At 41.7% G+C, this 56861-nt stretch overlaps 1 protein-coding gene across 1 annotated transcript; it reads right to left on the bottom strand.

Annotated features, from left to right (window-relative positions):
- Nucleotides 1-3298: 3298 nt before the first annotated feature.
- Nucleotides 3299-54705, bottom strand: crfb16 (cytokine receptor family member B16). Its single transcript, XM_034183767.1, has 10 exons — nt 54693-54705; nt 54262-54476; nt 36193-36395; nt 25972-26162; nt 16200-16324; nt 13907-14054; nt 4667-4818; nt 3907-3919; nt 3788-3851; nt 3299-3683 (listed from the first exon to the last, which is right to left on the bottom strand). The coding sequence occupies exons 1-10, from the start codon at nt 54703-54705 to the stop codon at nt 3299-3301; spliced, it is 1509 nt and encodes a 502-aa protein (XP_034039658.1).
- Between the last annotated feature and the right edge of the window lie 2156 nt (nt 54706-56861).

Here is a 56861-nt window from a genome sequence, read left to right as displayed (position 1 = left end):
CCACCGTGCTGCAGCGCCACCTGTCTGTGACAGGAGCGAAGCTTTGATTCACACCCAAACAGCAGGTTCATGACGGTGTGAAGCAGTGCGCTGCTCTTCGTAAGTCATATGACACATATTCAAAACAAACTGAATCAGCTGTTCTGGTATCACTGTTGGAACTGAAATGTGTCAGTTTTTAATGTGCAAAAACTTCTCTGAGCATCAGACTTTGTAGGTTTGTTTCTTCTGTCATCAGTCAGGATCGATGTATATCTGCTCACACAGTTCCACCTCCTGTGGCGTCACCACCATGTGCCCGAATGAATCAGGTTGCTGCAGAGACCAGAAACCCAAAAAGTAACTCATTAATAACAAGAAACAGCAAGATGTGTAACGCTGGCAGCTGCAGGTTTGGTGATTAAAACGCCCGCCGTTTTTCTCTTTTCTGCAAATATATGTACTTATGTCTCCATATACATTTCTACATGCTTTACTTTTTCTTGTTCCCCCTTTTTAATATTATATTTAAGTAAATATTGGAGGAGGGGGGTACAATTAGTTATACCTAACACCTAACGTTAGCTTATCTAGCTGGCCTTAGCATCATTCATCGTAGCTTACAAAATAGTTCCTTTGTGTTTGATAACAATCTTCTCCTGTGATGTCTTATCCTTCTTATGTCTTATTATATTATATATATATATATACCTTTTTCTTGAGCTGCTTGGATGGGTAGGGAGAGTTCCCATGGGATAAAAAAGCTTTTTAACCTACCATCCCTGGTTCTCAAGACCAGGCACCTAAGTGGCTCTACTCTACTCTTTTCTACTCTCCTATTTTACTCTTCCTTTTTAGATATTTAGATATATTTTTGTATACTGGCATAGTTCCACCTTAGAATTGCAATATAAGATATACCTTACTGAATTTTCATGTATTCATTTTCTATCCCTGCTTAAGGATTACAGGGGCTGGATGTAGTGATCTGTCCCTGTGACTTTCACCTGGTGTCTGGTCCCAGCTAATCACTGCGGGACAATACCACATGAAGGCAGTAGTGTTCTCTTGCTTGTTGGAGGTTGGGCTTACGTCATGGTCTGGTATCTTCAGGTGGGCTTTCGGTAGCGGCTGCAGTTTTCTAAATGTTGTCTGCCAGGTGCTTATTTTAGTTTTTTGCCTCACAGAAACTCATTTGTGCGTTGTTGCTGGCTCCACACTGCTTATTGCTCCTTATGCTGTTTGCTGCTGGTTGCTCCCGTGTGGCGTTGATTCTTATGCTCCGCGTCGTGTTGACCGGTATGTGGTGCTGTGGCCTGAGCTTCCTGCTCCAGCCATGTGTGTGTTAGTTATGTTTGTTTGAATTTTAGGATTGTGGCTGACAGCAGCAGCGCAGCCTGACTGATTTGCTACTTTGCTTTGTTTTGTCCTGTGTGGGACTGACTGCTGTGTCAGGCGTTGGACTGTGTGGCACCGTGGCACCTTTCTTTTGTGCCACGCCAGCTTGGTTTAAGCTGGCAGTTGGTGGCGCATGGATTTATGTGTTTGATTGTGTATGGTTCAAAGAATAATCGTGATCCTTTGTGGTGCATTAGTGCCTTGTGTTTGTTTTATTGAGTTTCTGTGGAGATGCCCGGGGAGTACTTCAGTGTAGAACCGCCACTGCCACAACCTTCTGCAACAGTGTAAACGACTAAGTCACCGTGCTGCCATACAGAAAAGCCACAGTTCAGTACATTTGTGTTTAGACGTCACAGTTTGGTACGGGAGCCTTAATCTGAGGAGCTGCCATCAGACACTTTAGCATCCATCCATCCATTTTCTTCCGCTTTATCCGGAGTCGGGTCACAGTGGCAGCAGCTCAAGTGTGGCGCTGCCCCCGCACGCAACACTTTAGCATGTGAGACAAAATGTAAATGTAAGGGGAGGTGATGATGTAGTGGTTAAGTGTTGTGCTTGAGACCAGAGGATCCTCAGTTCAAATCCCAGCCAGACTCGAAAATCACTAAACGCCCTTGAGCAAGGTCCTTAATCCCTTAGTTGCTCCCGGTGTGTAGTGAGCACCTTGTATGGCAGCATCCTGACATCAGGGTGAATGTGAGGCATTATTGTAAAACACTTTGAGCATCTGATGCAGATGGACCAGCGCTATATAAATACAGCCATTTAAGCTTTCTGTTTTCATTAAATGCTTATGAATTGATTATGTCTTGTCCTTTGCGTTGGGATGAATTTACTGCGCAGCGCATTAAGTGTTTTGTATTTTGTTGATGTCAGGTGATGTGTGCAGCCAGACTCCCTTCAATATTTTGTCCATTTTAAGCTTTTTACTTTTGTGCAGATGAGGGCATTTCATAAAACCTCACTCTGTAGAGGTTTTAAATCATTGCATGCAGTCATCTCTGTTGGTCACACCTGATGCACTAAGGATCTGCCAAAGCCGTTTGCACAGAACATGGATTGAGAGTGACACAGAGGCTGTGGACATGAGATGAAATCTTAGTGACTTACGGAAACAAATAAGCACATCTGTAACACTGGTCAACAACAGTAAGTTCCTTCGGCTGCTCCCTTGTTTTCCACCCAGGGTCGTCACAGCAAACCTGAGGTGGATGTGGATGATTAATTGGCACACGTTTTACACCGGATGCCCTTCCTGACGCAACTCCACATTACATGGAGAAATGTGGCAGGGGTGGGGTTTGAACACGGATCCTTCCACACTGAAACCAAGTGGCCAAGTGCACTAACCACTTGGCCACCACCTGCTACTGGTCAACAATAACAAAAATATTTTTCTTGCATGGACTTTGAGAACTGATTTAGAGTAATTTTGGAGTGCTGAATCCAAATCTGAGCTGATGATTGTATTGAATGCTGAGCTGAAGTCGAACAGCATTCTGACGTGCGAGTCCTTGGTCTCCAGGTGAGTGAGGGCTGAGTGGAGGGCAGTGGAGATAGCATCATTGGTCGAGCGGTTGGACCAATATGCAAACTGGTAGGGGTCCAGTGTGTGTGTGTGTGTGTGTGTGTGTGTGTGTGTGTGTGTGTGTGTGTGTGTGTGTGTGTGTGTGTGTGTGTGTGTGTGTGTGTGTGTGTGTGTGTGTGTGTGGTGGGGGAAGATTTGATGTGGTCCATGACTAGCCGCTCGAAGCACTTCATAATGATGGGAGTGAGTGCGACCGGGCAGTAGTCATTGTAGCAGGAGGGAGATGACTTCTTTGGGACCGGGATGATGGTGGTGGCTTTGAGGCACATCGGGACAACAGCTTGTCTCAGCGAGATGTTGAAGAAGTCCGTGAAGACATCCGTGAGCTCCTCAGCACAGTCTCTCAGGACCCGACCAGCAATATCGTCGGGACCAGGGGCTTTCCTTGATCCTTCTGAGCGTTCGCCTCACGCTGTCCGAAGGTAGTGACAGCACCTGGACGTCAGAAGGCAGAGGGATCTTCTGTGCTGGAATGTTGTCTGCCTCAAAGCGAGCGAAGAAGGTTATCAGCTGATTCAGCAGAGAGGGGGAGTTGTCGCAGGTCTGCGGGGTGGGTTTATAGTCTATAATGGTCTGTATACCCCTCCATAGATTCCTGGAGGCTCTGCTGTCCTTGAAGCGGTCAGCAATTCTCCTGGAGTACTGTCTCTTAGCCTCTCTGATTCCTCGTGACAGGTTGGCCCTGGCTGTCCTTAGGCCCACCTCATCCCCAGCTCTGAAGGCAGTGTTTCAAGCCGTCAGGAACCTGTGGACTTCCCCTGTCAGCCAAGGTTTCTGATTGGCCAGAATGGTCTGGAGACCGTGACGTCATCCATGCACTTCCTCATGTAGGCAGTGACGGTCTCTGTGTACTCCTGGAGGTCTGTGGTGCTGTTGTAGGTGGCTGTCATACATCACACTGAAAAAGTGAGGAAATTTGGGGGGATTTTTGATCCCACATTGTCCTTTGACCTACACATCAGAACTCAAATCTGGTGTAAGTTGTCAATCGCATCATGTTTTTGAGATATGAAAACATATTTCTCCGATCAAGCATTGAAACTGCGGTCTCACACACCTCTTCGGCACCATACACAATATTACGGTTCTTGGTCACATTTCGTGAACCTGGTTTAAAAACTATGGTTTTGAAGCTGCTTTTGTGCATGAGTAATGACGTCAAATGCATGAGCAACTTTTGCATAATCCATCAATATGGAACATGCAGACTTAAAAAAAACCTGATGTGATAGAGGAAATCTGAGCTCAGATTTGGATTCAGCACTCCAAAATTACTCTGTCAGTTCTCAAACATGGTATTTAGATAAATTTCTGGATTTTTAACTCTCCTGGTCCCATTGACCTGTTTAGACATATTAAACCCTGAGCCTGGTTCTGCTGGAGGTTTCTTCCTGTTAAAAGGGAGTTTTTCCTTTCCACTGTCGCCAAGTGCTTGCTCACAGGGGGTTGTTTTGACCGTTGGGGTTTTTACGTAATTATTGTATGGCCTTGCCTTACAATATAAAGCGCCTTGGGGCAACTGTTTGTTGTGATTTGGCGCTATATAAATAAAATTGATTGATTGATTGATTAAATATCACCAAACCTGTTTTGGTTTAATGTAAGGTTATCTTTGCATGTGTGTGAAGCTTGGTGGTAGTCAAACAGTACTTTCATCATCAGCAAATGGTTTTTAGTTTGTATCATTGTATGACTCACCAGTGATCGGGGGAGGGGTTCTTTACGGAAATATGCTTGGCAGGAGTCTGGGCGACAGTGGACAACGGACCAAAACATGGCAAAGAGGAGTCCGGCCATGACTATAACAGTGACTGTCACAGCGGTTGACTTCTTCCATGTAGCACCAGGACCTGCAGGAACATTAAGACATTTTTCCGTTTTTTGGGGGGAAAAAATTAATTTGTTATACTAAATTAGTTTTCTACAGATACTTTGGTCATTATGGTGGCTTCCTTATCTTGTATTGATACTTTTTTCATTCGAACGACATGCTTCTCTCGTCTTGGTGTAGTATTGTTCCAGGTTTAGTGAGTTGTTTTTCTCCTTGTCTCATACGATCTGCAGTACTGGAGCGGAGCTCCTCTAGGCAGGTGGAAATGTTTTTCTCCTGGAGTTGTAAATCTGATCAATTTGGGAAATGAGTGCCACACTTACAGAATGGAAGAAAGACTTGTCGCACTCTGAAAGGAAAATGGTGATTGCCTGGGCTTCAACAGCTACAGGGGTACTGCAGCGCTCTCTCTGCTAAGGGTACTTGCCACTCAGTGACCAAAAGAATCCAGCTTTACACACGACGTCGATTATCGACCACATTCTAACTTTGCAAGTACGTCACTTGCTCATCTTTAACTGCTTCTCCGATCCAGGTCGCGGGGGCAACAGTTTCAGCAGGGGACCCCAAACTTCCGTATTCCCGGCCACATTAACCACCTCTGACTGGGGGATACTGAGGCATTCCCAGGCCAGTGTGGAGATATAATCTCTCCATCTAGTCCTGGGTTTTCCTCCCAGCTGGATGTGCCAGGAACACCTCCCTAGGGAGACACCGAGAAGGCACCCTTACCAGATGACTGAATCACCTCTCATGACTACTTGAGAACGCAAAATGCAAGTATTAGCAATTATCCTTTGCAGCCTATGTTGATTTTCCCAAAATGTTGGTTCAGTGGGGTGGCCTCTCAGCCATCCTGAAAAGTTTCCAAATCTCCAACAAGTTGCTGGACATAATAGCCAACGTCTACACAGATCCTGTGTAGAGCCAGATCACATCCCTGAGGAACACCACAATAATTTAGAGTCTTCACCCCCGGGCGATGTCTCTAACTTTCTGGGTATTCTTCAGGGATTTGTTCTGGTTCCTGTTTTGTCAATGCTTACATGGTCGGGGTATTTGGTAAGATTGTTGAAACCAGTAGCTTACGTGCCTTTGTTGGTGAGGAAACAATAACCAAGCTTGACTTCATGGACGATGCTGTGATCTTTGTGGAATCAAACAATACCCTGATCACAGGACTTGAGAAGTGAGGAATTGTCATGATTTGCCCCTGCTCTGTCTGATCATTATGATTTTCTGTCAGTTTGTCTTTGTTGAGTTCTTTTGCCTGCTTTTTGATCATCTGTTTATTTTGCTTTGTCACAGCTGCTGGTTTTCAGTTCATCACACTTCAGCCACATCTTGAGTTCCATTCTGGTTTAGTTCAGTCTTTGATCCACTGTCTGTGATTTTTGTTCATTATTGCTTTTGTCGCGGTTTTCTTTTCATCACACTTCAGCCACATCTTGAGTTCCATTCTGGTTTAGTTCAGTCTTTGATCCACTGTCTGTGATTTTTGTTCATTATTGCTTTTGTCGCAGTTTTCTTTTCATCACACTCCAGCCACATGTTGAGTTCCGTTCTTGTTTAGTTTTGATCCACTGTTTTTGTTTGTTTAATGATTGCTTTTGTCACTAGTCTGATTTGTCAGGTTTACCACATTAGTCTTATTATTCATGTCAGTTTTGTTCTAGTTTTGGCCTTTGAATTTCTGGATGTCTGCTTTTCTTTTCATGGTCAAGTATTAATCTTTTCTTGTAAAGAGTCCATGTATCCTTTGTCCATTAGTTCTTTCCCGGTCTTATGTCTGTATTGTTAGTTTATGGTTATTAGTTATGCCCATGTTGTTTCTGCACTCCCTTGTCTATACTCCCATCTCTGTTCTCATATAATCACGTCTAGTTTCATTTGTATCACCGTCTCCCTCTGATCCCCATTTTGTCTGTCATCTTGTCACTGCACTCTCTTGCCTCACAGTGTCTCATCTTTGTTTGTCCACGCCCTCCTCCTGCCTGCTCACCACACCTGCTCCAAATCACTTCCTAATTAAACCACTGTGCATTTAAGCCCTGCTACTTCTCATGTCTCTTGCTTGTTCGTTGATGTTACTATCTCCGTTCCAGCTCACGTATCTGTGTTCCAAGTTTCTTGCCCTAGTTCCTTGTTGCCGACCGTGCCTGTTTTTCTTGACCTTGCCTTTTGTCTTAGCCTTTGTAACTTTGATTACCGTGCTTGGATCTCAGCCTCAATTTTTGACGAAGCCTTTATATTACACCTGCCTGTACCTTTGCCTTGCTGACTGCCTTTTTGTGTACCAGACCCTCTGCCAGAATTTACGATAAAGCCTTTTATATCCTACCACCTGCTTGTGAGTCTGCATTGTGCCTCCTGCTGTGTCCAGCTCCCCTGAGAATCATGACAGAATCAGAGTGTCTGGGTTTGTAATTGTTGTCAATCAAAACTAAGATCCAGACTTAGTTACTTCATCCAAACCATCAACATGTTTATTAGACCCCATTCCTACCAGGCTGCTCAAGGAAGCCCTACCATTGTTTAATGCTTCGATCTTGGATATGATCAATCTATCTTTGTTAGTTGGCTATGTACCACAGGCTTTTAAGGTGGCTGTAATTAAACCATTACTTAAAAAGCCATCACTTGACCCAGCTATCTTAGCTAATTATAGGCCAATCTCCAACCTTCCTTTTCTCTCAAAAATTCTTGAAAGGGTAGTTGTAAAACAGCTAACTGATCATCTGCAGAGGAATGGTCTATTTGAAGAGTTTCAGTCAGGTTTTAGAATTCATCATAGTACAGAAACAGCATTAGTGAAGGTTACAAATGATCTTCTTATGGCCTCGGACAGTGGACTCATCTCTGTGCTTGTTCTGTTAGACCTCAGTGCTGCTTTTGATACTGTTGACCATAAAATTTTATTACAGAGATTAGAGCATGCCATAGGTATTAAAGGCACTGCGCTGCGGTGGTTTGAATCATATTTGTCTAATAGATTACAGTTTGTTTATGTAAATGGAGAATCTTCTTCACAGACTAAAGTTAATTATGGAGTTCCACAAGGTTCTGTGCTAGGACCAATTTTATTCACTTTATATATGCTTCCCTTAGGCAGTATTATTAGGCGGTATTGCTTAAATTTTCATTGTTACGCAGATGATACCCAGCTTTATCTATCCATGAAGCCAGAGGACACACACCAATTAGCTAAACTGCAGGATTGTCTTACAGACATAAAGACATGGATGACCTCTAATTTCCTGCTTTTAAACTCAGATAAAACTGAAGTTATTGTACTTGGCCCCACAAATCTTAGAAACATGGTGTCTAACCAGATCCTTACTCTGGATGGCATTACCCTGACCTCTAGTAATACTGTGAGAAATCTTGGAGTCATTTTTGATCAGGATATGTCATTCAAAGCGCATATTAAACAAATATGTAGGACTGCTTTTTTGCATTTACGCAATATCTCTAAAATCAGAAAGGTCTTGTCTCAGAGTGATGCTGAAAGATTAACTAATTCATGCATTTATTTCCTCTAGGCTGGACTATTGTAATTCATTATTATCAGGTTGTCCTAAAAGTTCCCTAAAAAGCCTTCAGTTAATTCAAAATGCTGCAGCTAGAGTACTGACGGGGACTAGAAGGAGAGAGCATATCTCACCCATATTGGCCTCTCTTCATTGGCTTCCTGTTAATTCTAGAATAGAATTTAAAATTCTTCTTCTTACTTATAAGGTTTTGAATAATCAGGTCCCATCTTATCTTAGGGACCTCGTAGTACCATATCACCCCAATAGAGCGCTTCGCTCTCAGACTGCAGGCTTACTTGTAGTTCCTAGGGTTTGTAAGAGTAGAATGGGAGGCAGAGCCTTCAGCTTTCAGGCTCCTCTCCTGTGGAACCAGCTCCCAATTCAGATCAGGGAGACAGACACCCTCTCTACTTTTAAGATTAGGCTTAAAACTTTCTTTTTTGCTAAAGCTTATAGTTAGGGCTGGATCAGGTGACCCTGAACCATCCCTTAGTTATGCTGCTATAGACGTAGACTGCTGGGGGGTTCCCATGATGCACTGTTTCTTTCTCTTTTTGCTCTGTATGCACCACTCTGCATTTAATCATTAGTGATCGATCTCTGCTCCCCTCCACAGCATGTCTTTTTCCTGGTTCTCTCCCTCAGCCCCAACCAGTCCCAGCAGAAGACTGCCCCTCCCTGAGCCTGGTTCTGCTGGAGGTTTCTTCCTGTTAAAAGGGAGTTTTTCCTTCCCACTGTAGCCAAGTGCTTGCTCACAGGGGGTCGTTTTGACCGTTGGGGTTTTACATAATTATTGTATGGCCTTGCCTTACAATATAAAGCGCCTTGGGGCAACTGTTTGTTGTGATTTGGCGCTATATAAAAAAATTGATTGATTGATTGACTTTCAATGACCTCCTGGACTCAACCGTCAGAAGTGCATCTGTGTGCAGAGAAAGTGTTAAGAGTTTTAAGCCCCTTTCACACTGGGCCAAAGTAGAGTTGCGTAATGTGGCGTACCGACTACACTGAGCTTATGCAGCTCTAAATGGCAATATGCTGAGGGATGCACAGGGGTCCGGAAAATGGATGCAAAGAGCATAGAGCACCGGACGCCGTCCTCTACGTAAGTCTACACAACACTTCAACTTCAATCAACTTTTTTCTTATATAGCGCCAAATCACAACAAACAGTTGCCCCAAGGCGCTCCATATTGTAAGGCAAGGCCATACAATAATTATGAAAAACCCCAACGGTCAAAACGACCCCCTATGAGCAAGCACTTGGCCACAGTGGGAAGGAAAAACTCCCTTTTAACAGGAAGAAACCTCCAGCAGAACCAGGCTCAGGGAGGGGCAGTCTTCTGCTGAGACTGGTTGGGGCTGAGGGAAAGAACCAGGAAAAAGACATGCCGAGAAGGGGGGCAGAGATCGATCACTAATGATTAAATGCAGAGTGATGCATACGGAGCAAAAAGAGAAAGAAACAGTGCATCATGGGAACCCCCCACAGTCTACGTCTAAAGCAACATAACCAAGGGATAGTCCAGGGTCACCCGATCCAGCCCTAACTATAAGCCTTAGCGAAAAGGAAAGTTTTAAGCCTAATCTTAAAAGTAGAGAGGGTGTCTGTCTCCCTGATCTGAATTGGGAGCTGGTTCCACAGGAGAGGAGCCTGAAAGCTGAAGGCTCTGCCTCCCATTCTACTCTTACAAACCCTAGGAACTACAAGTAAGCCCGCAGTCTGAGAGCGAAGCGCTCTAATGGGGTAATATGGTACTACGAGGTCCCTAAGATAAGATGGGACCTGATTATTCAAAACCTTATAAGTAAGAAGAAGAATTTTAAATTCTATTCTAGAATTAACAAGAAGCCAATGAAGAGAGGCCAACACGGGTGAGATATGCTCTCTCCTGCTAGTTCCCGTCAGTACTCTAGCTGCAGCATTCTGAACCAACTGAAGGCTTTTTAGGGAACTTTTAGGACAACCTGATAATAATGAATTACAATAGTCCAGCCTAGAGGAAATAAATGCATGAATTAGTTTTTCAGCATCACTCTGAGACAAGACCTTTCTGATTTTAGAGATATTGCGTAAATGCAAAAAGGCAGTCCTACATATTAGTTTAATATGCGCTTTGAATGACATATCCTGATCAAAAATGACTCCAAGATTTCTCACAGTATTACTAGAGATCAGGGAAATGCCATCCAGAGTAACGATCTGGTTAGACACCATGCTTCTAAGATTTGTGGGGCCAAGTACAATAACTTCAGTTTTATCTGAGTTTAAAAGCAGGAAATTAGAGGTCATCCATGTCTTTATGTCTGTAAGACAATCCTGCAGTTTAGCTAATTGGTGTGTATCCTCTGGCTTCATGGATAGATAAAGCTGGGTATCATCTGCGTAACAATGAAAATTTAAGCAATACCGTCTAATAATACTGCCTAAGGGAAGCATGTATAAAGTGAATAAAATTGGTCCTAGCACAGAACCTTGTGGAACTCCATAATTAACTTTAGTCTGTGAAGAAGATTCCCCATTTACATGAACAAACTGTAATCTATTAGACAAATATGATTCAAACCACCGCAGCGCAGTGCCTTTAATACCTATGACATGCTCTAATCTCTGTAATAAATTTTATGGTCAACAGTATCAAAAGCAGCACTGAGGTCCAACAGAACAAGCACAGAGATAAGTCCACTGTCCGAAGCCATAAGAAGATCATTTGTAACCTTCACTAATGCTGTTTCTGTACTATGATGAATTCTAAAACCTGACTGAAACTCTTCAAATAGACCATTCCTCTGCAGGTGATCAGTTAGCTGTTTTACAACTACCCTCTCAAGAATCTTTGAGAGAAAAGGAAGGTTGGAGATTGGCCTATAATTAGCTAAGATAGCTGGGTCAAGTGATGGCTTTTTAAGTAATGGTTTAATTACTGCCACCTTAAAGGCCTGTGGTACATAACCAACTAACAAAGACAGATTGATCATATTTAAAATCGAAGCATTAAATAATGGTAGGGCTTCCTTGAGCAGCCTGGCAGGAATGGGGTCTAATAAACATGTTGATGGTTTGGATGAAGTAACTAATGAAAATAACTCAGAACAATCGGAGAGAAAGAGTCTAACCAAATACCGGCATCACTGAAAGCAGCCAAAGATAACGATACATCTTTGGGATGGTTATGAGTAATTTTTTCTCTAATAGTCAAAATTTTGTTAGCAAAGAAAGTCATGAAGTCATTACTAGTTAAAGTTAATGGAATACTCAGCTCAATAGAGCTCTGACTCTTTGTCAGCCTGGCTACAGTGCTGAAAAGAAACCTGGGGTGGTTCTTATTTTCTTCAATTAGTGATGAGTAGAAAGATGTCCTAGCTTTACGGAGGGCTTTTTTATAGAGCAACAAACTCTTTTTCCAGGCTAAGTGAAGATCTTCTAAATTAGTGAGACGCCATTTCCTCTCCAACTTACGGGTTATCTGCTTTAAGCTACGAGTTTGTGAGTTATACCACGGAGTCAGACACTTCTGATTTAAAGCTCTCTTTTTCAGAGGAGCTACAGCATCCAAAGTTGTCTTCAATGAGGATGTAAAACTATTGACGAGATACTCTAACTCCCTTACAGAGTTTAGGTAGCTACTCTGCTCTGTGTTGGTATATGACATTAGAGAACATAAAGAAGGAATCATATCCTTAAACCTAGTTACAGCGCTTTCTGAAAGACTTCTAGTGTAATGAAACTTATTCCCCACTGCAGGGTAGTCCATCAGGGTAAATGTAAATGTTATTAAAAAATGATCAGACAGAAGGGAGTTTTCAGGGAATACTGTTAAGTCTTCTATTTCCATACCATAAGTCAGAACAAGATCTAAAATATGATTAAAGTGGTGGGTGGACTCGTTTACTTTTTGAGCAAAGCCATTTGAGTCTAATAATAGATTAAATGCAGTGTTGAGGCTGTCATTCTCAGCATCTGTGTGGATGTTAAAATCGCCCACTATAATTATCTTATCTGAGCTAAGCACTAAGTCAGACAAAAGGTCTGAAAATTCACAGAGAAACTCACAGTAACGACCAGGTGGACGATAGATAATAACAAATAAAACTGGTTTTTGGGACTTCCAATTTGGATGGACAAGACTAAGAGACAAGCTTTCAAATGAATTAAAGCTCTGTCTAGGTTTTTGATTAATTAATAAGCTGGAATGGAAGATTGCTGCTAATCCTCCACCTCGGCCCGTGCTACGAGCATTCTGACAGTTAGTGTGACTCGGGGGTGTTGACTCATTTAAACTAACATATTGATCCTGCTGTAACCAGGTTTCTGTTAGGCAGAATAAATCAATACGTTGATCAATTATTATATCATTTACCAACAGGGACTTAGAAGAGAGAGACCTAATGTTTAATAGACCACATTTAACTGTTTTAGTCTGTGGTGCAATTGAAAGTGCTATATTATTTTTTCTTTTTGAATTTTTATGCTTAAATAGATTTTTGCTGGTTATTGGTGGTCTGGGAGCAGGCACTGTCTCTACGGGGATGGGGTAATGAGGGGATGGCAGGGGGAGAGAAGCTGCAGAGAGGTGTATAAGACCACAGCTCTGCCTCCTGGTCCCAACGCTAGACAGTCACAGTTTGGAGGATCCAAAAAAATTGGCCAGATTTCTAGAAATGAGAGCTGCTCCCTCTAAAGTGGGATGGATGCCGTCTCTCCTAACAAGACCAGGTTTTCCCCAGAAGCTTCACTACTGTATGTAAGTCTATGCAACACTGCACTACTGTACACCAAGTCTCCGCAATTGCACACAACCCTATGCCAGTCCGGCAAAAAATCCTTTTAGGTTTTTTTTTTTTTATCAGTACATACCTGCATTGCTAGATTTTATTCATCCAGCTGAACTTTGCTGGCAATCAAACTTCAAAACTACAGAAGAAGAGGCGGGCCGAGCTTCCACGTACACTATAACTCCTCATGGATCGTGTGCACGCGATTTCCGGCTGCAGCTCTCCCTTCACCTCCTCAAGTTCTCTCACGATTGTGGCATGTTAAATAAAGTCCATTAACACCTGGAAATAATGTATTCTGACTTTTTCCAATGTATCAAATCCATCTGCATGTCCAGGCAGTCTGTAAGAACAGTGTCATGGAGCAAAGCTTCTCCTCCTGCGTGAAACTTACGCAGCCATTCCTGTTTACTAGATATGCAGCACAGTGCAACTCTACGCAGGCCCTGTGTGAAAGGGGCTTTACAGATGTTCACCTGTCTCAGCAGTGTTATTCATGTCTGTGGGTCTTCGACCTTGAAGTGAAAGGACATTTGAAAAGACATGGAGTCATGAAGTCAGTGGACAGAGGCATTTTGTGAGGCTAATATCTTAGCAGCAGAATCAAAGTCCAAGTCTTTAGGGTCCTGGTGCTATGAACCTCTGTTGTCTTTAGGTACTAGGTTTCTATGGAGGATTCTTGGCTGCCACTGGAATGACTTTGTGATAAATGGGCAGTTATGTAGGGAGACTCAAATGAGGTGTAACAGTTGCAAAACTTGTTGATCTGTCAGAGGTGAAACAGCACCACACCTGTACCTGAGACAGTAATGCAGCGCATGTCCGTGCTGCTGCTCTGTAGCTGAGGGTCCACGACAAGCTTTGCTCTGACGCAGTACTCAGCTGACTCCTGCAGGGCGGTGACATACATCAGCTTCTGACCAGCTGGTACGATGTGGACAGTGGCCTGAGAGAGACAATCACACACCATCGCCTCATGCAGTTTTCCACATTAAGAGGCTGAGCAGAATTTCAAGTAATTCTTGTGTTGAATATCTGCACAAATAGAATGTGCAAATATTTTGTAACTTATCATCAATGCTGCAATGTCACTGACCTTAGACCTGACAGTAAACTGTAAGTATTGTCCAAAATTTTAGCTAGGCAGATTGCTAACTTATAAAATTCTGATTTGTACACTGTAAAAAACAAAACTACAATCTATTCAGCAGAGCTTAGGGTGACATGTCCTGTTTTCACATCTTGTCCTGGCTGTCCTGTTTTTTTTTTTTTTTTTTTTTTTTTTTTATTAAGAAAGTCATGATAATGGCCTGGTTCTCACTGGGCCATTAAATTGACCGGCATTCTGGGAGCTACTAATCACAGGAACTATAGGCAGAATGGAACTGGAACAAGTGGTAATTGGCAGAATGGATGACAATCAGCAGAATGGGTCATTTTTGCTTATATTACACCCAAAACAAGTATTGATGAGATGATCAGATCTCACCATTAAAATGATCAAGTTATTTAGCCACTATATAAAGCTATAGGTCAGCATTAGAAGCCCTAAACTCTTGACAGAACAGTGACGGAATGGCAGAACGGGAGCTTGTGAGGGTAAATTTTCCCAATTCCGGTGAGTAGTGCTAATTGGGACAGAAAAGAAATAAGTCTGTGCTTTGAACATGACGGGGGGCTTTCTGCTTTAAATCATAACATTTTATTACATTATCTCGAGATTGGTTATCAATATCTTGAGAGAAAACCTAGAGAACAGCACAGTAAGGTGCTGTTCTGTCAATCATTACATCAGTTGTATCATCATTCCAGTTCCACCGATTAGTACCTGCTGCCAACCGAGGATCATTTGAGTGTCTCATTGCCGGGCCGAGTGTCCTGGTTTTTGATAATCAAAATACGATCACCCTAGCAGAGCTGGTATTCTGATTTGTTTGAACATGAAAATTAAAATAGATATTCTTAACTTGAAAATACATATCAGACCAATCGTGTGCACCTCACTGTATAAGTGTGTAATTGTGTATAAGCTGAAATTGTAATTTGTTGTTGGTACAACAAAGTTGGAAAAAAACCACAGGGTTTCCCAGTGTAGACACCAAGGGCAAGTCCTCATGATTTAGCTAACAGCAACTCAGCCAAGACAAAGGATTTACTTCTCGCATATCTTTTTGGTCTTCTCTACGCTCTTAATATCTCCTACCCAAAGGCTCTCAAGTGTACTTTTCAGACATTTCAACACATCTTTATGGATAGAACAGATGTTTGACAAGTGTGGATTTATGTTGTGTTTTAAACAACGCATCATGCCTGTGGTGGTATGTCTTTCTGTTTGAGCAAAGGTGTTCTCATTCTTGGCAGTGTTGGCATATTCAGAATTATCCTGTATGGATTCTAGTGGCTGTGCTTCGTTTCATGTGTCTCTAACGGTTGTGGCACTCGTTGTGGTGACAAGAATTCATTTAACTATCTCATCTGACCTTGTATCTCCAGTTTGTACAGAAAGCACAGACAAAAGTATGGAGAAAATACAATTGAGAAAAATATGTATTTATTAAAATTCAGTTATTTATTTATTTATTTATTGACAGCAGTTAGAAATGATTGTGGCGTTGATTATCTTTTGGTCGTTCCGTGAATCACACTTTTCAGCTGATAAATTTATTTTTGCCAAATGAAGAATCAATAGTAGTGACTATTCACAGAACAATGTAAATGTAACTGGTACACCAATGAAATATGACTTAGAACAATGAAATATCAAAACATTGAGACAATTCAAAAATTTTACTGCATAAGGTTGCCTTAAAATTTTAAGTTTTCTCAGCTATTTTTTTTTTATTTACGGTGTAGATTGATAGTTTCAGTTACATTCATTTTATTGTTAGCAGGGAAGCTAGTCCTGCATAGGCCATCTTGCTTGGCTAGTTAGCATGTAGCTAAGGTAAATGCAACATTATATGGATTCTGTTATTACATTGTGTGTAGCAACATGAAGAGAAAACACAAGGGAAATGTTGCAGAACTAAGGGAGGAAGAGGACTCATTATTTTTAGAAACTAAAAGTGAAATACTTAAAGTAAAATCTGACCTTTGACTCACTGCCCCTCTTCCAAACAGTCACGTTGATGAAGGTGATGTAGCCAGTGTTGTCGAACGACAACTGAAGTGTGTTGCCCAACAGCATCAGTTCCATCTTCGGTGGCATTGGCACCGCTGCCAGACAGAGGAACTCTTGTCACTTATTCATTCATTTCATACCATCGATTGCTTTTAGCGGTTAGTTTGTTTTTCCGCTGCACACTCGCCGGTCGGTAAAACATCCCCTAGTGGTACGGTGTGGGAACAAATGTTCATTGTGTCAGTTGGTCGTGCCATTCCATGGCACATTTTGTAATGACATTTACAGAGGTGGGTAGCTTAAAGTGATGTCGCTGCAAATGATTGTATAAACTCGGTGGGTTAAGTTTTCCCTTTTCCAGGCAGAGAATCAAGAATAGAAGTTACTCTCTGTTTATCAGCAGATAACTTCAAACAGCAGGCAGATTTTCTGACATTGTTGACTTTAGAAGGAAGGGCTAATGGAGGGTTCACCATGTCAGAGGCAGCACGTTCATGATCACAATTCTAGGACTCTCAATTTTCCTGTTTTACTTAACATTAGCAACAACTGTGTTGTCTTGAATCACCCTGCTCAGAGTGCCGCTCTCACTGGAGCAACATCTCTCCTATTTTGGAGTTGTGGGATAGCTCGCGCCCACAGATTGAGCTCGCTGGAGGACTTTCGCCACACTGCTCAGCTTGCCGCTCTCATATCCTGAGAATGTGTCTCTTTGTCCCAGATCTCTTTCAGTGCAGCTTCTTCTTCTGACTTTAACACAAAGTGAACACCCAAGTCTTTCATCGCCAACTGTAAATAGTAATCAAAACATTCCAGTCGTATTTTTCTGAACTCTTCCACATCAAACTCCATCATGTCATTGTTTACAATGTGCTTGAGCAATAACAGGTGAAGTTGCTCAATAACTGGTGAAGTTGCTCATAAACTTTAAGTTTCTTAAATATTTTTACAGCCACTCTTAAAACTTATCTTTGTAGTTTTATTAGTGGCAAATTTTAGAATTGATGTGATAATGTGATAACGAGATATACTCATTATGACAATTATCTAAGAACTACTTTTTGCGCAGGAATTCATCAAACACGTCGGCCGTGGGCACATACTAACACAGAATACCCAGAAACTGGACAGTTGTTCGGCCATAACAAGAGCATCCACTGTTAGTTTGCCACAAGCTAAGTTAGTGGTGCTTGTGAGAGTGTGGTCTTGAATTTGACATCAAAGTTATCATGTTTGCTGTTGTGTGGAATATAGTGCATCCAGAAAGTATTCGCAGCACTTTGCGTTTTTCCACATTATAGGTTACAGCCTCATTCCAAAATGGATGAAATTAATTTTTTCCCTCAAAATTCTACACACATACCCCACAAAGACAATGTGAAAAAGGTTTTGTTTGTTTGTTTTACATTTTTGCAGATGTATTTAAAAAAAACAAAAAAAAACAAAGAAATAACACGTACATAAGTATTCACAGCCTTCGCTATGAAGCTCGAAATTGAGTTCAGGTGCATCCTTTTTCCACTGATCATCCTTGAGATGTTGCTTAATCGGAGTCCACCTGAGATAAAGTCACTTGAGTGGACATGATTTGAAAAGACAGACACCTGTCTCCATATAAGGTCCCACAGTTGACAGTGCATGTCAGAGCACAAACCAAGCATGAAGTCAAAGGAATTGTCTCTAGACCTCCGAGAAGGATTGTCTCAAGGCACAAATCTGGGGAAGGCTACAGAAACATTTCTGCTGCTTTGAAGGTCCCAATGAGCACAGTGGCCTCCATCATCAGCAAATGGAAGAAGTTCAGATCCACCAGGACTCTGCCTAGAGCTGGCCACCCGTCTAAACTGAGCGATCAGGGGAGAAGGGCCTTAGTCAGGGAGGTGACCAAGAACCTGATGGTCACTCTGTCAGAGCTCCAGCATTCCTTTGTGGAGAGAGGAGAACCTTCCAGAAGGACAACCATCTCTGCAGCAATCCACCAATCAGGCCTGTATGGTAGAGTGGCCAGACGGAATCCACTCCTTAATAAAAGGCACATGGCAGCCCACCTGGAGTTTGCCAAAAGGCACCTGAAGAACCATCACAAACAAAATGATCTGGTCTGATGAGACAAAGATTGAACTATTTGGTGTGAATGCCATCATCCCTACAGTGAAGCATGGTGGTGGCAACATCATGCTGTGGGGATGTTTTTCAGCAGCAGGAACTGGGAGACTAGTCAGGATTGAGGGGAAAATGGATGCAGCAATGTACAGAGAGATACTGGATGAAAACCTGCTCCAGAGCGTTCTTGACCTCAGACTGGGGCGACTGTTCATCTTTCAGCAGGAAAATGACCCTAAGCACACAGCCAAGATACCAAAGGAGTGTCTAGGGAACAACTCTGTGAATGTCCTTGAGTGGCCCAGCCAAAGCCCAGACCAGAATCCGACTGCACATCTTTGGAGAGATCTGAAAATGGCTGTGCATTTCAGTATACTGTGCTCATATATTTTTGATTCCACAAACTGTCTTATATGCAGCTCTTAGCAACCAGGTTAAATTGCAAGACAAAGAATTTTGGTGGAAAAAACTTTTAAACTGTAAGTTGCTAGACAACTGTATTGTTGTGTAATACACTTTTAAAACTGATGTTCTTGGAAATAAAGTAGTATTTTGTGGACAAAAATTTAAAGCTCTAAGTACTTAGAAAACTTTTAATTAAAAAAAATATATAAGTGCTGATGTAAAAGCAGTATTTTGAATGAACATTTTAAAATAATACAGAGTGGTATCTTGGTGGAAGAAACGTTTAAATTATGAGTAGTAAAATCTAGGGTCCTAGAACAGTGTTCCTGAAACTACAACCTCGAGTACTAACTGCTGGATACTTTTGGATGGGTCAGAGGTGCTCAGCTGTAAATGCATGTAAAGTATCACTAGATGGCGCTGGAGCTACTCTTTGTAGTTAAATTAGACTGTTTCTTAAAATTAAATGAGTTTTTTCAGTATTTGCATTTTGAGATCTGTTTGAAGCATAGCCGTCCTTTCATATTCGCTTTGCTTTGTGGGGCTGCAGTGCAGTACAGTGTAAAAGTTTAAAAACTGTAATTTTGTTGAAGGTTTTCCCCATTTCATTTCAAACCCCCTCATTTTCGTAAAATGAAATTCTTCGTGCAAGTAGTGTGTGTGTGGTACATGATGGCACAAATACAGCCTCTGGGGATGAGTACTTTTTATCGTCACTGTTTTTACAGACTATACACAACAAGCTACATCAACTCCTAGAACACAAAACAGTTGACTTAATTTAATAATCCATTTATAGCTAATTCAGACTAAAAGTCCGACAGCCTAATCCTTCCACAATTCTTGTTCTTCTTCAGTGCTTGAAGGATTTTGATTCCACAGGTTTTGTTTGCTTCATGGTTTACCATTCTTCCTCGCAGGATTAGGAAATTTACATTTTACACAAAATGGGGACTTTTGGTGGTGAAAACTTAAATTTACCCAAAATAGGGCCAGTTCCTGAACTGCATAGCTGCCGGGGGAAAAAAAAAAAATCCAGATTTTAGAAGAGAACCTCATCCATTCTCGAGGTCGGTGCTACGTCACTTTGGCAAAGTGGCCAATCCGAAGGCGAGAATTTGTGCTTCCGCGATGGGCAGCTCGATGAAAACATGCTTAGGCTGTATGCTGTTCTATTGTATTCTATTCTGACTTGCTTCTAATGGACAGCTGATAAACTCTCATTGCCTGGAACGATGAGATTTATACACCAAGTTGACCTGAAATGAATCACTCTACATTAAATTGACTTTACTGAGGAGTCTGACATCTTTTGAAGTTCTAAGGCTCACTATAATGCAGTTAATGCATTACTCCTTTGGGAGCCTTAGAACTTTTCAGCCTACCCTCGTATTTGTATTGAGTTTGGCGATGTTTTCACCAACAAAACCCCTCGAGGTTAAATGCCTGGATGACTGACCTTGAGAATAGATAAGAAAACATTCTCAGCAGTGTGTAAATTACACTCAAAGACAGTGGACCCACTGCGGTGAACATTTCACCTGGTGGTGCTTCAAGGTTCTTGCAAAACTCTATTTACAGAATTCTGTAAATACTAAAATGACTCTTGGAAAATTTACAGCTATTGGTAAAGAATGTTGCTTCCAATATATTCTCCACTAACTCCATAGTGTGGGGAAATAGTTCAGAGACTAAAACTGGATGAGCTCTTTGTTAGCAGGTTTGACAGCTCTAAGATATCGTGTTTCACCTGATTCATAGGCATTACTATCAGCAGTTAGTTTTCTGGCTATGTGTTAAACACAGCACAGGGCCTAGGCAGTGAGCCAAATGGCAACAATTCCCATTGTTCACATTGTTCCAGTTCCCATGGGATACAAAAGCTTTTCAACCTACCATCCCTGGATCTCAAGACCAGGCACCTAAGTGGCTCTACTCTTTTTTTTTTTTCTTTTCAGATGTTTAGATATACTTTAATATACACTGGTAGAGTTCTACCTTAGAACTGGAATGTATAATAGAAGATATACCTTACTGAATTTTCATATTAACCATGTGTGATGATGAAATTACACGAATGAATTACATTTTAAATTGACATAAGCCTACACAGGTTGACTACATAGTATTAATATATAACTAATGTAACTACTACTACATCCAGTTTTTATTTGTCATCTGCTGCGGGTGTCCCAGGTTCTGGGGTAGGCAGCAGGCAGCTATGTCTCACACCAGCTCTCTAGGCAACTCTGTCCAGCGGGTCAGTACTGGCCAGGTTGAGGTCTTTTATGTCAGTCCTCACACAATCAGCCCATGTCTTCCGAGGTCTGCCACGCCCTCGGCGACCCGGAATCTCCATATCCATAACAGAGTTGATGCACGATGACGCCCGTTTCACATGCCCATACCATCTTAGCTGCCGGATACGTAGCGCTGCAGAAACCTCCTCAACCCCCAGCTTTGCATGGAGCGCAGAAGAGGAGACATCACCCTGTGGTTTTACGCCACAGATTCATCGTATCATGGATCTGTCATTGCGGTGGAGCCGCTGAAGGTCTGCAGCAGTTGCTGCCCAGGTTTCGTTACCATGCAGCAAAGCAGAGCGAACACAGGTTGAGAATATCTTCCCTTGGATCTTTGGCAAGATGTGTTTGGACATACGAATAGGGAGGCGTTTCTTGAACTTTCCCCATGCTGTAGTGCATCTGGCGATGATGGCGAGCTTGCAACCTCCTCCGGCACATAGCATATCACCAAGATAGGAGAAGCTGGGTTCCACATAGAGCATGGTTCCATCCAGATCGACCTGGCTAATTGGGCTCCCCAACAAAACCCCTCAAGTAGTTAAAATGATTAGAAGTGACTATAAAATGTATTTAGTTTTGACGAGGCACTAATATGACCTAGCATGAACCATATGGTGAGTAAAATGTAAAATAAAGATATCTATCAAACATAATCATTTCAACTAATACAGAACTATATAATCTTGGCAATACAAGAAGATGACTATCCAGGGTTGGGACCAGGAAGCAGAGTTGTATTCTTACACACCTCTCTGCAGCTTCTCTCCCCCTGCCATCCCCTCATTACCCCATCCCCGTAGAGACGGTGTCTGCTCCCAGACCACCAATAACCAGCAAAAATCTATTTAAGCATAAAAATTCAAAAAGAAAAAATAATATAGCACCTTCAACTGCACCACAGACTAAAACAGTTAAATGTGGTCTATTAAACATTAGGTCTCTCTCTTCTAAGTCCCTGTTGGTAAATGATATAATAATTGATCAACATATTGATTTATTCTGCCTTACAGAAACCTGGTTACAGCAGGATGAATATGTTAGTTTAAATGAGTCAACACCCCCGAGTCACACTAACTGTCAGAATCCTCGTAGCACAGGCCGGGGCGGAGGATTAGCAGCAATCTTCCATTCCAGCTTATTAATTAATCAAAAACCCAGACAGAGCTTTAATTCATTTGAAAGCTTGACTCTTAGTCTTGTCCATCCAAATTGGAAGTCCCAAAAACCAGTTTTATTTGTTGTTATCTATCGTCCACCTGGTCGTTACTGTGAGTTTCTCTGTGAATTTTCAGACCTTTTGTCTGACTTAGTGCTTAGCTCAGATAAGATAATTATAGTGGGCGATTTTAACATCCACACAGATGCTGAGAATGACAGCCTCAACACTGCATTTAATCTATTATTAGACTCTATTGGCTTTGCTCAAAATGTAAATGAGTCCACCCACCACTTTAATCATATCTTAGATCTTGTTCTGACTTATGGTATGGAAATAGAAGACTTAACAGTATTCCCTGAAAACTCCCTTCTGTCTGATCATTTCTTAACATTTATATTTACTCTGATGGACTACCCAGCAGTGGGGAATAAGTTTCATTACACTAGAAGTCTTTCAGAAAGCGCTGTAACTAGGTTTAAGGATATGATTCCTTCTTTATGTTCTCTAAAGCCATATAACAACACAGTGCAGAGTAGCTACCTAAACTCTGTGAGAGAGATAGAGTATCTCGTCAATAGTTTTACATTCTTATTGAAGACAACTTTGGATGCTGTAGCTCCTCTGAAAAAGAGAGCCTTAAATCAGAAGTGCCTGACTCCGTGGTATAACTCACAAACTCGTAGCTTAAAGCAGATAACCCGTAAGTTGGAGAGGAAATCGCGTCTCACTAATTTAGAAGATCTTCACTTAGCCTGGAAAAAGAGTCTGTTGCTCTATAAAAAAGCCCTCCGTAAAGCTAGGACATCTTTCTACTCATCACTAATTGAAGAAAATAAGAACAACCCCAGGTTTCTTTTCAGCACTGTAGCCAGGCTGACAAAGAGTCAGAGCTCTATTGAGCTGAGTATTCCATTAACTTTAACTAGTAATGACTTCATGACTTTCTTTGCTAACAAAATTTTAACTATTAGAGAAAAAATTACTCATAACCATCCCAAAGACGTATCGTTATCTTTGGCTGCTTTCAGTGATGCCGGTATTTGGTTAGACTCTTTCTCTCCGATTGTTCTGTCTGAGTTATTTTCATTAGTTACTTCATCCAAACCATCAACATGTTTATTAGACCCCATTCCTACCAGGCTGCTCAAGGAAGCCCTACCATTATTTAATGCTTCGATCTTAAATATGATCAATCTATCTTTGTTAGTTGGCTATGTACCACAGGCTTTTAAGGTGGCAGTAATTAAACCATTACTTAAAAAGCCATCACTTGACCCAGCTATCTTAGCTAATTATAGGCCAATGTCCAACCTTCCTTTTCTCTCAAAAAGTCTTGAAAAGGTAGTTGTAAAACAGCTAACTGATCATCTGCAGAGGAATGGTCTATTTGAAGAGTTTCAGTCAGGTTTTAGAATTCATCATAGTACAGAAACAGCATTAGTGAAGGTTACAAATGATCTTCTTATGGCCTCGGACAGTGGACTCACCTCTGTGCTTGTTCTGTTAGACCTCAGTGCTGCTTTTGATACTGTTGACCATAAAATTTTATTACAGAGATTAGAGCATGCCATAGGTATTAAAGGCACTGCGCTGCGGTGGTTTGAATCATATTTGTCTAATAGATTACAATTTGTTCATGTAAATGGGGAATCTTCTTCACAGACTAAAGTTAATTATGGAGTTCCACAAGGTTCTGTGCTAGGACCAATTTTATTCACTTTATACATGCTTCCCTTAGGCAGTATTATTAGACGGTATTGCTTAAATTTTCATTGTTACGCAGATGATACCCAGCTTTATCTATCCATGAAGCCAGAGGACACACACCAATTAGCTAAACTGCAGGATTGTCTTACAGACATAAAGACATGGATGACCTCTAATTTCCTGCTTTTAAACTCAGATAAAACTGAAGTTATTGTACTTGGCCCCACAAATCTTAGAAACATGGTGTCTAACCAGATCCTTACTCTGGATGGCATTACCCTGACCTCTAGTAATACTGTGAGAAATCTTGGAGTCATTTTTGATCAGGATATGTCATTCAAAGCGCATATTAAACAAATATGTAGGACTGCTTTTTTGCATTTACGCAATATCTCTAAAATCAGAAAGGTCTTGTCTCAGAGTGATGCTGAAAAACTAATTCATGCATTTATTTCCTCTAGGCTGGACTATTGTAATTCATTATTATCAGGTTGTCCTAAAAGTTCCCTAAAAAGCCTTCAGTTAATTCAAAATGCTGCAGCTAGAGTACTGACGGGGACTAGAAGGAGAGAGCATATCTCACCCATATTGGCCTCTCTTCATTGGCTTCCTGTTAATTCTAGAATAGAATTTAAAATTCTTCTTCTTACTTATAAGGTTTTGAATAATCAGGTCCCATCTTATCTTAGGGACCTCGTAGTACCATATCACCCCAATAGAGCGCTTCGCTCTCAGACTGCAGGCTTACTTGTAGTTCCTAGGGTTTGTAAGAGTAGAATGGGAGGCAGAGCCTTCAGCTTTCAGGCTCCTCTCCTGTGGAACCAGCTCCCAATTCAGATCAGGGAGACAGACACCCTCTCTACTTTTAAGATTAGGCTTAAAACTTTCCTTTTTGCTAAAGCTTATAGTTAGGGCTGGATCAGGTGACCCTGAACCATCCCTTAGTTATGCTGCTATAGACGTAGACTGCTGGGGGGTTCCCATGATGCACTGTTTCTTTCTCTTTTTGCTCTGTATGCACCACTCTGCATTTAATCATTAGTGATCGATCTCTGCTCCCCTCCACAGCATGTCTTTTTCCTGGTTCTCTCCCTCAGCCCCAACCAGTCCCAGCAGAAGACTGCCCCTCCCTGAGCCTGGTTCTGCTGGAGGTTTCTTCCTGTTAAAAGGGAGTTTTTCCTTCCCACTGTAGCCAAGTGCTTGCTCACAGGGGGTCGTTTTGACCGTTGGGGTTTTACATAATTATTGTATGGCCTTGCCTTACAATATAAAGCGCCTTGGGGCAACTGTTTGGCAACTGGAGATTGTGAGTTCACGTCCGGGGGGGATGAGTGGGAGGAATCATACACAATGCAGAGCAGCCGCTACACTGGCATGAGCCATGAGGTCAATAAACCACAAAATAAAGATATCAAATATAATCATTCCAACTAATGGCTATACTGGCAGACTTTAGACTTAGACAACTTTATTCATCCCACCAGGGGCAATTAATTTCAGCAGCCTGCATACCGGCACATCACAAAAAAAAAAAAACATACTACATCCACATAAAATGTGCAACATACTACATCCACATACCCATACATCCACACCTTACAAGGAATTTAAAAGACGGATAGCAGAAGGAATAAAAGATTTTAACAACCGATTCGTCCTGCAGACAGGTGAAACATAACGACGGCCCGAAGGCAACAAAGAAAATTCACCTGCCAGCACATGTCCGGGAGAAGACAAAATACAATTTGCCTTCCTCACCATTTGCTGTTCACAAAAACTAGCTAGGTCTCTGGTTTCCACTCCAATGATCTTTGAACATGTCTTTGTGATACTATGCAAGCTACTTTTATCTTTCAGTGCCAGGCTAGGACTGTACAGTACAGACTGTGTCAAATCAGTCAATAAATGAAAAAGATGGATGTGGATTTAACTTGGTCTCCGCTGCTGAGTTTGTGGCTAAAGCGCTGGATCTGCTCTGAACTGCTTCTCCTCTATTCACCACTAGGTGTCACTACAGTAGTATTGAAAAATATTGCTGGTATCAGAACCGTTAAGGTCTTACTTTCTTTCCGGTTGAAGGGTCTGTGTAGTTTGGTCCAGGGCGATGCCTGTGAGTCGCACTGTGCCCTGACACGGAGGTTATAGTTTGCATCAGAGCCCAGGTCAAAGGTCAGGTCACAGTGTGTGAGGGTAATCTGCTGGCACTCCCAAGCATCAACCCAGCTGCCGTTCAGGATGTCCAGCTCGAATTCTCTGAAGAACAACACACACAGGATATGATTTTTTTTTTTGTAGAATTTAACAGTTTGTCCTGACAGTTCAAAGTGTTTATGCCCACGTGTGAGCTCCAGTCTGACAGGAATACAAACGTCACATCTGTGACGTGTGTCACAAAAACAAACAGAACCAGGGCCTTGTTCCCTTTTGTTTTGGTTTTCTTTTATTCTATGAAATACGTGATAAGAGTCATTCACTGTTTCGCAGTTGTGAATCTTGCGCCGTCTGGCCGTCGGTGACACACGCAAGAGGTCAGTTTCAGCAGAGTTCCGGTTCAGGGCACATTGTACACACATCTCATGAAGTATGAACAACAAGACAACATCGGGGTGCAGCAGAAGTCCATCACAGGTGTGACACCTCCTCTAGATAACCCTCTTAACTTGGGAGAACGTGTCATCATAATCGCTCGAGATCTCGTTGAATCGATGCCATCCACATCCTCGCTAGCCACTGTTTGCATGGCTTTGAAATGCTGGAACTCTGTGCATTCTGGGAAGTGTAAGGGGCCACCAGGGGGATTATGGGAAACGTTAAAGAAGAGAATGGGCAAGAAGACGATAAATCTGAGCAAACATCCTCTGCTCCGTTTTCATTATTTTATATTTCAGCTGCAATACAACAGTGCGACTTATGTTGTGTTCCCACAGTCATGTTTGGGAGATCGTAACGCATATGCAAAATTTCAAATGTGCACCATATTTTGATTGTCATGCAATCACAGCACAGGTGCAGCGTGTGTGTGTGTGTGTGTGTGTGTGTGTGTGTGTGTGTGTGTGTGTGTGTGTGTGTGTGTGTGTGCGTGTGTGTGTGCGTGTGAGACAATCATTCTTTGTAATGTGAGGGTTGATGTTACCATGCAGACAAACAGGAAATTAATTACCTGGTAATTAAATGTTCTCTGTGATTGACAGCTGGCAGGACATATTAAACATACCAGCGGCACCTGTGCGACAGTGACACACCTGTTAACTCTGATGACTGCAGCAGATGTGACTGATATTTGAATGCATGCAGGAATAAAAAAGGACAATTATCCAGTCTGTTTATCTGTTTATAAAAATAGCTCATCATATGTTCAAGTTTCAAAAAATAAATTGATAAATAAAAATTTAAGCACATTGTTGGAATTGCTGCATAAATGCAGTGATTTTAGGCTATAAGTAACAGCACTGACTGAGTACTGTTGTTCAGTCTTTTAAAAGTATGATCGCTGTAAAAACTTTCAAATTAGTGCTGTCATCTTACAGTCTTAAGATATTGTATGTTTGATTATTTATTTTTGTTGTTTCATTTTCAGTGTTGTATTGACGGAATAATTGTATAAACACAATTACTCTATCTGAAAGAGATATCGGCAATCTGCAGAAGATTCGGCACAGCAGGCTGAAAAGTGGACTCAGATTGTATGAATACACAAGAACATCCCCCATTTAACACTTAATGAGAATTCATTGGATAGAGATGACCAATAACATGAAACAGCAAGATGTGTAACGCTGGCAGCTGCAGATTTGGTGATTAAAACGGCCGCCGTTTTTCTCTTTTCTGCAATGTACTTATGTCTCCATATACATTTCTACACGCTTTACTTTTTCTTGTTCCCCCCCCTGTTAATATTATTATATTTAAGTAAATATTGGAGGAGTGGGGTACAATTAGTTATACCTAACAGCTAATGTTAGCTTATCTAGCCAGCTGTAGCAACGTTCATCGTAGCTTACAAAATAGTTAGTTCTTTTGTGTTTGATAACCCACATTATTTCATACTTTTGTCCACATTTATTTTATATGTATTTGTTAATACCGTTACTGTAGGTTTAACTACGCTATTATACTTTATACACTAATGACGTTTTTGTTTATCATGTTAGCTTTTTGGGTACGGTTGGCTTATTAACGGCTAATTTAGCTCTTCTGCTATAACTAGCTTATTTTGGCAATTTACAATTTTATTTTACATGGTGTAGCTTTTTAATGATTCATCAGTTTATGTGTTCCTTTAAACATATCAACATATAGTACCTAAGTTCTTAGGTTTCCATTTGATAGCATAATGATTATACTTTTTATTTTCCTATAGTATGCTAACAGAGTTACTTTAGGTAGATACCAGTACAGTTACACACTCATAGCTTCTGTTTCTACAATAAAATACCAGATTTATAGCTTAGCCTACTAATTATATTTAATTTTACTACTAGTCTACATACTAAATGACCTATACTACAATCTTCTCCTGTGATGTCTTATCCTTCTTATGCCTTATTATTTATTATATTATATATACCTTTTTCTTGAGCCGCTTGGGTGGGTAGGGAGAGTTCCCATGGGATAAAAAAGCTTTTTAACCTACCATCCCTGGTTCTCAAGACCAGGCACCTAAGTGGCTCTACTCTACTACTCTCCTATTTTACTCTTCCTTTTTAGATATTTAGATATACCTTCATATACTAGCATAGTTCCACCTTAGAATTGGAATATAATATATAAGATATACCTTAAATCAGTTTCTGTGTAGGCTCTCAGTTGTCCAGGTTGTTTCCATAATAGAGAAGCTTGAATCTTCAACTGGACTGGGTTGCTTGACGTGAGGACGTTTCGCTTCAAATCGCAGAAGCTTCCTCAGCTAAAATTCTTGCTCTGGTAGTTTGACTTCCGTCTTGACTCTTACAGAGAAGAATAAAACAGAAGCCAACAAAAGCTGGAGTTAACCTAACCAGACTCCTCCTACAGAGGCCGACTGCTACAGGCTAGTGACTAAACAATAGCTCTAATTAGCACCTATTGTGCTCTAGTTAGCACCCTCCTAATGACAGGGCAGCTGTCCCTCCTAATGATGGGACGGAGGTCTCCTCTCTCTTAGCCAGAGAGAAGAAATGGTTTAGGAGAGGTGTCAAGGAAGCAGTCTTTGTAAAACAGTTGAAACCCAGCCTTAACCGGGGAGGGGGTCTCAGACACGCTTTGTCCCCTGTTTACAATGGGGTACTCAGGTCAAAGCAGTTTCAGTCTTTTGTTCATGGTAATGAGTCATTCACGTCATCAGGAGAGTCGTCAAGGGAGCCATCAGGAGAGACTTCCGTCCCATCAACGTCCTCACGTCAAGCAACCCAGTCCAGTCGAGGATTCAAGCTTCTCTACTTAAATCAGTTATGCATAATAACTCCAGGGTGAGATCTTTCTACCACCACTTCATCAATCTAGATATGTGCAATCATCTTACTGGCCATAATCTGAGGACACGTCTTAAGACAGTTTGTGGGTAAAGAGACATTGCCTCTCTTTAATTCACACATATGCAACCTCAGTCTGTAGAGAGATTAAAATAGGTACATGATAAAAAAAAATAAAGTTAAAGGAATTATAACAGAAATGGTGTGGTTGGAAAGAGCCTATAGAGACCTTCAAAATGGCGTTTAAATATTTGTTCTATGTCACATATGAAGAAAGAATGCCGTAAGAGCTTGGTAATTTTCGTTTGTATTCTTAAGGGAAAAACACCAGAAAGCTGTGACCGGTGTCTCATTGTTTACATTTCAAAATGATGGTACTCGTCAAATCTAATTATTATCTCATTTAAATGTGTGATTTCCAACAATCCACCGTATAAACACTGTTTTCTGACAGTAGTTTCCAAGCTAAAAACCGGCTATTTTGTTATGTCTGCCATCTTGCTGGCTTGACACCGGTTTTGCGGATCATAAAAATATCCATGCGAAGGCTTCGATCACCACCAAACTTCACAGAAAAGTGCATGAATGAATTATATGTTATATATTTGAAAACCTATCTTACTCACCTTTACAAGCGAATGTTTGACGCAATTTTTCAGTTCAATTTTCTAAGGAATTTCCTAACTTCTACTCGTCACAGGAATACTGTTTGAAAACAAGGTTGCAGGGGGTGGGGGGGGATGTCATGTACGTCATTAAATAGGGAGATTCCGGACTGTCAAAAAATAAACGCATTCCTCGAAGCGCAAAGTCAGCACTACTGCCTGGAAAGTCTCGCAAGCCAGAAGCAGTTGATAATCCACAGCAATGGACACCATATTTAGGTCATACACATGTACCTAATTAAAAGAACTTCTAATATGGGTGATGGATTATCTGACAGTGTGAGGCAGCTTTTGATTTGTCACAAGCCTTACAATATGCATGTTTTAAACCTTTTATTGGTGCCATTTTAGTAGATGTATTGGAATTTGTGATGCTTGAATTTTACATGTGATTTACACGTCAACAGCAGCACCTGTTGACATCTCTGGTCCTGGACGTCACAGCTGCAGAACAAATCCAGTGTTTTGACGGACACGTGTGTGTATGTGCTTGCTGTCCACACATGGAAACACATAAAAACATATATTGCTTTTGCAATGGACTGGAGAGTACACACAGTGTGCACACTGACAGGCTGCCCCAGTTGATACGGACGGTCAGATCATAACACGTAATGGGTGGTCTGAATGTCACATCACCCACGTGAGCTCTGTTCCACATGACGCAGTGTCTGTCCTGTGGCGCGCCATTCACAATCAATCAATCAATCAATTTTTTTATATAGCGCCAAATCACAACAAACAGTTGCCCCAAGGCGCTTTATAGTGTAAGGCAAGGCCATACAATAATTATGTAAAACCCCAACGGTCAAAACGACCCCCTGTGAGCAAGCACTTGGCTACAGTGGGAAGGAAAAACTCCCTTTTAACAGGAAGAAACCTCCAGCAGAACCAGGCTCAGGGAGGGGCAGTCTTCTGCTGGGACTGGTTGGGGCTGAGGGAGAGAACCAGAAAAAAGACATGCTGTGGAGGGGAGCAGAGATCGATCACTAATGATTAAATGCAGAGTGGTGCATACAGAGCAAAAAGAGAAAGAAACAGTGCATCATGGGAACCCCCCAGCAGTCTACGTCTATAGCAGCATAACTAAGGGATGGTTCAGGGTCACCTGATCCAGCCCTAACTATAAGCTTTAGCAAAAAGGAAAGTTTTAAGCCTAATCTTAAAAGTAGAGAGGGTGTCTGTCTCCCTGATCTGAATTGGGAGCTGGTTCCACAGGAGAGGAGCCTGAAAGCTGAAGGCTCTGCCTCCCATTCTACTCTTACAAACCCTAGGAACTACAAGTAAGCCTGCAGTCTGAGAGCGAAGCGCTCTATTGGGGTGATATGGTACTACGAGGTCCCTAAGATAAGATGGGACCTGATTATTCAAAACCTTATAAGTAAGAAGAAGAATTTTAAATTCTATTCTAGAATTAACAGGAAGCCAATGAAGAGAGGCCAATATGGGTGAGATATGCTCTCTCCTTCTAGTCCCCGTCAGTACTCTAGCTGCAGCATTTTGAATTAACTGAAGGCTTTTTAGGGAACTTTTAGGACAACCTGATAATAATGAATTACAATAGTCCAGCCTAGAGGAAATAAATGCATGAATTAGTTTTTCAGCATCACTCTGAGACAAGACCTTTCTGATTTTAGAGATATTGCGTAAATGCAAAAAAGCAGTCCTACATATTTGTTTAATATGCGCTTTGAATGACATATCCTGATCAAAAATGACTCCAAGATTTCTCACAGTATTACTAGAGGTCAGGGTAATGCCATCCAGAGTAAGGATCTGGTTAGACACCATGTTTCTAAGATTTGTGGGGCCAAGTACAATAACTTCAGTTTTATCTGAGTTTAAAAGCAGGAAATTAGAGGTCATCCATGTCTTTATGTCTGTAAGACAATCCTGCAGTTTAGCTAATTGGTGTGTGTCCTCTGGCTTCATGGATAGATAAAGCTGGGTATCATCTGCGTAACAATGAAAATTTAAGCAATACCGTCTAATAATACTGCCTAAGGGAAGCATGTATAAAGTGAATAAAATTGGTCCTAGCACAGAACCTTGTGGAACTCCATAATTAACTTTAGTCTGTGAAGAAGATTCCCCATTTACATGAACAAATTGTAATCTATTAGACAAATATGATTCAAACCACCGCAGCGCAGTGCCTTTAATACCTCTGGCATGCTCTAATCTCTGTAATAAAATTTTATGGTCAACAGTATCAAAAGCAGCACTGAGGTCTAACAGAACAAGCACAGAGGTGAGTCCACTGTCCGAGGCCATAAGAAGATCATTTGTAACCTTCACTAATGCTGTTTCTGTACTATGATGAATTCTAAAACCTGACTGAAACTCTTCAAATAGACCATTCCTCTGCAGATGATCAGTTAGCTGTTTTACAACTACCTTTTCAAGAATTTTTGAGAGAAAAGGAAGGTTGGACATTGGCCTATAATTAGCTAAGATAGCTGGGTCAAGTGATGGCTTTTTAAGTAATGGTTTAATTACTGCCACCTTAAAAGCCTGTGGTACATAGCCAACTAACAAAGATAGATTGATCATATTTAAGATCGAAGCATTAAATAATGGTAGGGCTTCCTTGAGCAGCCTGGTAGGAATGGGGTCTAATAAACATGTTGATGGTTTGGATGAAGTAACTAATGAAAATAACTCAGACAGAACAATCGGAGAGAAAGAGTCTAACCAAATACCGGCATCACTGAAAGCAGCCAAAGATAACGATACATCTTTGGGATGGTTATGAGTAATTTTTTCTCTAATAGTCAAAATTTTGTTAGCAAATAAAGTCATGAAGTCATTACTAGTTAAAGTTAATGGAATACTCAGCTCAATAGAGCTCTGACTCTTTGTCAGCCTGGCTACAGTGCTGAAAAGAAACCTGGGGTTGTTCTTATTTTCTTCAATTAGTGATGAGTAGAAAGATGTCCTAGCTTTACGGAGGGCTTTTTTATAGAGCAACAGACTCTTTTTCCAGGCTAAGTGAAGATCTTCTAAATTAGTGAGACGCCATTTCCTCTTCAACTTACGGGTTATCTGTTTTAAGCTACGAGTTTGTGAGTTATACCACGGAGTCAGGCATTCACAAGACATGCGTCGGCCGGACACGCCAGACCAGTAGATGTGGACATGATAAGAAGACCGCACTGCTCCATTCATGTCATGACTGTACATCTATGACCATGGGTCATCTACAGAGTAAAAGACGGTTCATACTTGTATTGTTCGCTTGACAAAAGGGATTCAATAAAATATGTTTTTTATGGTGTGTGTGTTCTTTTAAATACATCCAACTTGTTGATTTCAGGCATTTTTCCACACCTTTTCCACACTGTGCTACCAGCGATGGTAGCACAGTGGTAAAGTTTATGGCTTGTAATCAGAGCTTTTGTAAATTTCAGATTCGAATCCCGTGGGTGGCATGTCGCTGTTTTTTTTCACAGCAGCTACGTGATGTGGTTACACATGCTCCAGTTGCACGCATTGTTTTCCCGCTGCAGCTGATTCGTACATGCTCGTGCACAACACCATCGCACCGGGATTGTTCACGCCTGCCCGACCACGTGTCCCTCCCGAAGTCGGCTTGATGTTTTTGTCGTTCGCTCATACGAGCTGTTCCGCCATGATTCGCCCTGATTTGTACTTATTCGTATTATGTGTGAAGGGACCCTTGTTCTGCACCAGGTGGCAGGTAAAAAAAAAAAAGTTCCTGTAAACAGTCACATTCAGAAATTGCTTACATTGATCACCACCACCAGGTCACATCTGTTTGTCTGATCATTTGCTTGAGTGATTGACCGTCTGTCTGATTTTGAAACATTTGGTTTGGATTAGGAAAGGTTACAACATAGTTCATGTTAACTGCAACGCCACTGTGATCTGTCCAATAACAACTGTATGGTACTGTGCAGTCTGCTGACTGTGGCACTTTTATTGTTAAAATTTACCATGTTTCAGTCAGACGAGGAGTGTTTGGTGAATCATATATATTGTGAGTTTGAGCAGATAGTGGTTAGGTGGTGTGAGCATATACAGTAGTGTTAAGAATAATAGTAGTGCTATGTGACTAAAAAGATTAATCCAGGTTTTGAGTATATTCTTATTGTTACATGGGAAACAAGGTACCAGTAGATTCAGTAGATTCTCACAAATACAACAAGACCAAGCATTCATGATATGCACACTCGTAAGGCTATGAAATTGGGCTATTAGTAAAAAAAAAGTAGAAAAGGGGGTGTTCGCAATAATAGTAGTGTGGCATTCAGTCAGTGAGTTTGTCAGTTTTGTGGCACAAACAGGTGTGAATCAGGTGTCCCCTATTTAAGGATGAAGCCAGCACCTGTTGAACATGCTTTTCTCTTTGAAAGCCTGAGGAAAATGGGACATTCAAGACATTGTTCAGAAGAACAGCGTAGTTTGATTAAAAAGTTGATTGGAGAGGGGAAAACTTGTATGCAGGTGCAAAAAATTATAGGCTGTTCATCTACAATGATCTCCAATGCTTTAAAATGGACAAAAAAAACCAGAGACGTGTGGAAGAAAACGGAAAACAACCATCAAAATGGATAGAAGAATAACCAGAATGGCAAAGGCTCACCCATTGATCAGCTCCAGGATGATCAAAGACAGTCTGGAGTTACCTGTAAGTGCTGTGACAGTTAGAAGATGCCTGTGTGAAGCTAATTTATTTGCAAGAATCCCCCGTAAAGTCCCTCTGTTAAATAAAAGACATGTGCAGAAGAGGTTGCAATTTGCCAAAGAACACATCAACTCGTCTAAAGAGAAATGGAGGAATATTTTGTGGACTGATGAGAGTAAAATTGTTCTTTTTGGGTCCAAGGGCCGCAGACAGTTTGTGAGATGACCCCCAAACTCTGAATTCAAGCCGCAGTTCACAGTGAAGACAGTGAAGCATGGTAGTGCAAGCATCATGATATGGGCATGTTTCTCCTACTATGGTGTTGGGCCTATATATTGCATACCAGGTATCATGGATCAGTTTGGATATGTCAAAATACTTGAAGAGGTCATGTTGCCTTATGCTGAAGAGGACATGCCCTTGAAATGGGTGTTTCAACAAGACAATGACCCCAAGCACACTAGTAAACGCACAAAATCTTGGTTCCAAACCAACAAAATTAATGCCTAGCAGATGTGAAGAAATCATGAAAAACTGTGGTTATAAAACTAAATACTTGTTTAGTGATCCACAGGATTGCTAAAAAAGCAGTCTGAACATAATAGTTTTGAGTCTGTAGCGTCAACAGCAGATGCTACTATTATTGTGAACACCCCCTTTTCTACTTTTTTTTTTTACTAATAGCCCAATTTCATAGCCTTAAGAGTGTGCATATCAAGAATGCTTGGTCTTGTTGGATTTGTGAGAATCTACTGAATCTACTGGTACCTTGTTTCCCATGTAACAATAAGAAATATACTCAAAACCTGGATTAATCTTTTTAGTCACATAGCACTATGATTATTCTGAACACTACTGCATGCAGTTGGTGGGTGTGATACATGTATGTGAATAGGGGAAAGTACATCCAGACCTTTGACTGGTACCGTATATGGAGAAACGCCTCAAGATGTCTACCTGAACTAGCGAACAGGCTCACCTCAAATACAAGTATTATACTGTGCAAATATCTTTGAAGCACTAATGGGAGTAGTGCTTTTAATTTCATCGTGTTTGCACAATCCTCTGACAATAAAGACCTTCTATTCAGTTTTATTCACAAACAGGGTTGGGCCGGTGAGTGCTAGCACATTTAGTTGTTCAAAGCCATCTAACCGAAATGGCCTGTGGAGGCATAATAAGATCTGAATGGGATCCTGAAGGAATGAGATGTGGCTGAACACAGTCATTCACTGGTTATTTCAGCTTCCTGTTCTTGGATCAGTTCTGCTCGCCTGCATGGCAGTGACAGTGAGGCCAGTCCAAGAGCTTGTTTCATGGAGCCAAAACCAAATGTTGGACAGAAAAGACTTTGGTCTTCGTGTTGTTTGGCTGATCTGCTCACCAGAAAAAGATGATATCAGCTGTTTGTGTGCAGTAACTTTGAAGGTGTTGGAGGTTGTTCTAAACACAAGCAAATGATCAGCACTCATTTGAAATATTGTTCCATTCCAGTAAATTCTTTGCAGATTTGTACTTACCCTTGAAACTGAACACTGTAGACAATGGCAGTGTTGCAGTGAGACTGCAGAGGGCGCCACATCAGTGTATGTCTCATATTTATAGACTCCATGGAGACCTCGCTGGGTGCTGGCAGAATTAACCCACCTGCTGATACAGAAAAGATTCTGTTTACCTCCTCGTTTGAGCCGTCTGTGTTAGCAGGATTCAACTTGGAGTAAACCTTGTTGAAGGGAGATTAAAGTGGGACATTTCATGCAGTCACCATGGTTTACAGAACACAGCTTTCTTGGACATCTGAGAATTTGTGGGATCCCCAACAAGTTGCTGGACATCATAACCAGTCTATAGACAGATACTGTGAGTTTTATAGGAGCTGGGTTGGAATTTCTAAATTCTTCTCAGTAAAAACTGGCATCACAGATGAGTTCTGGTTCAGCCCAGTCTCACGTTTTTTTTTTTTTTTTTTGTGCTCCCGTGATGAAATGAGTCAGATTTTTGTGACTGAGCTTTTTTTTAACTCACTGTTCATAACCCTACTCCCACCCCCAACACTAACCTTAACCATAACCTAATCTTACTCCTCCCCCCCACCCTAACCATAACCACCCCGACACCCCCCCTTTTTTTTCTGGTTTACCACAGACAAGCATCAGAGGTCTTCAGATGGTTCAAAGTCCTGCTGCTAAAGTTCCAACCAGGAGGAGACTGTTTGGCCATATTAACCTAGTTTTGGTCTTGTGTCATTGATTGTTGTGAGATCAGATTTTTAAGATTTTATTATTAATTATTAGTTATAATAATAATGTGTTCTGGTTTGATTCCCACCTGTGGCCTTTCTGTGTGGAGTTTGCACGTTCTCCCCGTGTTTGTGTGCCCCTGACCAAGGCAGTGTCTGTACATCTGGGGCCTGTACTACGAAGCAGGGTTAACTTACTCAGATGTAACCCAGGGTCAACCTCTTAAACCGGGGTTGACAAAACCTGGTTCCCTCAAGTGGTGGTAAGCGGTACTACGACGCTGAATATGATGTTGATTTGTTGAACCTGTGTTAATCTAAGTGGAGTATGTGCGCGTTCACATAAAAGGGGTGTTTTGCAGCACGCGTCACCATTTTTTCAATGATGGCGCAGTCACTTTACCGGAGAAGAATGCACGATTATTATGCGGAGCTACGAGGAATTTAAATTAACGTTAAGGGGGAAATCGAACACATCGTCTGCCAATAAAGCAAGACAGGCTTGTTGGAAACGTATTGCTGATCGGGTAAATGCGTAATTGTTCTCCAAATCTGTTACAGATGACTAACCCGTGGAATGTCTGATATGTGTAGAAAAATGCCCCTCTTCCATTAATTATGCCCAGATGCAACACGATTCAGAAGTGGGCATAGGCCTACTAATAAATGTTAGGTTAATTTAATGTTTCCTTAATAGGCTACCTTGACTGTATGATTGCTATTCCTAATCCTGTCAATATTTCAGATGCAATAGCAGTGCCAAACGCACCTGGCAGCAGGTGAAGATGAAATATAAAAACATCCTTCATCCTTCAAAACGGTAGGTTTATATTCATAGCTTGATAAGCCCCACTTCTCCTAATTAATGGACATGCATTAGACCTATTTTGATATTGGTAATTACCCGCGATTGCATAAAACCCTTCTTTGATTTGCATTGCGGATAAATGGCCAGGGACAACGACAAATACATCCAACAGTTTAGATAGAGGAAGTACTACCTTGCTCAGATGTTCAGCATCACGGACGGAATACATATATTGTCCACTGTCAGAATATCTAAGCGCAAGGCACATTATCTGTTCGATCGTCGGGGCATTGCTACACTGTAAAAAATGACTTGTTTTCACAGGAAAACGCTGGCAGCTGTGATTACCAGGGACTTCCTGTAAAACATACAGCAGCACAGTAGATAACATTACAGACATAATATGTATGTGGATTTACAGTGAATGAACCACGGCTGACTCACATTAAAGGAACTGTTACATCTACAAACAAGAGCTCTTTTTTTTTGTACATTTAACCGCTGTATTTTTTACAGTGTACGATGATGTTACAGACGTCTGGCCCAATCAGCTGTCAAAGATAACGAATTCCCTCGGCTGAGGATCTATATCTTTCATATCGTCCGGGTATGTCATCGGATTCCGGCGGTCTTTAAAAACCCTCACCCTGCGGCGAGAGCCCCCACAATTTGTGCCCCAATATCAAACGGATCATCCAGGTAGGCCGGCATTGTCTTCGGAGTGATGCAGGTGGTTGGACGGTACTTATAAAGGGAGTGGTTAAGCGGAAACCTCACGCTAATCCTGGAACATAACCTGCTCGGAGTAGGTTTGGCGCAAAGCGTAAGTTGCCGTGGCAGCATGCCTCGATCGAAACCTATCCACCTTTCGTAGTACGGGTTAACCGGGAAGTTACTCCATACGTCATCAACTTACTCCAGAAGTTACCCTGATAAGCCAGTAACCCCGCTTCGTTGTACAGGCCCCTGGAGTTGGTCCCCGGGCACTGGACTGTGGCTGCCCAATTGTCTAACTGTAATTAGGATGGTTAAATACAGAGGACAAGTTTTGTGGTATATATATATATATATATATATGTATGTCCAATAACAATAAAGTTAAATAAAACTATTCAAATTTTGCAGTATTTTGAAATGATGGCCCACTTGGACTACTGCTCCTGGTGCGCGGTTTGTTTGTTTGTTTGTTTGTTTTTTCAGCATGAATACTTAAAAACACACACTGTTGAAGGATGATTCAGGCACACTGACTGTGTCCCAATCCAGTGGCTGCATCCTAAACATATTAGATTTATACAGAAATACAGCTGTTTCACAGCGTATTCCACCATCTTGTATTATTTTGTTTGAGCCAACAACCAGCTGACATCACGTTGCCTTATTCACTTGGATTGGCAGTTGCCATGTTGTGCCGCTCAGCATTTGCAGAAAATAGACTTCTCGTCTATTTTGGCCCCATCTAGGTGGCAGTAGAGCAACTGTTGCATGTCGCTTTAAAATGCCTGCTCTGACTGAACATGAATGGCAAGTCACGGCTCTGCCACTGTCGCTTGCTGTTGCTTGTAGCTAATGTGACTCTAGGGTATTGCTAGTTAGCAGGTTGCTGTATTTCTATGTAGGCTCTCAGCTGTCCAGGTGGTTTCCATAGTAGAGAAGCTTGAATCTTCGACTGGACTGGGTTGCTTGACGCGAGGACGTTTCGCTTCAAATTCGCAGAAGCTTCCTCAGCTAAAATTCTTGCTCTGGAACTCTGACTTCTGTCTGACTCTTGTAGAGATGAATGAACAGAAGCCAACAAAAGCTGGAGTTTTAATCCTAACCAGACTCCTCCTACTGAGAGGCAGACTGCTATAGGCTAGTGACTCTAATTAGCTCTAATTAGCAACTATTGTGCTGTAGTTAGCACTCTCCTAATGACAGGGCAGCTGTCCCTCCTAATGATGGGATGGATGCCTTTCTTGATGGCTCCCTTGATGACGTGAATGACTCATTACCATGAACAAAAGACTGAAACTCCTTTGACCATTGTAAACAGGGGATAAAGCGTGTCTCAGACCCCCTCCCCGGTTAAGGCTGGGTTTCAAACGTTTCACAAAGAATGCCTCCTTGACCCCTCTCTCAAACCATTTCTTCTCGCCGGCTAATATTTTAACTTCCTTGTCCTCAAACGTGTGGTTAGTGTCTTTAAGGTGGAGATGAACTGCAGACTGAGGTCCACTGGTGCCCTCTCTGCGGTGCTGGTATAGTCTTTTGTGTAAAGCTTGCTTAGTCTCACCTATGTAGTGTTCGTTACAGTTTTCCTGACATCTGATAGAATACACTACATTGCTCTGTTTGTAACTAGGGATCATATCCTTAGGGTGAACTAATTTCTGTCTCAAGGTGTTAATTGGTTTAAAGTAAACTGGGATTTTGTGCTGTCTAAAGATCCTCTGTAGTTTTTCCCCTACTCCTGCTAAATAAGGGAAAGACACTCCTCTTCTTGTCTCTGTCTCCTGTCTATCTGGTCTCTTTGTTCTCTGGGACTTCTGCACTTTGTCCAGGGACCATCGTGGGTACCCACATACTGTGAGGGCTTTCCGGACACGTTGTTGTTCTTTAGCCCTTCCCTCTGCAGTTGTGGGCACCTGTCGGGCTCTGTGTTGAAGCGTCCTGATCACCCCGAGCTTGTGTTCAAGGGGGTGGTTTGAGCCAAAGAGCAGATATTGGTTAGTGTGAGTTGGTTTTCTGTAAACTCCTGTCTGGAGCTGCCTGTTCTCTCCAATCGTAACATCACAGTCCAAGAAGGCTAAATGGTTGTTTCTGGCATCCTCACGTGTGAACTCGAGGTTGGCGTCCACCGAGTTGATGTGTTCTGTAAAGTCTTCAACTTCCTGTTGCTTGATTTTAACCCATGTGTCATCAACATATCTGAACCAGTGACTGGGAGAGATGCCCCGTGAAAGATGTCAAGGCTGTCTTCTCCACTCGCTCCATGTACAGATTGGCCACAATGGGGGATACCGGAGACCCCATCGCACAACCATGAATCTGCCTGTAGTAATTCCCCCTAAACAGGAAATATGTGGTGTTGAGACAGATCTCCAAGAGTTGGCAGATGTGGTCTTGTGTGAGTTTGGTCCTTTCAAGTAGAGACACATCCTCCAGCAGTCTCTGCCTCACAGCTGAGACAGCCTCAGCGGTGGGGATGCAGGTGAACAACGATGTCACATCAAATGACACCATAGTTTCATCTTCCTCCAGCTGTAGGTCCTTGATCTTGTTCACAAAATCTTTTGTGTTCTCCACATGGTGGTCTGAGTTACCCACTAGACGAGCCAAAATCCACTTGAGGTGCTTGGCTCCAAACTGTACGTGATGGAATCTGTGCTACATACAATAGGCCTGAGTGCCACGTCCTGTTTGTGGATTTTGGGCAGTCCATAGATGCACGGAGTGGCGTCCCCAGGGTATACTCTGTAGTATGTCTGCCTGTCGATGAGTCCCTCTTTCTCCAGGTTTTGGAGGTAGCTAATGATTTTCTTCTTATAGTCGCTCGTGGGGTCTCTCTTCAGACGTTCGTATGTATTGGAGTCACTGAGCAAGTTGTTGATCTTGGCCTCGTAGTCCGATGTGTTCAGGATCACCGTGCATCTGCCTTTATCCGCTGGCAGGATAAGGATGCTTTGGTCCTTTTGCAGTGCTGACAAAGCTTTCCGTTCATCTCCTGTGATGTTGGATGGAGGAGGCTTAGCACTGTTCAGCACTGCTGTGACTCTTAGTCGGAGGTCCCCAGCTTCTGACTCTGACAAACTGTTATGTTTAATGGCTGACTCTACTGCAGTGATGTAATACTAGATTCATGGTTGTGCGATGGGGTCTCCGGTATCCCCCATTGTGGCCAATCTGTACATGGAGCGAGTGGAGAAGACAGCCTTGACGTCTTTCACGGGCATCTCTCCCAGTCACTGGTTCAGATATGTTGATGACACATGGGTTAAAATCAAGCAACAGGAAGTTGAAGACTTTACAGAACACATCAACTCGGTGGACGCCAACATCAAGTTCACACGTGAGGATGCCAGAAACAACCATTTAGCCTTCTTGGACTGTGATGTTACGACTGGAAAGAACAGGCAGCTCCAGACAGGGGTTTACAGAAAACCAACTCACACTGACCAATATCTGCTCTTTGGCTCAAACCACCCCCTTGAACACAAGCTCGGGGTGATCAGGACGCTTCAACACAGAGCCCTACAGGTACCCACAACTGCAGAGGGAAGGGCTAAAGAACAACAACGTGTCCGGAAAGCCCTCACCGTATGTGGGTACCCACGATGGTCCCTGGACAAAATGCAGAAGTCCCAGAGAACAAAGAGACCAGATAGACAGGAGACGGAGACAAGAAGAAGAGGAGTGTCTCTCCCTTATTTAGCAGTAGGGGAAAAACTACAGAGGATCTTCAGACAGCACAAAATCCCAGTTTACTTTAAACCGATTAACACCTTGAGACAAAAATTAGTTCACCCTAAGGACATGATCCCTAGTTACAAACAGAGCAATGTAGTGTATTCTATCAGATGTCAGGAAAACTAACGAACACTACATAGGTGAGACTAAGCAACCTTTACACAAAAGACTATACCAGCACCGCAGAGAGGGCGCCAGTGGACCTCAGTCTGCAGTTCATCTCCACCTTAAAGACACTAACCACACGTTTGAGGACAAGGAAGTTAAAATATTAGCCAGAGAGAAGAAATGGTTTGAGACAGGGGTCAAGGAGGCATTCTTTGTAAAACCTTTGAAATCCAGTCTTAACCGGGGAGGGGGTCTGAGACACGCTTTATCCCCTGTTTACAATGGGGTACTCTGGTCAAAGGAGTTTCAGTCTTTTGTTCATGGAAATGAGTCATTCATATCAGGAGAGTCATCAAGGGAGCCATCAAGAAAGGCATGAATCCCATCATTAGGAGGGACAGCTGCCCTGTCATTAGGAGAGTGCTAATTAGAGCACAATAGTTGCTAATTAGAGCTATTGTTTAGTCACTAGCCTATAGCAGGAGGGGTCTGGTTAGGTTTAAAACTCCAGCTTTTGTTGGCTTCTGTTCATTCGTCTCTACAAGAGTCAGACAGAAGTCAGACTTCCAGAGCAAGAATTTTAGCTGAGGAAGCTTCTGCGATTTGAAGCGAAACGTCCTCGCGTCAAGCAACCCAGTCCAGTCGAAGATTCAAGCTTCTCTACTACAGGTTGCTGTACTCAAAAAAAATTAAACGCTGTCTCATTGAGAAAAAAGTGATGTATCAATTTGCATAGATTTTTAGAAGTTATTTCAACTTAACTAAAGTTATTTCAACTTAACTAGATTGAAAGATGAAATAAGTAAATTGAAGTAATTTAAAAAAATCTATGGAAACTGTGACATCTGTTTTTCTCGTTGAGACAGCAGGTCCTTTTTTAAAGTGTGTGATGTTAGTGGATGAATGCTTATGGTGTGTAGAAAACTTGGTGGAAGTGAACTCACAGTTTATAACTTGAAGTAAAAGGTGGAGCAGCACCAGCAGGCTCTGAATCCGGGTCATGGTCTCCAGAAAAAAATGGTGCACAAGTGTGATTCAGATCCACCTTGTCCAAATCTTTACGTTTCTCCAAAAGGTGACAGTAAGTCTGAGCCAGGTAACACTTTTTCAAAGAAAACCACAAAATTAACTGTGTTTTAAGCACCACACCTTCAGTTTTTGTGATTGTTGTCTCCACACTTGTAATCACTCAGAAGGTGCAAAAACAAAAAGCCTAATTCTTAAAATCCCAATATCCCAATAGAAGCTTGTTAATTCTTACGTTGAAATCATCCAGAGTTCCATGCTGCAGATGATTTGTTGCTGGTGTTCTGTTCAGCAGAAACAGCCTTTTGTGAAGTGAAGTGAATATGTTTCAGATGCTGCGGCTGGAATCTCGGCTGCAGAGCCGGTCAGACTTGTTGTTTTGGCCTCAAGGCCTCGGCTGTCAGCTGTGATTTAACGCCTTGCGAGTGTTTAACAAGTCAGGTGGCCAACCCCAGAAAAAGGGCCATCGCCCCCTGTTCGCCCTGTTAATATATCCCATAATCCCTTGCATGCCAGAGAGTCGCTGCAGTCAAACAATATAGAGAATCAACACAATGACAGTTGTAAATTAATATTATACTACAAAAATGTATTTTTTTAATGCTTTTCACCACGTTAATAAGAGACTGCATGCATGATACCCTGAAAACTTGCTAAAAAGTTCTAAGGCTCAGCAAGAAGGAGAAATGCCATTTCAATAAAACTTGGCATGCATTAAGTTCAACTCTTCTGATGACTGTTATTTTCTTCCAGGTTGTGAGGTAGTTTGTGGTTCATAGCCAAGTTTGAAAGTTCGTGGTAGAGGGAAACAGCAAAAACGGAAAAAATCTGGCATCACGGTGTGATTAATTACCTGCATAAGAAGGGGTTAAAGCCCAAGGACATTCATGCGGATATGGTTGCTACATTAGGGGATGAAGCTCCCTCCATATCTACAGTGCAGAAGTGGGCAGCTGAATTTAAGAGGGACAGAGAGAGCCTTGAAGATGACCCAAGGTCTGGGCGGCCTGCAACAGCCACAACCCAGAAAAACATTGACCTCGTTCATGAAATGGTGATGGACGACAGATGATCGACGATTAATCAGCTAGCAGATGCTGTGGGAATATCCCGTGAGAGAATTGAACACATTCTGCATGAAGAACTTGGAATCTCAAAGGTGTCAGCTCGGTGGGTGCCCCGTCTTCTGACGCCTGAACAGAAACGCACCAGGCTAGTCATGTCGAAGGCAAACTTGGCACAATTTGAAGAGGATCCAGCCAATTACATGGAACGTTTTCTTACCCAGGATGAGTGTTGGGTTCACCACTTTGAACCAGAGACAAAAAAACAATCAATGCAGTGGAAACACCCAAGATCACCACCTCCAAAGAAGGCCAAGGTCGTTTCATCTGCGGGGAAGGTCATGGTTTCAGTTTTCTGGGATGCCAGTGGATTATCTTGAAAAGGGACAAACCATAAATGGACAGTACTATATATAACCTACTGAGACAGTTACGCGAGGCTATCAAAAAGAAGCGACCAGGAAAGCTGACGAAAGGGGTGCTGTTCCATCAAGACAATGCCCCAGCTCACAAGTCAACAGTGGCCATGGCCACTATCCACGAGTGTGGATTCAAACTGGTAGATCACCCACCATACTCCCCTGACTTGGCACCCTCGGACTTTCATCTGTTCCCAAACCTGAAAAAAAAAACTTGGCTGGGAAGCACTATCAGAGCAATGATGAGGTGATGGCTGCCGTTGAGGACTATGACTCTCAATATGAAAGCCTCTATGCCAAGGGAATCAAAGCACTCAAGCACCGCTGGAAGAAGTGTGTGGAGTTACAGGGAGACTATGTAGAAAAATAACCCTGAATTTGTTCAATTCGACAACTGCATCATAGTCAGCCTTAGAACTTTTCAGCCTACCCTCATATAACAAATAATCCGTGTCTGCTACGTTTAATCTGCGTGGAATTTAATAAACGCAAACCAAATTTCAGACATATTATATATATTAGTCTGGAACAAAGAGGACAAATAGTGTTGTAAAGAACAATAAACAAGACAAAGAGCAAACTTCACTTTCCTCCAAAACGACATGATCAGGAAGCAAGCGGAGCTCACAGCAGCTCCCATTGAAAATAACGGAGAGACAACCTGTGATTCTCCCATGTTTACATAAAATAAACAATAACAATGTCTATAAACCCAGAGAATATATTCATGAGATTTTTAGGCACAATATAAAAATAGTTTTATGTTGCAATGTTATTGGTGTTGTCTGTGTGCAGCAATTAGTGCAGCATGATCAGAGTGTCTCAGTGTTACTGAGATCTCGCAGCGTGGCGACCTCTGAGGTTTTGCAGGATTTGAAATGTCAATAGGGCGAATAACCTGAAACCTTTTTGGCATACCTTGATCTGACATCTAAGGATATTTTAGGAGCGGTCGTCAGTATCGTATGTTGTGTTCTAGTTCCCTGGGTCATTCAGAAATTAATGGTCATAGTAATAGTGTAGTACTCATCCAGGTACTCTACGAATGCTCCCTGTGACATAGAAAACACATCAAAAAAAGACATTTCATAAATGGCATTTCAGGCATTGACTTCATGGCTGCCCAAAAATCATTCCTTTTAGCAGCCATGTTCCACAACAAGTAATCTATTTTTTTCAACCCTAAACTTTTACTATAAAAATTTGAGATTTGATGGAAATTCTCTTCCTCTGGTCATAATGTTAAAATGGGGGAGTCCTTAAGTTTCATCACATACATTACTATACTGATTAAATCATTAGGATTATTTATGTGTCAGATTCACACACACAAGATTGTCATAATAAAAATGTTAATGGTTATTTTCTAACCTCAAAATTGAGAATGAAGTATTTTCACAGTCAAGTTGACACAGACATCTCTCGATCCCACTGCAGGTCTACAGATACACTTTTGATGGCTGAGTTCAGGAAGTTATTAATCCCTGGATCTTGGTCTGGATCCAGGAGAGTCACAAACCCAGACACTCCAGTTCCTCACGCAGCTTCTCAAGTGCTACATTTAGAATGTCCATTGATTTACCCCTTTACATTCCCCTCAAGATCACAGCATCATCTCTATTTTGTTTGTAGCTTTCTGGCATCATTTATTTACCAGAACAGGCAGCGTGCCAGCTCAGGGGATGTTTTGTTGTGTTGGCGCTCCACATGCCTTCAGACCGCCGTTTGGCATCATCAGCCATTCCTCTGTCTTTGTCACCTGCCTGATTCATTCTCTTCATTTGTACATTCCCATGTTTACTTTCAGTTGCCACATCAATGATTACTGCCTACGTGCAAAAAGAAAGAAGTGGAGGGCGAATGTAATGTCAATGTAAAAATTGCATTGACATTACATACCCCTTATGACTTCATGAAAAATCTTTACAGTGAGGAAAATAAGTATTTGAACACCCTGCAATTTTGCAAGTTCTCCCACTTAGAAATCATGGAGGTTGCATGTATTTCAACACCTGCCAATCAGCAAAAATTCTGGCCCTCAAAGACCTGTTAGTCCGCCTCTAAAAAGTCCACCTCCACTCCACTTATAATTCCAAATCAGAAGCACCTATTTGAGGTTGTTAGCTGCATAAAGACACCTGTCCACCCCACACAATCAGTAAGACTCCAACTACTAACATGCCTAAGACCAAAGAGCTGTCCAAAGACACCAGAGAAAAAATTGCAGACCTCCACAAGGCTGGAAAGGGCTACAGGGCAATTGCCAAGCAGCTTGGTGAAAAAAGATCAACTGTTGGAGCAATTATTAGAAAATGGAAGAAGCTAAACATGACTGTCAGTGTCCCTCGGACTGGGGCTCCATGCAATATCCCACCTCGTGGCGTATCAATGATCCTAAGAAAAGTGAGGAATCAGCCCAGAACTACACAGGAGGAGCTGGTCAATGACCTGAAGAGAGCTGGCACCACTGTTTCCAAGGTTACTGTGGGTAATACACTAAAACATCATGGGTTAAAATCGTGCATGGCACGGAAGGTTCCCCTGCTTAAACAGCACACATCCAGGCCCGTCTTAAGTGTGCCCATGACCATTTGGATGATCCAGAGGAGTCATGGGAGAAAGTTATGTGGTCAGATGAGACCAAAATAGAACTTTTTGGTCTTAATTCCACTCGCTGTGTTTGGAGGAAGAAGAATGCTGAGTACCATCCCAAAAACACCGTCCCCACTGTGAAGCATGGAGGTGGAAGCATCATGCTTTGGGGGTGTTTTTCTGCACATGGGACAGGACGACTACACTGTACTAAGGAGAGGATGACCGGGGCCATGTATTGTGAGATTTTGGGGAACAACCTCGTTCCCTCAGTTAGAGCATTGACGATGGGCCGTGGATGGGTCTTCCAACATGACAGTGACCCGAAGCACACAGCCAGGATAACCAAGGAGTGGCTCCGTAAGAAGCAAATCAAGGTCCTGGAGTGGCCGAGCCAGTCTCCAGACCTGAACTCAATAGAAAATCTTTGGAGGGAGCTCAAACTCTGTTTCTCAGCGACTGCCCAGTAACCTGGCTGATCTAGAGAAGATCTGTGTGGAGGAGTGGACCAAAATCCCTGCTGTGGTGTGTGCAAACCTGGTGAAAAACTACAGGAAACGTTTGACCTCTGTAATTGCAAACAAAAGCTACTGTACCAAATATTAACATTGATTTTCACAGGTGTTCAAATGCCTATTTGCAGCAGTAACATATTATTTAAAAAAAAAAAAATATACATTGTGATTTCCAGATGTTTTTTTTTTTTTTAGATTATGTCTCTCACAGTGGACATGCACCTAAGATGAAAATTTCAGACCCCTCCATGATTTCTAAGTGGGAGAACTTGCAAAATCGCAGGTGTTCAAATACTTATTTTCCTCACTGTATCTTAGGTGTCATTTTGTTGAGTTTAATTCTTTGTCACTTGGTTCTGTGTCTCAGCTGTTTGTTTTTCAACAGGAAGTTTGAACCTGTGTGTGTATCACAACATCCCTGAAATTTTAAAACCATTTTCTATGAAATCTGCTGAAGGAGGGGGCCTGGCCAGCCCAGTCTCAGGCTTTTTTTTCATGCTCCAGACACAAAATAAGTCACATTTTCGTGACGGTATCTCAAACTAATAGACTAATTTACTTTTCGTGAGGCTGGGTTGATTATCTATGACTGAATGTTCTGGAGTTATGGGATAAAAAACAGCAAAAATGGTGACAAAGGTCAGTTTTGTACAGGGGTCAAAAATTAAAGTTCCTTCAGTTGTGGTAGAAAAATGATGCAAATTATTGTTAGAGCTAATAGGATTAATAAATAGAATAGTTTGCACCATCTGTCATGCTTAGTTATCATGTTACGGGGTAACATATGTCATATGTCATAGAATACAATGGATGTTGACCTTATTTGACCTTTACTTTGGACACCAAGCATTCAGAACTGTCAAAACTACCCCATAACTCCAGAACATTCAGTCATAGATCATCCAAACTATACCTTTTTGGAATTGTTATGTTCAGACAAATAATGTGGTATAGTTTTCAACATGGTTGGAGCTTTTTAAAATTTTGACACCTGTGTAATTCTTTATTGACCCCTGTAGCTCATTAGGGGTCAGCTCCAGGATGGCTCCTTATTTGAAAATAAACAGTTAATTTATTATGTGTGTGCCAATTAATCACAGAATGAACATTGTTTTGCTGTGCTGCCCCATTATTCAGAAATACTCATGTGGACACATATCTCTTTTCTTTTTAACAGACAAACAGCAGCTACGTATGTATATCAGCACCTTTAGGAGTCGGTTGAACACAAACTTTACACATTTCGATTTCCTTTCATTTTTGAGTATGAGCGAGCATGAAGTAAAATTTGTGTGGTGGTTTGAAGCAGACGAGCGGTCAGACTTTGGACTCTGATGCTCAAACATTAACTGTGGACAGCCATAAAACTATAAAACATCTTGTTGTGTTTCTGTGAGAGCGTCTGCCAGCCGGGCTGATTTTTAAAGTCCTTATCTGGTTTCAGCAGCAGGCACACAAATCTCTCATTTATTAAATACAATGACACCTTTACAAACAGCTACACACAACACTGTTGCATGTTAAAAATAATAAGACTAGTCTTCAAACAAAGCCAAAGAATTGTGATCAGAAATGTTCAGATTAAAGTTTTTAAAATCAGAAAAGATCTAATTGTACAGATAATTTCAAAGGCAGTTGGAGTCCGTGGACATTTGTCAAGACTGAAAACCAATTTTTATTCACTTTCTTATGAATAGTTTTTATTTTTTTTATCTGTTTTATTGTTTTACTTCTGTTTTTATTTATGTATTTGAAATTTTTGTATTCATTTTTAATTATTTATTAAATTTTATGTTGAATTGTTTTATGTAAGGCGCCTTGAGACGGCTTTTGCTGTGATTTGGCGCATTATAAGCTAATTAAATTAAATTTTTATTAAAATCATAACATGAGAAGCTGAACTATGAGTGACAGAGTTCATGAAAATTGTTTTTACTGTTTGTGTGGAAGACTGGAACAAAATCACACCTGAGCATTGCATGAGACTAGTTTCTCCATACAGGAGGCATCTTGAAGCTTCATTACCAACAAAGACCTTTGTATGAAGCATTCAATAAATTTCAGTAAGTACGTTCAATACTTTATTCCTGTGTCATTCCATTTTATTATATATGGGTGATTCTTTAACTATGGGCACTATTGGCCTTGTAAATGTTATTTCCACCACACCATTGCCTAACAATATAAAGCGCCTTGGGGCAACTGTTTGTTGTGATTTGGTGCTATATACATGTGCTCTGATGTCACTGTTTATCTCCATAGAAACTACCCAAACACTCTTTCATACAAACGGTTTAAAGGGACATTACAGTTGTGGTGGAAATTACGGCAATAGTGTGGGACAACTGAACCATCCCTTAGTTATGCTGCTATAGACTTAGACTGCTGGGGGGTTCCCATGATGCACTGAGTGTTTCCTTCTCTTTTTGCTCTGTATGCACCACTCTGCATTTAATCATTAGTGATTGATCTCTGCTCCCCTCCACAGCATGTCTTTTTCCTGGTTCTCTCCCTCAGCCCCAACCAGTCCCAGCAGAAGACTGCCCCTCCCTGATCCTGGTTCTGCTGGAGGTTTCTTCCTGTTAAAAGGGAGTTTTTCCTTCCCACTGTTGCCAAGTGCTTGCTCACAGGGGGTCGTTTTGACCGTTGGGGTTTTTCCGTAATTATTGTATGGCCTTGCCTTACAATATAAAGCACCTTGGGGCAACTGTTTGTTGTTATTTGGCGCTATATAAATAAAATTGATTTGAATTGATTTGAATTATTTATAACAGCATTAGAAACCCAGTTATTCAGTTTGATGGTGAAGGTTCTCCTCGTCCTGCTAAGAGATGTGTATAAGTTCTGTCAAAAGCAGCTGGAGTTCTTGTTGGTTTTCCGGCTGTTCTGCCACTGATCCAACTGCTTCCTACAGTTTTCCAAAAGTGAAGAAGTCATGTGGATAATTTAGGTTTTTGATATTTAGTAAGTGATTTACCTTGGAAGTCACTGTTTTAACTTTACAAAGTCTTTTTGTTGTTAAGTCAGGTCAGGTTTGGGAGCCGGTACTGGTGCTGCCTTCACCCCACTACATTACTGCCTTGCTTCCTAGAAGATGACCACCCAGGCAGACAACCGGTCCATCCCCATCTCTACAAAGTATTCAGGTATCTGCAGTAGCCAGTGAAATGTGGGCGTACCCTTGATTTTCTCCGGTCCCTGGTTTCCTCAGTACTGAGACACCTGCATGCCGGATCATGTCCTGCGAAATGCATCGTCTTAGCTGATGTTCCCTCACCACATCCGTGATCCTCCTCATCTCAGTCTCACTAAGTAACCACTTGTTTGACAGAAGTCATTCCAGCGGGACAGTGGCGGCTCCAGAGTTTTTTCCTGCAGGTGCTATGAGGGAGCTTGGCATTTTTTGAGGGTTGCCAGTCTGTCATGGTGGCTCTCTGCTAGACCTCTGCCACGTTCACTTGAGTGCACACACATAGCCGCGTTCTCATCTGCAACAGACCTGGATGCAATGCTCTACGCCAAATGTCGGTGAAAATATTAAATGTTTAATTTTTTGCCTCCTTTTCACAGACCCCTTTGCGTCCCTCACCGTATTGTCACATCGGGCTGCATAAGCTCGGGGTAGTTGGTATGCAGCATTACGCAGCGTGTACATTGGCCAAGTGTGAAATGGGCTTAAGGAATAATTCATCAGCAACAAATCAACAAGAAAGCAGAGAAAAAACAAAGATGATTAGCCGGCTGCTAGCTTCACTAACAGACCCAGAATTTAGATAAAGTTGAGACTGAGACCTGTTGCTTTACTAACAAGAGCAATCAGAGATTTCTGCCGTCCGCCAATCCGGATCTGCATAACCTCCAAACTTCAGTGGGGTCTTCTATGCCCTAATATCTCTCTGTGGTGAAAATCTGGTGAGAATCCGTGAAGTAGTTTTGAAGTAATCCTTCAAAACCTATAAAGAAAAAACTTGATCCAGATACTGGATGCAGATCACCTCAAAAACTCAGTGTAGTCTTCCATGGCCTAATATCGATCTAAAGATATTTGATCCACATGTGGAGTTGATAATAAGCACTTTTTATGTTAATTGGGCCTATGTTTTGACTGAAGGGTACATTATTATTTGAATACAGTATTTGATATTGTTTTCAAAAATCAGTTTCATTGTCATCTATATGAAAATTCCTATTAAACGGGTTATTGGAAGAGAGTCTGACAAAATGAAATACTTGAATTGAACATTTAGAATATTTGAAACAGTAAATCCTCAGTACCCCACCTTATGAGCACAGTTTATTTAACATGAACTCACAGCAAATGTAAGATTTTATTCAGCTTATGTACTTAGTGAAACATTGTACGAATTGGAGGAAAATATATGATTTTATTGAGCTTATGTACAATATTTACTGAAATGTTGTACAAATAGTGGGAAAATTGTTGGTGTTGTTGGTGTTCATTATTTGTTTTATATAACGGCTAACAGCTCTTCATCCTGACAGCTCTTCGTTCCTCCAGACAATTTAAATTTATTTCATTTATATAGTGCCAAATCACAACAAAGTTGCCTCAAGGCGCTTCACACAAGATCTAACCTTACCAACCCCAGATGGCCAACAACGTGGAATTGTTGGGATTTTTTGTGTTAGAAGAATTAGCGGTGTCAGTTAGCTTGTTGAATTAGCTGTAAAATCCATCAACAAAACAAACTCATGTTTAGCTAAAGCCATCCCTGCCATCTATTCAGGTGTTATATAAAAGCTTTTATAAATGAGCCATTATTTTCTTGGGGGTGCTATGGCTAATCCAGGGGGAGCTATAGCTGCCCCCCCCACACACACTGGCACTGCTCCAGTAGTGGGACATAAGGATCCTCCAAATATACACCACAGACATCCAGTTGGGTTAGGGTCACAAGTCTCATAACCATACAGGAAGCACAAGGACCCTAAAGACTTGGACCTTTGTTCTCCTTCATTCACAGGACACTTCTGTCCCCTAACCTCATGACTCCATAAAATCTGCACAGACATCTCTGGATCTCCGGAACAGAGGACCCAGAAACATAAACGTCACTGCTGAGATAAGTGAAAGTCTCTATAAGTTCAACATTTTCACCACATACTGATACACTTCTGATGGCCAAGTCCAGGAAGTCACTGAAAATCTGAGTCTTAGTCTGGTTCCAGGAACTTCATCTCCTCACTCAGCTTCTCAAGTGCTACATTCAGGGTATCCATTGATTTTGCAAAGATCACAGCTTCATGCACAAAGCCTGACTTTGTGGACTTGGTTTTATAGATGCATCAGTAATTGCATGTCTTAGCATTTAGCTATGCATTTATTAACATTTAAAGTGCATATCACTAGTAAATAAAATGTCAAATGAGCGGACTATTATAAATAAATAATTATGAAAATATTGATGTATTTTATTTTATTTTTGGTGCCATATGCCCTGAGAAATTGTCATAAACATGGGGAAATTAGCATGATTTTGCATCCTGCTGAAAAACACTCAGAAATGTCAAGTTGCGACGAACATGAACTTTGGTAACAACATCTCAGGCCACACTTATCGAGACATTCTATTGAAATGAATCGGGGAAAACTGAATTTATTACAGTATGAAATCACTGTTTTTTGTGGACTTTGACGGTTAATACATCAACATAGGTAAAATATGTATTTTGCAAGGATGTGGTCACATGACTAGTGTTGCTGATTAGGTTAATAACTCCATTCACATGTAAAGACGTTAGACGCTCTCACTCATAACACAAATGTAGCATACACAAGTTTGACCAGTACAAGACAAATTTCAAGCTTTCATTCAGACTTGCCGAATCTGTAATAGCCAGATCTCTAATCTCTAAGTAATAATCAGAAGCAGCAGGTCCACAATTTATTCATCAACCTCCGTCAAAGCGAGAATCATCCACCGTTTCACACCATTCATTCATTCATCTTCTACCGCTTTGTCCAATTAAGGGTTGGGGGGGGGGGGGGTCTGCAGCCTATCGCAGGGCCACAAACAGACAAACAAACACAGACACGCCCACGGACAATTTAAAGACTCCAATCCACCTAACCCGCATGTCTTTGGATGTGGGAGGAAACCGGAGCACCCGGAGGAACGTGCCTTTTTTCCATTGGGGCGACCCACAACGGTTCTCTGGCGTGGATTGGACCATTAACATCTGCTTCACCTGTTCATAAGATGAAGTTACGCTCTCTTGTGTAAAGGAAAAATAATATTAATAATAATATCCTTTGTGTGTTATTTTTGTGGGATTTGACCAATTAAACAATGTTCCTCCAAATGCTGTCGCTCTCTGCCGCTGTTGCCACCCGTTACCATCTGTTACCCAGCTGCGTGTCTCTGCTCCTGCCGGGGTAACAACCTCGTTCATGCCGTCTGCACGCCTGACTGATGAGATGCTCCATCTCCACTCGACTCGCTCCTGCTGCTCTTCCAGCCCGGTTCTGAATGACCACGTGTTTGCTTGCTTTGTGCCGTCTGCTGGAGCATGTTTGAAGCTCGGTTTCCTGAGAAACTCGTTAACGAATACAAACTCTCTTACTGAGAGAAAACAACAGTAACATGGTTGTGACGATACCGTTTGCTAACTCCTCACCACCCAAATGATCCTGGTACTGGTAGCTCATTTACAAGTGAAAACTCTCCATTTGTGTTGAAATGTGATAACTCCCCGACCATGTGAAAGCACATGTGAAACAACCACATTTACCAACTGGGAAATGGTGCCATGACAGTCATGCAACAATGACATCACACCGTCTTCCTCCATGGCTCTGTGTATGAACACAGCTGGAGTGAAATCATTGACACCACTTTCCAGGGCTGCGAAAACTCTGCGGATCTGAGGAATTCCACGGATTTGATCATGGGGAGGAGGGGCGTTAATGTTGTACTCTGTAGTTGTAATCGTCACTGAGTTTTTAAAATGCCTATCGCAAAGTGTTTCCTTTTTTTACAATATCGTGCAGGTTTTATAAGTCCGGACACTGATCTGTGTGTTACAGATACAAATCAGTGACTACGTTTACATGCAGCCAATAACCCTTTCATAACCGGAATATTAGCAAAAACCCGGTTGCGCACGGCCATGTAAACACCCGCAAAAACCAGAATATGCTCATATTCCGGTTTTTAAAAACCAGAATATGCTCATATTCCGGTTTTTAAAAACTAGAATAAGACCCCTGGGTTACTCCTTTTCTAACCTGAATATCAAGTCATATAAATGCACATCGGGATATCCCCATAGAAAGGAACATCCGCAAGGAATCTTGGTCTTTTGAGTACGGCAACTACTTGTATGCAGTGCGCGCAGCCCACCGGACACCACAGAAGCAGAGATAAACAGCGTATTGTGTTCTGCGTCCTTATCAGGCGGGCCGGTCGCGGCACCGGTCAGCATCACCGTGATTGCTCTGCCTCTGATGTGCTTACTGAGTCTGCGGGCTCGGTAATTGCCGCAGCGGGCCACTCACACCGCCCCCCTCTCTGCTGTGTGGAGCTGCGCCAACTGTGGCAAAAGGTCCAGAGTCTACGCTTGCTGTTTTGATGCGGAGGCAGCCCGCAAGGATAGATTTCTTGCAGAAAAAATCCACAGCGCCGCAGGGTCTCGGTAACTGCAGCCGCAGAGCTCTGTGGCCATGACTTGGATTCTTTGCGGGTCCCGCATCCGTACCCCCGGAGGCAGTGAGTGAAGGGAGAGCACGTGCATTGTGTTCTGTGTGTGTCTGTTTATAATCTACTCGCCCAGAAGAAAAAAGAGTGTTTACACAACAGAGAAAAGTGAGAAAATGTTAATGCCTGTTTGAGAAAAGTGTGCAGTGAGGGGTTTTACACGAAGCAGGATTACACGAACGCCAGACCAATCAAGCACCGGTGGAAGACGTCGTCGCTGTTTAGATGAGGGTATTCCAAATGACACCAGTGACCATGTATACAGGAGTAACTCTGTCTGCTTAAGCATGTAAACGGGTTATTCCTAATGATTCAGAAACCGGAATATTGACCTTAACCCGAATATTAAAGGCATGTAAACGTAGTCAGTTTCCTCGGATCGGCGGAACTTCACAGAGGAAAAAATGCCACTCAAAGTGTAGCTGTTAGGACAGTTGTCGTAAAGCGGGACTGGTTGGCTGCTGCAGCAACGCTGTGTAGCTCTTGTAAGATGCTGAAGCTAAACGTAGCATGTGGACACCGCAAACTTTTAGAGCTCTCAAGTTTTTAAAAGAAGAATTTTGCAGCATGTCTGTGTCACGGAGCGACGTCGGACAGAGAGAAGATGCGGAGAAAGACGATTTGGAAAAGTTTGTCAAGGACAAGAATCTGTGGAATTGTCGCTGGCTTCATGAACACATCTGAAAGATAAACGGGAAAAGTGAACTGTGCCATCGGGAAACACGGTAAGAATTTTTCTCTCCCTGGAAAATAAACATTGTGCTGTTCAAACAGGATTTTAGACAAGATTGTGACTTTTTTATTATTAATCTAGACTCTTTCATTGGAAAAAAAAATACATTGTGGCTTTAAATGGATTTACATGAATTTACACAAGAATGTAAATGAGTTTTTATTAATGCAGACTTTTTCATCAGAAAAAAGACACTGTGGATTTGAGTGGATTTACAGGAATTTACACAACAATGTGACTTTTTTACTATAAGGTGTGTTGATATTTTACCATGATTTTCAGAATATTCTACAAGCTTTACCGCTGGTTTTTGAAATGCTTTAAGTCTTTTCAGTCTTCATGAATTTCACGTAGTTAGAGTTAATGCATAATTTGGTTTACAATTAAAAGGAAAATCATTCCAGGTCCTACTTCCATGTCATATTCTGTTACTTCAACATGATCATTGACAGTTTAAATGAAAGGTTTAATCTAGGATCATTTAAATATGCCCTTCTTTTGAGAGTTTTTTCTTCCAG

Source organism: Thalassophryne amazonica, chromosome 12 (assembly GCF_902500255.1).
Source record: "Thalassophryne amazonica chromosome 12, fThaAma1.1, whole genome shotgun sequence".
In the NCBI taxonomy this organism is placed as follows: Eukaryota; Metazoa; Chordata; class Actinopteri; order Batrachoidiformes; family Batrachoididae; genus Thalassophryne; species Thalassophryne amazonica.
Note: the sequence above shows the minus strand (reverse complement) of the source record. Positions and strands in the feature narration are given on the sequence as shown.

Bases quoted from the DNA above. Each gene is read 5' to 3' on its own strand.
- crfb16 (XM_034183767.1), bottom strand. The intron at 26,163-36,192 runs GTAAGTACAAAT...GTTGTTCTTCAG, and splicing joins TACAGTGTTCAGTTTCAAGG to AGAATTCGAGCTGGACATCC. The intron at 4,819-13,906 runs GTACAGGTGTGG...ATGTTCCTGCAG, and splicing joins GCGCTGCATTACTGTCTCAG to GTCCTGGTGCTACATGGAAG.